Here is a 71,027-nt window from a genome sequence, read left to right as displayed (position 1 = left end):
GCTCTGAACAAGGATGCGCATTGATGGGATCATCCATGTTCGTCCTGAGCCAGTGGAGACAGTTGGTGAAGAGGAGGACAAAACGAACGTTAGAAATAATTCCTCTATTGTTGACTTGGGAACGTCGAGAAGCCACCATACATGAATTTACATTATCAACCATTCAGTTCTCTTGTTGCTAGACGGCGTAGACGCTTTTATGATTGCCTCTAGTGCAACTTTATGTTTATGTGAATGCATTAACCATCAAATGCAAATAGATGATTATTGATATTTCTAGGATAAACAGAGGATACATGCTAGATGGGTATGGTTGCAGAACGATTCGATTTTCCCATCCGTTTTCATAAGGTTTGAAAGTGAGAGGAGTGGGCCCACTCACCAGACATCGACGAGCACAAGTGCCTTAACATTGCAAAATAGGTATGGACGCAAACGTTGTTAACGGCGCACACCTACCACTGAAACAATAACACAATTAAAATAAAAAATATGAGTACTCATGCCAAGCTGTGGACTTGATGAACATAAATAGGTAGATTCCGCCACAAGAAATATAATGAAATAATGAACAATCAGTTAGCTGTTAATCGCATTGTATTTGTCTCCGACTTTCTTCTCCTTTTACTTTTTTTTTTTGCAGAAACAATGACTATGGCTAACTTCGCTTCAAAAAAAAATGACTGGCTAACTGTGAATGACGATCTATCTGCCTCCATGATTATGAACTCGGCTCTACTTGCTCATGGCAGTTTCCCATCATGGCATTATTCTGTCTGTTCAATGCTGTCTCATGCGCTATCCAGTCCTCGTACTACTACAGCCCACATCGTGATCTAATCAATGTTAAATGCACTTTATGCGAGCCAATTGTGGATGAGGCAATCAAGCCCATGTTTGCAACACAAAAATGAATCTTGATAAGTTGGCAGGACAGGAAGCAATTCGATTCCATGTGAACCGTGCCAAGTCTGAAACTCGTAAAACTGTTGCAAACAATGGTTGGAATATCGTGCAGTTAAATTCAAATTCGGAGGTGTGAAGCTAGGATCTTAAGTTGTGCAAAACATGGCGTAATTATTGGATCCTTTTGTAGCGAAGGAAACCAAACCGGCCACTGCAGTTTAGCCCTTGTTTAGTTGCCCAAGTTGGGACCTCCCAACTTGGGAGTTACTGTTTGGCCGGAATTTGGCCCTTTGTACAGAATTCTGGAGCTCCCAATTTCAGAAACTTTGGAGTTCACTGTTTGAGCATTTAAACCTAGGACATCTCTGCATGGCCCATGCATGCACACATGCAAAAAACGCATGAACAGCTCAGGGGACAACACAATCGCATTTTCAACAGCAACCCTTCAACTAAAATATCTCAAGTACATCAACAAATTATGACAGTAACAACACCGTTCCAAATTATTACAGTCACAACACCGTACAGTCACAACACCGAAAACTGTAACAGGGAATCACAAAGTACATCAACAATGACATGTCCTCAATCACAAATTATTCAAGAATGAGCAAACAAATGTTGAGCAAGCATGTCTCGGAATGCATTCATGCTTGCCATGTCCGCGCTCTCTGGCGCAGGAACTGTATCTGGCTGATCCTGAGTGCCTTCAACAGGCACATAATTTATGTTGTTGTCCACTATACCAAAGTGACTATCAAAGTCACCATTAATCCTAATGAAGTTGTGCAACGCCATGCATGCACATATTATCAGTGTCTGTGTTTTAGGTGGATAGGCCGGGATGTCCAACAATATGCGCCACTTCATTTTCAACACTCCAAACGCCCTTTCAATCACATTTCTAAGAGATGAATGTGCGAAGTTGAATATCTCCTTCATACCTTGTGGTTCGGGCGCGTTTTGGAAGTCTTGGATGTGATACTTGGCCTGCCGGTAAGGAGCCAGGAAGCCGGTTCGGTTTGCATACCCCGAGTCCACCAAGTAGTATTTCTCTATATGAACAGTATATACCTGTAAGTTTACGATAGTGCAATTAGAAAATAGTAATGAGTGGGAAACAGGGTTGTGTACCTCTAGGTGGCTTTGGGAAGTGGTCTCTGTAAGTTGTCATTGCATCGTCAAACACCCTCATGTCATGAACCGAACCCGGCCACCCAGCAAGGACAAAAGTAAAGACCATATCAAAGTCACAGGCAGCCATGACATTCTGGGTTGTCTTGCCCTTCCTACACATGTGCTGCATAAACTTTCCACTAGGCACAACAACAGGAATGTGAGTGCCATCTATTGTTCCTATGCAACCCTTGAATTCAGGGTAGAACCGATTGTTTTGCAGCCTAGGATGCAGTGATCTAAAGTCTGGGTCACGAGGTTTAATTATGTCGGCAGAAAGTCTACCAGACAATTGAGGACTTTGTAAAATAGTCTATGAACAGTGGCTAGTGATCTCTCGAATCTGTCCTCTGCTTGCCTAACTGATTGTGGTGCCCCACATATCCAAAGGAACAATCCTAGAGCCTCAATAGTGCTGGTTTTGTTAGATGTTCTAAGACCATACTGAGATGTCAACAAATCATGCAGCCTATGAAACATGTGTGGGGTCATCCTAAACATGTTGTAGCAGGCTGATTCATTGTCAAGCTTGTTCAGTACCCATTGCTCCCCAGTCAAGGCTGGATTCCTATACGGCCGCCTATTGCAATACTTGTCCACATGAATAGCATAGGCATACATACCGAAGATAAAAGGTGCTTCATCGTCTTCACACGCCAAGGACCACCAGTCCTCCCACCAGGTGTTGAAAAGGTCCAGCACTTCTTCGACTTCATCTTCTGTACATTCATCTTCTAAGGCTTCATCTAGTAAGGCTTCATCTTTTGCGGCTTCATCTTCTGCAGCAGCATCTTCTGCAGCATCATCTTCGAAGGCTTCATCTTCTGAGGCTTCATCTTCTGCAGCTTCACCTTCTGAGCCATCATCTTCTGTAGCATCAGAAGGTTCAACATCCTGGGCATTGGAAACAAGACAGGCACAGTCAGTTCAATTCAGTTTGTAGCAACATTACTAAAGCCTGCTACCTCCATTCAAACACTCATTCATCTCACACAGAGGCAATCAATTTCAGAAATAATAATCAACATTACTAAAGGGAGAACCATGCTTGTAATTAAACATGTCCTGACATAGTTCGTCATAGTTCATCATCACAGCTTAAATAATGACCACCACAACTGAAATGACCTACACGCCATGACCATCACACACAAAAGACAGGCCATCATCCCAACAGTACTAAAGGGACAATAACTAAACAATGCATGGATGTTAGGGTCTGGTATTAGACCGTAGCAGCATATTGCTTGATCATGGAGAGCCTTGCTTCAACAGGTGTGCACAGGAAGATGTTGCATAGATCCTCATGCATGCAGATCTTGACCACACCATTCCATAGATGTCCATCCATGAGGTGCACTCCAAGCTCTTTCGCTGCATCTGTAACTTGTTTCTGTTCTTCTTTCCTAGCACGCCTTTCTTCTTTCTGTTCTTCTTTCCTAGCATCCCTTTCATGAAGCTGCTGTGCCATCCTAGCCTCCCTTGCTTGTTCCTGTTGTGCCATCCTAGCCTCCCTTTCTTGTTGCAGCTGGGCCATCCTAGCCTCCCTTTCTTGTTGCAGCTGGGCCATCCTAGCCTCCCTTTCTTGTTTCCTCTTCTCCAGTTCCTCTTCAATGCCCTTATTCTTATCCAATATCGCCCTTTCCAATACAGATGTCCTTGTATCATAAGACAACTTGAAATTTGTCAATTGGTTGTTCATGTTGCGAGGTGTGCTGCCCTTGTTCTTCTTGGTGGGGCTTGTAGCTGTGCTGCGGAAGCTACTGGTGCTCCTCTTGCTCCCAGTGCTGACTAGGGTCGCACAGCTCAGAGGGGTGCCACAGTCAGCTTCAGCGTCATCTTCCTCGCCGCTAGAGATGAAGCTAATCTGCCGGCTGACCCCTGGAACAAAGGAGGTCTCTCCAGTCACTACAACCCCACTGAACATCCGGTCCATCTGGTCAATGTATTCTGGCCATCCGTCCTTCAACTCATACCAGTTGGCGTGCCCCTGCAATGCAAATACAACCCACACAGAAACTTCAGAAGGTAGTAGACATTTGTTGTAATTACACAATGAGGTCTTGACAGATTAGTTACCCTTGTCTTGTCCTCCCACCACTTGTCAGAAGCAACAACAGAGCCATCTTCTCTGTGCCCCAAGCCTGTGCACTTGGTGCGAAGATGGTCGATGAACTGCCACATCGACTTCAACTGCCTGTACTTGTAACCAAACTGCTCGTTGTTTCTTAACTTCCCAGTGGCCTCTAGGAACTTATCCCGAACATCTATCCAGCCCCACTTGCTCATGTTCCCGTTCTTGCAGTTACCCAAGTCAATCTGCTGGCAGTAAAGCTCACAAAACAACTGAGTGTCCTCTTTGGTCCACTTGGCCCTGGTTGGCTCAGTCTGTGCACAATGTAATTGAAACAGCAATGCATGAAACAGCAATGCAATCTATGCACAATGTAATTAAAACAGGAATGCATGAACTCCTATTGACAGTAACCATGACTATCCTACACACATGACTATCCTACACATTTCATGCACACCAGTTGACCAGATCATGGAAGGAAAGAGGGGGACAGGCAGCAAGTACCGAAGTGTTGTCGGCGTCAACTGCTTCAGCCGCGCCTCGACGCCGGGAACCGCGGACCGTGGCTGGAGGTCGCTGTTGCCGACGCCCGGGAGCCGCGGCCTGAGCACCGCTGCCGGAAGCCTCTCGGCGGGGACGGGTGGCCCGGCTGCTGCCGCCTGCTGCGCCTTGGTGGCCGGAGCGAAGGATGCCTTCGTAGTCGTCCATGTGCGCCCACCCGGAGGATGCGTTGAGGTTCAGGCCCGACATGCCCAGGTGGGTTGGGGTGGGCACGGTGGACGACGACATGTGATGCGGCCCGGAGGAGTAGGGGTTGTAGGATCCGGTCCCTGCGCCCGGCGGCGCCAGGGAGAAGAAGGTCCTTGTGCGGTGGCCGGCATCGTGGTCGGGGACGCTGCCGAAGTCCACCCCCGAAGAATCGTTGTATCCCCCGCCGTTGAAGGCGGCGGGGTTGCCAGATCCGCCGGCGGAGAAGGCCGCGGGGTTCCCGGATCTGCCGGCGATGAAGCCCGCGGGGACTCTGGATCCGCCCGCGGTGAAGCCCGCGGGCGGGCCGGATCCGCCGGAGAGGAAGGCCGCGGGGACTCTGGATCCGCCGGCGTTGAAGGCCCCGGGGTACCCGGACTCGCCCGGGACGAACTCCGAGCCGTTCCCGTCGCCGTTGAAGTCGTCCATCGTCGCGGATGGGGTCAAGAACGGTGGATCCGGGACAGGTCGCGGTGGATCCGACGGAGAACGTCCTGGATCTGGTGCTGCAGTGCTCGATTCGAGCGCAGGCGGCAAGGTGAGCGGCGGGGGAGAGGGAGAGCGGCGGGGGAGGGGGAGAGCGCCGCGGGGGAGGGGGAGAGCGGCGGGGTCAGGGCGAGCGGCGGGGGAGAGGGAGAGCGGCGGGGGACCGGAAAGCGGCGCAGGGGGAGAGGGAGAGGGACTGGGGGCGGTGCTAGGGTTCTGCGCGCGGCCGGTGGTAAGGTGTCGAAGTTTGGGCCAAAATCGGGACATCCCAGAGGCCGAATTTGGACCCAACTTTGGCAGCCCGTTTACTTGAAAACTCCCAAAAGGTAGTCCAATTACTGTACAAAGGCCAATTCGGGCCTCAAGTAAACCCAATTCGGGCCTCAAGTAAACAAGTAAACCCAATTCGGGCCTCAAGTAAACAAGGGCTAGGGTTCTGCGCGCGGCCAGTGGTAAGGTGTCGAAGTTTGGACCGAAATCGGGACATCCAGAGGCCGAATTTGAACCCAACTTTGGCAGCCCGTTTACTTGAAAACTCCCAAAAGGTAGCCCAATTACTGTACAAAGGCCTCAAGTAAACAAGGGCTTACTATGTGAATGAACATTTCTGCAGTTTACTATGTGGAAGCAAACGGGGCCTAATTGTCAACCTAGCATGGGTGGAGCCAATCAAGCGCACATGACAACCTCACATGAAACACAACAGAAACAAGGATAAACTGCCCGTTACCTACATAACACCATTAATCCATCAATGTTCCGAGTTCACACCAATATCCAGACCAGGACCAATTACTTAAACATGCTGAAATTTAACGACCATCAGAGCATTTCAGCGAATACTACTACACTGACTAACAAAAGCAACAACACTACTACGATGCCATCAGTCCCCATAGATTATTCTCGTCCCTGACAACGAGTTAAGCGACGACCATCACCACCATCCACCACCGCCGACTAAGGCCTTGAGGAGCGCATCCGTCGGGCGGCGACGACCACGGCGGTCGGGGGGCTTCTAGCCACACTTCTTGGCGGAGGTGGAGGAGGCGAAGGCCCAGGTGACGCCGAAGGGGTCGACGAGGGTGGCGCCCAGCCCGCAGCCGTCCTCGGTTACCTCCCCCTGCAGCGCCGCACCGGCGGTCGCCGCCTGCGCCGCGGCAGCGTTCACGTCGTCGGTCTCCAGGCGCAGAACCAGCCCACTAGCGGCGGCGCCTTCCTTGCCCCTGCAACAAACAACAAGCACCAAAAGTGTGAGACTTTGAGCAGGGAACAGAGTTTTAATGTCCATTTATTTGCTCGGTGTTAAGTAAATAGCAAAACCTCGTACTCCAGAATACTAGTACTATGTAACCGAGCAATAACTGTTTCACATTTTTCTCCAAATGAAATATAAAATAAAAGTATTAAACACAGATTTCTTTGGAGAGATGCCACTGCAATGAGTAGATCTATTTTTATTTTTTTTGAAAAGGTGAGTAGATCTATTCTTCTCTAAAAAATTATGGCAATATCTGAGTTCAAAAACAGTAGCAAACTCATTTCCTGTGTGCCTTCGCAGTTTCCAAAGTAGACAAAGTACAGATGAACTGCACGAGGCCAAAAGAGCACCAAAAAGAGTGCAGACAAACAAAGTAGGACAAGGGAGAAAACAAAAAACAAAACAGGGTTCTATTTCCATGATGTTCCACTTCCACACCTTCAGATCTACATTAATAAATGCTAACAGAATCACATGTGGATGTTGACGTACCGAAAAGATCTATGTAAGCGGCCCCAAAAAAACCCCAAGAAACCAGTGCAGAGCAGCAGTGAAGCTGAAGAATGGTAGTTCCAAGCTAAAACTAACTGGATCTAAAATTCCTGACAAGTGCCAAACTGATTCTCACAATACTAAAGCAGATGTTCACAGATCTACGAACTTCAACGCAAAATATGTGACAAGAAACGAAATAGCAGTGCATCTACCATGTATTACATGCCAAGAACAACAAAAAAGAATGGGAACTAGGAAGGAAAGGAGCAGAAAGGGTTTAGCGAGGGTTTCCGGGAGCTTACACGGCGGGGACGTCGTCGCCGGCCTGGTCACAGACGAGCAGGGTCGCCGCGCCGACCTTCAGCTCGGCGCAGAGCAGGGCCGCCGCCTCCCCGTCACCCTTGCGCTTCGGGTGGGTGGAGCGGGACACCTCCTCCGCGGCGAAAGCGGCCTTGTAGAAGGCCACCGCCTCCTCGGCGCGCCCTGCCGGAACCGTCACCTGCACCTTCAGCCCGGAGAACACCGCCGGCGCCGGCACGGCCGCCGGGGCGGCGAGCACCTCAGAGCCGTTGGTCGCCACCTCCGCCATTGCTCAGGGAAGATTTGGCTCTCCTTTACTGTTGTGCGTTCCTTTCTCCTTGGGAGCACAGCAGAGTGGGGCAGAGGACGGACCTGTGGGGGTTACTTATAGGGAAATGGTCCTAGTAGTCTCCTGGTCAAGTTCTTTTTTCTTCCTTTTCCTTAAAAAGATGTGGTCACTTCGTTTTTTCCTACATGGAGGAAAATCTACAAGTGTCACTGAGTACATGGGCCCATCAATGTCCACGATGAATTGGACCCACAAGACAGTGTGTCTAATTGCGTGATTTGTAGCTCTCATGACTTGTTAATTGGCGTGTTTTATTTGTTTATTTTCGAGAAGATAAGTTTCTCCTACGATTAGATAAGTCCGAAGCCTAATATATGTTAACAGTGTGCAAACCATCTACCCTATGTAATTTTGGAAACTATGAATCAAAACCGCAAAATGCTAATCGAATGGATAGGATTAGTGTTGTAATTATTCTACAGTTAAGCCCCCCAACCCACTCGCCACTTTTGCATATCATGGAAAAGGTATCAAAAGTGGCCGGTGGGTGGGGACTTAACTATAAAATAATCCTACCACTAACCGATTAGCATCATGTGGGCTTAATTCATAGTTTGTAAGGTTGTATGGGGTAGATGGTTTGCACAAGATACGTTCCCAGTGAATAAGGGAGTGTTTGGTTCCACTTTGCTAAACTTTAGCAACTAAAGTTTAGCAACTTTTAGCTGCTAAACTGCCAAACACCCTTGCTAAAACTTGCTAAAGTTGAGTTGCTAAAGTTTAGCACTTTATCAAGTTTTTGGTTGCTAAAACTTGCTAAAAGGTGGGCTGAACAACCTATACCTCTCATTTATTGCTTGTCTCCCCCCTCCTGCGCACCTTTAATAAGGGTAGATAGATCTTTTTACAGCTCATTAAATGCCTTTTAGCAAGAGTATCCAAATAGCTTTTACTAAAGTTTAGCAACTAAAGTTTAGCAGCTAAACTTTAGCAAGAATAACCAAACAGGGTCTAAGTATAAAATTATTGTTCCATTCGATATCTTTATATGTATCTATTAAAATAACCCTGGCAATAGATAGAGTTGAAATATTTGTATGCTTTCTATTACAATAACTTTGTGATAGATAAAGAATGCAAAATGTGTAGAAAAAATTGAAAGCCGAGCCTGATGTGCCAAAAAAATAGCATGTTTTATTTGTTTATTATCGACAAGATAAGTCTTGCCTACTACTAGATACGTATGAAATTAATTTTTGGTTTCGATAACCTTATTTGCCTTTGCGCGGATAAGTATAAAATTATTGTTACGTTTTAATATCTTTATATGGTTTCTATTAGAATAACCCTAGCAATAGATAGAGCCGATATCTTTGTATGCATTCTATTACAATAACCTAGTGATGGATAAAGAATGTTAAAAGTATAGAAAAATTCTTAAGCCGAGCCTTGTTTGCCAAAAAGAAAGAATTAGTGTGTTTTTATTTGTTTATTATCGACAAGATAAGTCTATCCTACGATTAGATACGTATGAAATTATTGTTATCTTTGTATGCCTACTCTACAATAACCTAGTGGTAGAAGTAAAAAAAACCAAAGTTGAGTGTTTAATTTTCATTTTCGGCAGCCTTTTTTGCCTTTTGCGTGGGTAGGTACAAAATTATTTCCATATTGCTATATCAATATGCTTTCTACGAGATAGCCTGGAACTGGTAATTGATAGAAAATGCAAAATGTATAGGGAAAATCACAAAAGGTGAGCTTGCAAAAGAGATAAGCATTAGATCTTGGCATTGTACTTTACTTCCAAAAAAAAAGATCTTGGCATTGTACTCGACCTATACATGCATACATACTAGTGAATAAATTTCAAAACGTTTTTATTGATCACAATCTTTTATGGATATGCACGACGAACGATTTTGATTTTTGAGAGGGGTGGAAATTGAACAACCGGACGTGGCAGGTGGCACTGGGTGATATGGAAATAAAGAATCAAATCGTTTATTTCAGCACTAAACCAAGAGGTAGTACAGACGAGTACATGACGAAGAGAGACCCGGCCCGGCCGGCCGTCACGGTGTGTTTTTTTTTTTTTTGATAAAGGGCCGTCACGGTTCTTTGTCGCCGTTAACTCGCAAACGTGCCGGACACTGACAGTACCACCAGCAGGCGTAGTCGGAGGAGTACTAGAAAAGCCGCAACCCACGGGAAACGAGGAGACGGGCGGGCGGTCGCGTCCCCGTCCCGTTGGCCGGCCGCCACAGGCATCGACGCGGCGACGCCCGGTTGCCGCCCCGGCACATGCGCTCTATCTCATTGAATGTTTAGATACTAATTAGGAGGTGATGCCATATCACCAAGACATCTTCATCTTTATTAGAGTCCTGTTTGATTTGTCCTTGTCCTTGCTAAACTTTAGGGACTAAGATTTAGTTCCTTTTAGTCCCTAATAAAATGCCCTAACGTTGATCCAAGCCGTTGGGATAGGCACGACTCCATACATAATTGGTGGATAGCTACGCTGGCTAGCCCGGTGGCCGAGGGGAACGGGGGGAAAGGGTTGCGGATCCTAATTATACTCGTTCTTTGGGAGATCTGGCTAGAGAGAAATAGGAGGGTCTTCCAACACAAACACAAGACGGTTACCCAGATAACCGACGCCATCAAGAACCAAACTGCGATGTGGGTTGCTGCGGGAGCTAAACACTTGGGGGACTTTCTCTCAGGTTGAGTGTCCTGTTTTGTACTAGTTGTCATAGCGGAGTCCCGCCTCCCCGTTTCGGGATGCGAGTGTACAGCTTGTATAGTACGTTTGTATACGGCCTGTCGGGCTTTTCCTCTCTTTTAATATAGCAGCAGATCTCCTGCTGGCTCGTTTAAAAAAAAAGTCCCTAGTAAAATACCAAATAAGGTAACTAAAAGTTACTAAAGGAGGTGTTTGATTTGAGTTGCTTATGCATAAGCAGCTAAAAATAAGCAACTTTTAGCCCAAAGAAACCAAACACCCTTGCTTATTGGAGCTAAAGTTGGGTTGGTTATCATAAGTCCATAAGCAACACTTGGGTTGCTTATTGGAGCTAAAAGGTGATCTTCACACTCCTACCCTCATTTATGTCTGGTTGTCTCCCCCTCTCTCTCCCCTTCATTCAATGCTCTTTAGGGGCAAACATGTCAATGTCAACCTCATTCAATGCTGTTTAGCCCATCAAACCAAACACCTAGGACTAAAAATAAGCAACTCCACATAAGCAACTCAAACCAAACAGGCCCTTAGTCCCCCTTTAGTCCCGAAATAGTTGCTTATAGGGACTAAAAGGTACCCTGGATACCCTGTACCCCTCATTAATACCCGTCCGTGACCAGCTCCCCCCCACACCCCACCGGTCCCGCCGCCGGCCCCCGGCGGCCCGCCCGCCGTTCCCGGTCCACCTCGGCACTTGCACCACCTCCATACCCCTGCGCCGCCGCTCGCACGTGTGTTGTGCGTGGCAATGTGGGGAGGCAGAGAAGGAAAAAGTTAGGGGCAGCAATGATTAGGGGCAAGTTGGTCATTGTTCAACTTATTTAATACCCTTTAGTCACTACAACCAAATAGGGGGACTACACTTTAGTCCCTAACTAAAGGGGAGTTTAGTCCCTAAAGATAAGCAAGGGCAAACCAAACAGGACCTAGAAACTACCCTTCCAACTCATGATTTCTTCATGTGGACCTATAATAAATTAGAACCATGCTTTTCAAATTCATTTGCTCTACTTCCATCCACGTGCTCTTCTCTCTCCATTCAATGTTTCAGCGAGGTAAGTGGTTAGAGGCTCCAAGCCGTGGCCGGCAAAGCAAGCGGTGGCCTTGATCTAGCACACTCATTGGCGTGGGCGGCCGGCGCAACATGCGTGCAGGCTGGCCGTGCGCCGTCTACGGCGAGGCCTAGTAGCTCGCGAGCGGTGGTGAGGTCGAGGTTGAGCAGCAGCTTGCAAAGCCAGGGCGGACAATGGTGTCGAGCCAGCACACTTGCCACCGTTGGCAAGGCTAGGGGCAATACGCCGACAGCGGGGGCTTGCAAAGCCAAGGCAGATGACAGTGTTGAGCCAGTGCGCTTGCCAGTGTTAGCAAGGCTAGGGCCTTCATGCTAACAGCGGGGGCTTGCAAAGCCAGGGCGGACGATGGTGTCGAGCCAGCGTGCTTGCCAGCGCTGGCGAGGCTAGGGGCTTCACGCCGATAGCGGGGCTGTGCGCAGGCCGCGACCAGGATGACCATCAGGCGGGGGTTCCACGTAGGTCGCATCGCCAAGATGGCGGTTGGTGCAGGTTGTGGAGCAGTTAACTGCGGCCGATCTCAGTAGTGGCAGTGGTGCGGGAGCCTTGTCATGGGCGGCTGCGGGCCGCAACGCCGAGCTGCACTAGGCGAGGCCGCCAGCAGCCAATGTGGGCCTGTGAGCAGCGTGGTGTTCCACACTAAATTCTGCCTCATCGTCTTTTACCTTCCTTTCCTCTCTTTCTCTCACGTCTTATCTCTCAATGCAGCGAGGGGTGTCAAGCAAAATAAAATCCCAATTAGGAACGTGAAATCAACGAAAATCCAAACTGAAACCCACCCAAATCTGCAGCGCAAACTAGTGGAAATCCAAATCTAAATCCCCGCTGAGGCTGCAAGCGCGAGGAGCTGAGGCCATGGTGGGGGCGGCGTGCGGCACGTGGGTTCAGACTGCTACTGAAGTCTTGTATTTTTTTCTTCTTTCTCCTCATTAATTTTGCTGCCACATCAGACTTTTGATGACTTGACTAGGGATAGCAACGGGGCGGGTTTGGATCGGGTGGAGTGTCTGGGCACCCAAAATCGAAACCCGAATCTAAAACCCAAATCCGCCCCAAACACCGATTCGAGTGAAAATCTATCCCCGAAATCGAAACCCGCGAATACCCGAAACCCGACGGATTAACCAAAACCCGAGAATATTGCAATAAATTAACAAGGACTGGAGAATAACAAGCAAATAACAGAACTGAAGAATAACAGAACAGTTCACAAGTTTAGAGATTATTCAAAAAAAAGCAACACCACAAAGGTAGAACTGGAGAATAACAGAACAGTTCACAAGTTCAGTACAAAGGTAGAAACAACCCAATTTTCGTACAGTTCACATAGTACAGTCTAGACTGTGAACAAATAACAGAACATGAACATTACTACGAATAAGAGTATTTTTTTATCAAATAGGTAGGCAACTTGGGGAATTCATCTTCGCTTGATGAGTTCATCATTCATCAATTATTGTGGAATCATCTTCATCCTGTGAAATAAAAATAGAGAGAATAACTCATTACTAAAATGTTGAACATAGTGTAAATTCATGAGTTGAAAACAGAAGCAAACAACAATACAATTTCTTCATCTTTTTTGTCAAGACAAGTCATCAAAGCACCAACAAAAGTGGACTGAGATCCTGCATTCATATAATATTCAAAAATTAGTTTTATACCTTATTCGGAATGAGGACCACATACTTATAGAAATTGTACTTACCCAACATGTCGGCATGAGACCATGCTTGCATGCACATAAGTGCTTCTATCATTGATGGTGCAAGGCTACTACGATATGGACTAATTATTCTCCCACCTATACTAAAGACTGACTCGGATGCCACCGTTGTCATAGGAATAGCAAGGACATCACGTGCAATTTTTCATAACGTTGGGTATTTCAGCCCTGCATGTTGCCACCACTGAATGATATCCAACTCTTGTGTCCTAGGCAGCAGTGGCTCTTCCAAGTACAAATCTAACTCTGTATGCACATAAGTGGAGATCACAGCTGGCTGCTTAGACATGTAATCATCAAAAGTGTCAATCCAATCCTCATCGTCCATCTGAGTAGGAGCACTAGGTCTAGTTTGAGCACCATCTGTTGTGGCAACATCCTTCATAGCACCTTGGTAATCCAAAATCAGATTGTACAACAAGTCTTTCACTTTGTTGACAGCTTCCATAGCTACACTTTCTAACCCATGAATTTTGAGAAAAAGAGCATTCAACAGTTGCAATTTATACTTAGGATCTAGAACAACAGCAACAGCCATCAAACCATGCACATCTGACCAATACTTGTTAATTTTTTCTTTCATTTTAATAGACATTTCTTCTACATTAGGACCATCACTGCTTTGCCACTTCCTAATTGCAAAAAATATGTTGCATATTTTAGGGAAGAAAATATTGGCTGTGACATATCTAGTGCCTGATAGTAACTCAGTTACATCATAGAATATTTTTAACCTATCACAAAGCTCTCTAGCAAACTTCCAATCATCTTCAGATGGAACGCATGGAGCACAATAAGCAAGACGCTCAAAAACATCTTGGTAAATTAGTGCAGTGCTAAGCATAATATAAGTTGAGTTCCATCTAGTTTTACGATTAAGAGCAATTCTTTTCTCATATTTTCCTTTCATTTGTGCCACCATTTTCTTAAACTTCTCATGTCTTTTAGGAGTGGCTAACCAGTACGCAACACTATCACGCACTTTATCAATTCCCTTCTCTATGACACTCATTCCATCTTTCATAATCAGATTTAAAATATGTGCAGCACAACGCATACGAATTAATTTGCCCTTGAACATACAAGAGAGGAGTGGTAACTTGCCTTCCATAGCAGCCTTGCTCTTTGCAAGGTCATCACCATCAGTGCCAATCATATTCTTCCTGAGGTTGTCATTGACACTACAATTGTCAAGAGTTATAGTGGATAGATTCCTCTCAATATGCCAATCTAGGAGAACTTCATGAAGAACATCAGTTATAACCTTCGTTGTATGTGGCGCTAGAATATAAATAAACCTACAACAACAAAATATCATAAGTGATTGTGGTGGACAGTTTGCTCTCAATAGAAAAAAATGCATAACACAAGAAAAAAATGCTGCGATTTATAGTTACCTAATAAGAAAACTTTTTAGCTTCCAATCTTCATCTAGAAAATGGGATGTAACTGCCATGTAACTTTTCCTCTAGTGGTTTGTTGTCTACAAGTCCGTAGTAACAGCAACACGTGAACTCAATTTCTTGATATAATTTACCATAGATTGCTTTTGCACTTGATACATATCCAAGATATCCTTCCTAATTGTGTTTCTAGACACTACCTTGAATGTTGGCTGCAATGCAGCACAAAACTTGCAAAATCCAATATGGTCCACCATGGAAAGAGGGTACTCATGGACAATAATCATTAAAGCAAGTTCTTTCCTAGTGACATCTTGATCGAACACATACTTCTCTAATGTGACTGTGCCATCTTGTGGGTTTGTAGATAATTTAAGAGTCGACTGTGTTAAACCTTTTCTAGTAGCTCTGTCCTGACATACAACAATATGATTTTTCAAGTGAGTTGTACCATTTTTTGTCTCCCCACCTAAATATTTTTTTACACCATTTACATTTTTCTTTCCAAACCCCACTTACATTAATCAAATCAAAGTCTTTCCATACTTCAGATCTTAGCTTCCTCTTACTACCAACAGAAACATCATCTTCTACCTCTACCACATCAGTATTACCTACAGTTGCAGAATTAGTTGTCGGTGCTGCTGAATTGGATGGCGGTGTTACTGAATTGGCTGCAAGACATCGACGAGTTTGAGGACGAGAACCCACAGATTGAGATGCAGCAGCAGCTTGAGATCCACTCGAAGCACCAGGAGATGACATTGCTCATTTCCTTACAAATGCAAAAAGGCAAACACACATGGGATTAGTCTCTATACTAGTTTGGCACTTAGATGATGCATGAAATTCGAGATCTAGGGTGGCGGCGGGCGGTGGGGCGGAGTGGGCGAGGTGGAGCGGGCAGGGCGGCGGAGGAGCCAGAGACGGGCGTGGCTGGGTGCGGCGTGCGGGAGTCGTGGCCTTGCGGGACGGCGGGGTGCGGGGTGCCCGGGTGCGGCCGTGCGGGACAACATGGCTTATATACCTAGGGTTGGTAGGTGGACATTTAGTGCGCTGAATGTTTCGGGGGCCCCGATGGAGCTCCACGGATGAATTTAAGAATCCACCCCAAACCCGCAACATTTCGGGTATCCGAACCTGAAAAACCGTGGGCGAAAATTAGAAATCAAAATCGAAACCCGCGAACCCGAAACCCGCGGATATCCACCCCGAGACCGATCCGCTGCCATCCCTAGACGGCTAGACCTAACACTCTAGTAATGAGGTGTTTGGATATAAGGTGCTAAACTTTAGCAGGGTCACGTCGGATGTTCGGATGCTAATTAGGAGGACTAAACATGAGCTAATTACAAAACTAATTGCACAGATGGAGTCTAATTCGCGAGATGAATCTATTAAGACTAATTATCCATCATTAGCAAATGGTTACTATAGTACCATATTGTCGAATCATGAACTAATTAGGTTTAATAGATTCGTCTGGCGAATTAGACTCCATCTGTACAATTAGTTTTGTAATTAGACTATATTTAATAATAGTAATTAATATCAAACATTTGACGTCACCCCATCCCCAACCGGCCAACCCAACCCGACCGTTGCGGCCGCGCCGTCCGCGTCGCCCTCCTCGTTCCGCGCGCCCCCGCGTGGTCCCCCCCCCCCCCCCCCCCCCCCCCCCCCCCCCCCCCCCGGCGTCACGTGAGCGAGCCAATCGGCCTGCCGCGACGCACTCGGCTTCGGTTCCGGAGCAAGCAGGCACCACCACCCCCTCCGCTTGTCGCGCGGAGATTCATGGCGCGCCTCCCGACTCGCCGGCCCACCCCTTCCCCCTGCCAGCCTCTGTCTGTGCTCCTGCTGCCGTTGGTCCAGCACTTAACGCTCGGGTCCTGCCGCTCGGCTCAGGCCTCAGGGCCCCCCGCGCCGCTCCGAGGACGCGACGCGCGCGACTCGCCCCGTCCGCACCGGTGCCGCTTCCCCGCGGGGCCCGGTCCCCTCCTTCTCGCGGGCGCGCGCGGCTTCGGTTCTTTCCGGTTGGGCACGGACCGCTGGGCGGGCAGGTCGGATGGGATGGGTACTTGCAGGAGTAGTAGAGAGGCTTCGGGTGCCGCGCCGTGCGTGGGACCCCGCGCGCGTGATGGATGGGGCGGGAGTGCGGGACGGCGGGTACGCTTCGGAGCTGGGGGCGTGGCGTGGGAGGACGAGCCTGCCTGGCGCAGGCGGCAGGCCACGCACGCGGGACAGGGGTTGGGACGGTTGACAAGTGTCCCTCGCCCGGTCCTGTTGACTGTTGACCCGGGCCATGCTTCCTTTTGAACTTTCCGACGAATTCTTTTGATTTTCTTGCTGGTACTAGGAACAACTTCAGGGCTACGGACGGAACGGATTGGGTTATGATTACCAGAATCTGTAGTTTTTTGCTAGCAGGGTCGTTTGGGCAGGAGCTGTGCTTGGAACGACTCCGGTTGTGATTCCTCCGATGAAATAGTTTTTTTAACTTCAACTTGTCTCATTGCAAAAATAAAATATTTAACAAAACGACTTCTTGTAGCCGTTTAAAGTGGATAGAAAATATAAAATATCCAGTTACCCTTATCTAGTTATTTTTTTCTTTTTTTTTCTATCCCTTCTTCCTATTTATTTTTCTTCCTATTTATTTTCTTTCTTTCCTCTCATTTTGTCCGTGCGAAATCTGGCCGACAAGTGCCGTGCGTTAGATCGGATATAGCCTAGCACACAATGACACAGGATGTATACTGGTTCGGGCAACGCGCCCTACGTCTAGTCGGGGTCTGTCGGTCGATTTTATTCCTGAGTCCAGGTGCTCAAAGTTTGCAGTGGGGTACAAACGAGAGGAGTATGAGAGGAGGATGCCTGAGTCCTGGCCTTGTTCTCGTCTCGGTGGAAGAGAGTGGTAGGAGCTCAAACGAACGCTAAGTGTGTGTGAAAACGTAAGGGTGTAAGAGAGTGTGTGTGAACGTCTGAGGGCACGTCTCTCTGTGTAGAAGCGGGGGGTCCATCCCCTTTTATAGCACAAAGGGACGGTCCTTATAGGTCAGGGAGGATAAGATAGTGAGTGTACGAGCGCTGCCTAGTCTTGTCGAATCCCACGTCGGTGGATACGATATAGCCTCCGTCCTCGGTCCCTGCTCTCCGCGTTAGGCCAGTACGCCATAGTGGGTAGGTTTACGGCGCCACTGTGCAGACGTGCGCAGGGCATGGCGCGGTACGGCTCTATGTACGGCCGGCTGACCCGGGCACTGCCTTGTTATCCGTCCCACCTGCTCTCTAGGCCCACTCTAGGTGAGTGTCCTCGGTCGAGTGTCCTAATCTACCTTGATCGAGTCAGTCAGGGAGGTTAGTGTGAGTGGTATGGCAAGTCCCCGGTCGGGGGATTAGGTCAGGAGCACTCGATCGGGAGTACTCAGTCAGGGTGGGACTGTGGTCCCACCCCCGGCTGGCTTCCTCTAGTTGGGGCACCGATCAGGCCCCTGGTCGGGGGAGCCGGTCAGCGGTCGGGTCGTGGTCTCAGCCCGATTGTATGTAGCTGGGTCAACTCAGGTACACGTTGTTGTTGTACCCTTTATTGGCTAAGCATCCCGGGAAAACAGTACGCCTCCCTGGCTTGCCTGCCGCCCACGGTCACCGACGAGTGGGGCCCACCCGTCGTCTCCCTCCTCCGGCCGAATCCGGCCGGGGCTCCCGCAACCGCCGCGTGCCTTCTCCACCCCGGACTCCATCCGCTCCGACTCCTCCGGGGGATTTAAACCCGCGCCGGCTCTATCTCCAAGCCCTATATAAGCCGCCGCCTCCTCCCGGTCTCCTCCGCCAAACACCAGCGCCGCAGCTCACCTGAAACCCTAGCCGCCCGAGCTCCTAGCGCCGCCGCCGCTTCCCCGCCGTCGTTCGCCGCCTCCGGTGAGCCCCCGTCGTCAAGGACATCCAAAACGGGATCGCCGTGTTCTCCTCTTTCTTTTGGTGCAAGCCGCGCGCCAAACCGTGCACCGGAGCGCCGTTTCGGCTAACTCCGGCGACCCGCCGCCGCTCGCCGTCGCGCGCCGCCGCTCGCCGCTGCCGGCCGTTTTGTTTTCCGCCGCCGCCGGTGTCGTGGACGACCGCGACCGTCAGATCAAGATCCGACGGCTCGCAGCGAGTCAATCAAGACCGCGTAACGGTCAACCGAACCGCGCCGCGCCGCTTTTGCTCTTTAGCCCTCGCCGTTTCCGCAAATCAACCCGCGGTCCAGATCGCGTTGAAAATAATTACAGATCTGCCCTCGCATTTTTCGGTTTAACCCTTGAGCTTTCCAGAAATCAACCCGCCGTCCGGATTTGATGTTTTTACGCGTCAGACCCTCGGTTTATACGCATAATTACGTATAAGCCCTCGGTTTTCGCGGATAGGCCCTAAAAGTTTTGTTTTTCTCACAGAAAAGTCCCTGGATCTTGTTTTAATCATATCTTTTGCATCTTAACTCCGTTTTTCGCGTTCTTTATATCCACGTGTTCGTTTTAAAGCGTAGATCATCTTTTCAAGCTTGTTTCCTCTGTTTGACTATATTTGGTGTACTGTTTTCTTACTTTTTCCCATGTTTGCTTGTATGTGCTCGTGTGACGCGTGTAGACGCCCCGCAGTTCGAGGGAGTTGCAGATCAAGCCTTCGAGGAGGACGAACAGCAGGAGCAAGGCCAAGAAGGCAAGTCGTGTCCTTGATCACTACCTTTTTGTCCTATACACCTTTACTTTCTCGTACTCAACATTTATGCTATGCACATATTAAGATTAAATTGATGGGTCCCAATTAAGGTTCGCCTAGATTGATTTACCTTTGCCTTGACCAACCGGTTTACTTTATGTTGGGTAGCTCATGCTTAGTGCTCACTTGGTATATGGTGGTTTAACTAAACACAATGCTTAATCTTGCTTCACTTCTGTTATACCTTTCATTAAGACAAGATCATTATTTGTTAATCGGAACATGGAGAACCACCCAGGAAAACAGTGCTACCACAAGACTAAATGGCTCTGGTCTTGGCTGATTAATTAGAAACCTTAGTCTGGGGTGACCTTACTCGTGATGAGGCAAGAGGGGGGACTGAGTCGTTGCATTTTACCTGGGATGGGTGGTGCACGCCAGACACCAAAACCTTAGCGGGTTACCACTGACTGATGAATCTTTGTAAAGGCCTCGTAGCGTCCCTATGCAATCACACCTCGGAAGTGTGGTATGGTGCCTTGCAAACACCGCATGGTTGGGTCCAAAGTTCTTATGAACTTTTACGCGACTTGTGGGTAAAGATGTGCCACCTCTGCAGAGTGTTAACCTGATCGATCAGCCGTGCTCACGGTTAAGAGCGGCCTGGACCCTCACATGATAATATTATCGGAAGATGGATTAAACTTGTTATCATGCATATGTTGTTTACTTTATTTATGATCATGTTTAATTTCGGGTGGTATGAACTTATACGTAGTTAATTGCTAATAAAACTTGACCAACTTAATTAAAAGCGAATGCTAATTATGCCTTAGCCATACCTTGAATTAGCCTTACACTACACTATTTCCCCACGACTTGTTGAGTACCAACCATAAGTGTACTCACCCTTGCAAAACCGCTGTTCAGACCAAGTTAATTGGGAAGAGGAGTATCTACATGACTTCGAGGAGTTCTAGGCGTACGTTTCTTCAGTCAGCTGTCTGTGGAGTCGTCGTCATCTTTGGAGTTCCGCTGCGTGATAATTAGACTTTGTGTTTATGTGAGACTTTCGGTCATGTAATAATGGTTAATACTCTCTCTATTCGATTTAGCACTGTCTTTGTTATTCACTATTGTCGTACATGTGTGTAACTTGATCCTGGCGCACATGTATCTAATGCACTCGATTTTGTCCTTAAAATCGGGTGTGACATAAAGGGAATAAAATAGAGAAAAATGCAAGATCACTTCTGTTGAGTTCCTGATACAAATGTTTCCCTAGGAAAAATACTAGTTACTGTTGGATACATGTTTTGTCTAGCTTAAATAAGTGCATGAAGTTTAATACACTTAAAATAGGATAAATAGTTAACATGCTCAATAAATCTTGGAAAATTTACAGTAGCCTCTGTTAGGACTTGGTAACCTCCTGTAAAAAGTTCAGATCCAGATCCAGAGGGTCTCTAGAACTTGAGATAAAAATAGATCTATGAAATCTGACATAGGGTACTGTTTTAATGTTAATAATTTTTGTAGAAGTCAAATAAGTCCCAAATTTTTACAGTAGATCACTTATGTGATTATGAAGCTTCTGTAAAAATTTCAGCACCATATCTTATTAGATTCTACCAGGAAGTTTTATTCAAGTTTAATAGCTTGTTAAATGCATAGTAACAATTGCTAAGTTAGAAAGGGTAAAATAGTAAATGCTTAATTATGTTAAGAAACTGGATAACTTTCCAAATGAATGATGAACAATGCCAAAATGACCACCACCTTTCTTTGATGAATTCTAAGTTATTAAAACTTTATATGTGTACACAACCACCATCCAAATAAAAGCCATGTTTTCTTTCAAACCAAACTTGTTGTGTGAAGAAAAGAAATATTTGTACGCTTGTGTAGGTGAATGTGTTCGAAGTGCACCATGGGCTTTTAAACATCATGAATGTTTATAAATGAAATCTTATGCATATGCATCTCGTGTAGAAGCTAACCTCGCTGACAGAACGTACGAGCTCGGCCCAAAACGTGAAGAAGGGCACTCTCTCGCTAAGCTGAACGTGATCAAGACGAACCAAGGCCTGGACCAAAGTTCAGAAGAGCCCAAGGCTAACTTAGAGCAAGAAGGCAAGCCTCGAAGCATAACCTAGTTTATGCACTACTTATGCTAGTTATGTTTGTGCATTAAGTTCTAGGAGTTGCTTGAAACCCTAGTTGCATGATCCTAGGTACCTATGTACTGAATGCTAGTATGTTAAGACGAATAGTTGCAATGCTAAATAGGGACTCGGTAAAAGTTGAGTGATTTCCTGTCACTCGCGAGTTATAGGAGTTGTCTGTTTACTTATGCATAAATCATAAGGATGATGGACGGGGCCGGTGGTTGGATCTGATTTGGTAGATTGCCCCGCCCATCTAGAAGAAAGCTGTTAAGGTCAAAATGTGTTTAGAGTTGTGGTCAAATGTTTGAAAGTACTAAGCTCTGGCCCCCGCGCTAGGTCCCTTGACTGACCCATCGAAGTACATCATCCACTACTCATGGGTGACATCTGGGGTCGAGGTCTGGACCTCCGTCCACTCAGTGACGAAGTCGACCAGGGCCTGAGACTTAATTGTGGTGCGGGAGGCGTACTTGATGTTGTACCCCATGAGCTCGAGTGCCTACTTGGAGATCCGGCCCATGGCATCACGATTGCGGATGATCTCTCCCAGCGGATACAAGGTTTCGACCGTTACCTCATGCTCGGTGAAGTAGTGCAACAACTTCCGGTTTGTCATCAGCATGGCGTACAGAAGCTTCTGGACCTACGGGTAGTGCACCTTGGCATCGGTGAGTACCTCACTAACGAAGTACACCAGTGTTGGACCTTCAACACGTGTCCGGGCTCCTCCCTTTCGATGACAAGAATGGCACTGATGACGTGGTTGTTGGAGGTATGCCCTAGAGGCAATCATAGAGATGATGATATTCCATCTGTATCCATGATTTATATTGTGTTCCTTGAATATCCATTAAAGGCTACTTGAATTGAATTGCAATTATGTGAATTGTATGTGAACCTCTTTACTTGTATGGTTATTCTAAAGTTGTCCCTAGTCGGAGTTCATGTGAGGACACACATGAATATTAGACTAGCACATGTATTAGTTGATGACTATGTTTCACAAGTCATGGATATGGAGATGTCAAACTAATGTTGTAGGCATATGTAGAGACATGTGCTAGGACTGACCCAACACGAGACAAAGTTCTCTCTTTACACAACATGTACGCTTTGTCCTTAGACCTGAGATTGTCGCATGTACTCAAGATGTGGATCGACTTACTTAGGGGCTATCAAACGCTACACCGTGACAGGGTAGTTAAAAAGGTAGCTTTCGGGTTTGTCAAGAAGCATGCTGTGAGACATGGTCAATCAAGATGGGATTTGCCCCTCTCTGATTGAGAGTGATATCTCTAGGCCCCCTCGAGTGATCGGATTCGAAAATGCATGGCCATGCTACGTACGGTTAAGAGTTAACCTACGAAGGGATTCCGAATCACAGGATCGAGAAAGAGCGGTCGGCTTGAAGCTAGACCAAATATCGTAAGGCAAAGGGAATAGCATGTACATAATGTTGTGACGGTTTGTCTGATATGATCTTCATGTGCGTATAGGAGTTGGCACGTCTTGCTAGAGGCCGCTACCGACTATTGGACCGAGTAGGAGTACTCGGGCCATGTCTATACGTATCCGAACCCATAGGGTCACACACTTAAGGGGCTGGAGGCCCAATTCGGATATGATCCGAGTTGGATTAGGTTTAGAAGTACTAATGGGCCTCGGACTCAGAGGCCCATCAGGAACCTCTATAAATAGAGGGGTGGGGGTGCCCTAGGGTTTGCACCTTTTTGGCGAAACAAATCTGCCATGCCTCCCACGCCCTTGCCTGTTGCAACTCGAGGATCTAGCAGTCCGGCTTGTGACGCTTCCTCCCAACATGTGTTGATACCTTGGAGGTGTTGTGCCTGCAGCACTTGGACGAGCCGCTGACGAGCTACGACAAGCCGCCGACGAGCCACGACGAGCCGACGATGAGCCACGGCACGAAGACGATCTTGCTGCACGTGGATGAGCTACTAAGGAGCTGCTCGACATCGACGTGATCGACTACGTTCGACTACGCTGATCGACTTCGCTGCCCCGACACGATTCTACATCTTCCGCACCAGTGCGTCGAGTGGTAATCCCGTGATCCTTATACGGCAGTTTTCCTGGTTTACGCGGTAGAAAAGTTTTGATTTGCGCTAGCGTAGCCTACCTCGTAACCCTATAGTGGTCAGATGCCGTGATGTAGAGGAGGAGGGTTTCCTCTCGTTCGGGAGTGACGAGGACTGGGGCTGAGGTCAACAGTGATTTGAGGCTCTCCAAAGCCTTTTGTGCCTCTTCCGTCCAGACAAATACGTCCAACTTCTTGAGGAACTTGTAGAGCGGCATCCCCTTCTCGCAGAGTTTGGAGATGAATCGGCTCAGAGCAGCCAAGCAACCTGTGAGCCTTTGTACGCCCTTGACGTTGCGTAGGAGACCCATATTTGTGATGGCCGTGATTTTTTCGGGGTTGGCTTCGATGTCACGCTTGGACATGATGTACCCGAGTAGTTTCCCACTCAGAACCCCGAAAATGTATTTCTCGGGATTTAGTTTAACGCTAAACCTTCGGAGTTTCGTGAACGTTGTGGCTAGGTTCGCAATTAGGTCACCTACCTGAGCTATTTTTACCACTATATCGTCCACGTAGATGGCAATAGTGGCCTTTGGCCGCTCGACCTGGTCGGGTGGTTCAATTTGGTCGTCAAAACACCGTTGCATGCACCACTGGTAGGTGGCACCGGCGTTCTTCAGACCGAAAGGCATGGTCGCGTAGCAGTACGAACCATACGGGGTGATGAAGGAGGTCGTGATCTGGTCGGACTCTTTCATCACGATGTGGTGATAGCCCAAGTAGGCATCCAGAAAGGAGAGGATTTCGCATCCTGAGGTGGAGTCGACTATCTGATCTATATGCGGTAAAGGAAAATGATCTTTAGGACACGCCTTGTTAAGGTGAGTATAGTCAACACACATTCTCCATTTCTCATTTTTCTTTTTAACAAGAACTGGGTTAGCGAGCCAGTCGGAGTGGTACACCTCCTTGATAAAACCGGCCACCAGGAGTTTGGTGATTTCCTCACCTATAGCTCTACGCCTCTCATGATCGAAGCAGCGCAGGTGTTGCTTGACAAGCTTCGAGCCTGACGCAATGCGTAGCGCGTGCTCGGCGACCTCCCTCGTGGGCGCCCGTTTCGAAAAGATTGCAATCATCAGGTTGAAGACCGCGAAACGAAAGGATATTTTCATTGCGGTTGTTTCGGAGGGGAAGTTGAAAAGAATTTCGAAGTAAAGACTATGTTTTACTCTGAAACTGGGGGGCATGTGTTGACGCCAGATTTCGACACAAGTAAAATCGGCGTCAGGAGAAGAAGAAATGGGAATATACAGTAGGATACAGGGATGACAGTTGGAAATCGGCCGAGTGGTGCTACAGTTAAAGATCGGTTGGTTGGTGCTACAGTCCAAGATTGGTCGATGCTACAATCCAGGATCGGCCGATAGCTCTTTAGAATTCCGCCTCACTTGACCCTTGGGGTTTGGATCGGACGCGCCCGGTTCCCGATCGGTTACCCCTTGCCGATAAGGAAATCGGCCGATTGGGAGGTTGGAGTAATTGGGCCGGTATGGGCTTGGAAAGGATTATAAAGATGAAGAGGGAATCAGCCCATGAAGCGCGTGATAATCGACCTAGTACGAATCGTACTTGTAAATATTCGTTTTTTGTTTAAATTTAGGGATAGAGTTCTAGTCAGATAAGAAGTCGTTTGTACGGGGCTATAAATAGCCACCCTTGTAGATCTGTAATCATCAACAACTCAATACAACAAACTACTATTTCCTCGTACTTACTTTCAAGCAGGCGACTTCGCCAAATACTTTCTTCTTTTTCACGAGTTCCTACGGGTTGGCGGGGCTGCATCAACTTGACCTCCGGCCGATCTTGTAAGTTCCGTTTATCGAGTAAATTCTAAGCTTTAACTTCGGGCGCATCGCTGTCGTTTCGTTTAGATTTATTCATTAGTTATCGATATTTACTAGAATTCTAGGTTTTACCTGTTTTTCTAGTTTTATCACCAGTTATCCAGCTAGGAATCGGCAATCTCGGCTTCTCTCGTATTTAGTTATTTATCTTACACATAGCCGACTAGATCTGTTCCTAGTGTTGTTACTGTGGCGTTGTACTGATTACTCCAGTAGTTTTCGTTCACGTTGCTCAGTAATCGGCTGCTTCATAGCCGATTTCTTTATTACGGCAAATCGGCCGATTCGCTGATAAACTTTCTCGAGATCGGAAATTTAGCCGATCGCAGCCTTTGGGATCTGACACGTATTCTTCCTTGCCAATCGACAGGTCAGATTGGCTGGCACGCCGCGCGAACCGTACCAGGGCGATCACCCGAACAGGAGTTAAGCAGATTCTCCCGGGTCGTGTGTGAGACGCTGGGGATTCGGTTGACCGATTTCTAGCGCCAACACACTTTTGGCACGCTCGGTGGGACCAATACACCTGCCACCATGTCGAAAGCTGCTGAAGTCTCCGAAGATAACGTCATTGAAATGACAGAAGCAGATCTCAAGGACGACCAGAAGGAAGAACTAGAGAGGCAGACAGCATACTACCGGAAGGCATGCCTGCAGTCCTTCAGTCGCACCAGAAGCGGGGAGAATATCAAAAAGTCTCCGTTTCCAACTCCCCGCCAAATCACAATTACCGAGGACTCGGACAAGATGGCCGAGATGGTCCAACAGTCCGTTTATCAAGCCTTCATTGATCAATCCCCGGTGCTTGCAAATACGGTGTATAATGCCGTCATCAGCTCTTTGGCGAGCGGGGCCTCTCAAGGGTATAAGGGACCGGCGTATGCTTCGCCGATTCCACCAAACAAGAGTTATCTAAATTCGGCTTCTCAGCCGATCCAATTTCCAGTTGGGGGATCAGGCGCCTCCTCATCATCAATCTCTATGGGGTACACTGGTACACAACACCTCCAACCACACCCCATTCAGCTGTCCTCTGCGCAGTTCCCTCCGGTTAATCCAGCGCCTTGGGGGGCACCGTCAACTACGGCCGTTCAGGATCAATCAGCCAATCAGGGAATTCCCCAGTTCCAGGCGTCTTTCCAGGCAGCCACTCGACCAACTATGCCGCCGTACCAGCCTGTCGCACCAGAGATGAACAAAGCAGCAGAGCTCGTACTATATGATGAAACGAGTGGATCATTCAAACAGCCGACCCTGAATACACAGCCGGCTATAACACATCAGATGCCACATACTTTCACTCAGCATCAAGCCATCCCGCCTCCGATATACCAGCACGTGCCAGTCCCTCAGCCAACAGTTTACCAGCAACAGCCGGATTGGTCGGCACGTATAGCAGAGGTGATTCAGGAACAATTCAGCTTGAAGCCAAAGATGCAGACTTACACCTACAAGACACCGTACCCGTCTACGTACGATTTACTGCCGTTTCCCCATGTCACCAAGTTTTCGGGGATGGACGATACTTCAACCGTGGAACATGTGAACAGATTCATCATCCAATGCGGGGAGGCAGCAGCGCAAGATGCTCTACGGGTGCGGCTTTTCTCGTCATCCTTGTCTAGTTCGGCCTTCCAGTGGTTCACAACCTTACCGCCCAACTCAATTATTACATGGGCCGATCTGGAAAGGCAATTCCACAAATACTTCTACGCCGGGGTGCACGAGATGAAGCTGTCCGATTTGACCAGCCTCAGGCAGAGAAGCGACGAGCTGATATCCTCATATGTACAGAGGTTTCGGGAAATCAGGAACAAATGCTATTCTCCGGCTCTAACTGATGCACAGCTGGCCGATATAGCCTTTCAAGGTCTCCTGCCTCACATCAAGGAAAAATACGCCTCACAGGAGTTTGAGAGTTTGAGCCAGATCGTCCACCGATTGTCCGGTCAAGAGGTACGTTCTTTTGACCCACGAAGGAACTTCCAGAAGAAGGTGGCATATTTGGAAGAGGTCGAGGCCGAAGAAGATGCAGAAGTCGGTCTTGCAGAATGGGTTAAAGGGAAGAAACCGATATCGTGTCCGTTCGGCAAGAAAGAGCCAGAAACGTTCGGCTTTGACACATCAAAGGCCGATAAAATTTTCGACCTCCTCTTACAGGAAGGACAGATCAAGCTCTCGCCATACCATACTATTCCTTCTGCCGAGCAGCTGAAGAAGATGAAATATTGCAAGTGGCACAACGCTACCTCCCATGACACTAATGAGTGCAAAATATTCCGGCAGCAGATACAGTCGGCCAGTGAACAAGGCAGACTTAAATTTGAAGTGCCAACAAAACCAGCCAAGCTGATGAAGATCGACCAGCACCCTTTCCCCACCAACATGGTTGACACGGGGAAGAACTCGCTCCAAACCAAGGGACTGACATCCGAATCGGCTAAAAAGAGCAGCGCCGTAGACCCTAGAAATCAAGTGGCGCCCGAAGACATCAAAGGGAAGCGGCGGATGGAAGACGACGACGACGGATCAGGAGAACCTCGCATTACTTCCCAATTTCTGCTCAACAAATATCAGCGGCAGCATGAACGCTCAAGGTCCCGGGAAGAAGCGATGCGGCGACATGAAGATCACTGGAGGTGCCCGTTCTTCGTCCACTATTGGGAAAGCAACCTCAGGTTACCTTCAGCTGATAACTGCCCAGAGTGCCACGGCCCGTACCGTAACAATTGGTCGTTCAACAGGTCTCGCTCCAGAGACGGGAGATCAGAGCCGATCAACAGGAACTGGCGTGACCAAGACGACCGGCGCCCTCCCATGCGTGATCGGCTGGGGGGCAGAAGTGACCGACATGACCGGTCGGAAGGCAGGCGCCATGATGGGCCGGGGGGCAGGTTTGATCGACATGACCGGCCAGAAAATAGGGCCAGCGTCCACAGTCGGCTTGAAGAGATGGCCGATGCTCGAGTGTCAGATGAAAACCCTTTAGAACGCGAACCGGAATGGGAACGCGCCAGGCCACGAACCAAACCAGTGAACCCCAGGTGGTGTCCCGACGGATTGACCAAATCTCAAAAATGAAGAATCCAACGTCTCCGCCAGTGGGAACAACAGGAGGAAGAACAATCGTACACGACGTACAAAAGGGAAAGCAGGTCTCAGGTATGGCGCCCCAAAAGAAACGACAGAGGAGGCGATGAATCGGCAGCCGAAATCGGCATGGTTTTCATACTGCCGATGGAATTTATGACTCCTGCCGACTGACAGGATATATCGGCGATAGAAGAACAGATGGCACAATTGGCTTTGGAGCCAATGACAGCCACATTCGAGAAGCCCGAAGACGACAAACGGCAACACCTGAAAGCGTTGTTTCTTAAGGGGCATGTCAACGGCCAACCCCTCACCAGATTGATGGTAGACGGAGGAGCTGCAGTCAACATCATGCCATATGCTGTGCTCCGGAAACTTGGGAAAGGCGATGATGACTTGACCAAGACAGATATGATGCTCAAGGACTTTGAGGGCAACGTGTCCCCCGCTCGCGGCGCCCTCTGCGTCGACCTCACCATCGGCAGTAAGACCCTTCCTACTACTTTCTTTATTATTAATGGCAAGGGATCCTACAACATGCTACTCGGCCGAGACTGGATACATGCAAATTGCTGCATTCCATCGACAATGCATCAATGTCTTGTACAATGGGTCGGCGACAACATCGAGGTGGTCAAAGCCGACTCCACATACAGCATCGCGGCAGCCGACACGCAGCAGTGGAGCTGCGAAACCGTCAGGTGCATATCCGGAAGAGTATGGGATACTGACTTCTTGAAGGTGTCCGATTTTGGCCTACAGCCGATCCGAGCAGTCGGCTCCGAAGACTCAGATTAAATGGATCAGTTTGCCCGAGAAGATGGAAAGTTGGGACACGGGTTCACGTCGGTCGACTCATTAGAGAAGATAGACTTAGGCGATGGCACCAAACCAAGGCCGACTTATATTAGTGCGAATTTAGATCCAAAATACAAATGTAAACTGACAAGTTTGTTAAGAGAATTTAAGGATTGTTTTGCTTGGGATTATCATGAGATGCCCGGATTAGACCGATCTATTGTTGAACATCGGTTGCCCATAAAACCAGGATATCGGCCGTATCAACAGCCTGCACGGCGGTGCAATCCTAAAATCCTACCAGACATAAAAGCCGAAATAACTCAGCTAATCGAAGCAAAATTTATTCGGCAATGCCGTTATGCCGAGTGGATCTCCAACATTGTACCAGTATACAAGAAGAACGGAAAGCTACGCGTGTGCGTCGATTTCAGGAATCTTAATCAGGCCACACCGATGGACGGATACCCCATGCCGACGGCCGATGTGCTGATAGATGCTGCCGCGGGACACAAGATTATTAGCTTCATGGACGGAAACGCTGGGTACAATCAAATACTTATGGCCGAGGAGGACATACCCAAAACGGCCTTCAGATGCTCAGGCCACCTTGGTTTATTCGAGTGGGTGGTGATGACTTTTGGCTTGAAAAACGCCGGCGCCACATATCAGAGAGCCATGAACTACATATTTCACAAACTCATCGGCATACTGGTGGAAATCTACATCGACGACGTCATAGTCAAGTCCAAAGGACACGAAGAGCATCTGGCCGATTTGCGAAAAGTCCTGGAATGCACTAAGAAACATGGGCTGAAGATGAACCCGAATAAATGTGCCTTCGGCGTGTCCGCCGGACAGTTCTTAGGATTCATGGTGCATGTGTGGGGAATAGAAATCAATCGGAAGACCATAGCGGCTATCAACAAAGTCGTGGCCTCGCAGAATAAAACTGAATTGCAGTCTTTAATCAGCAAGGTGAATTTCATTAGAAGATTCATATCTAATCTGTCTGGGCGAATCCAAGCCTTCACACCATTATTAAAGTTGAAGCCCGACAAGGAATTTATATGGGGGGAAGAACAACGCAAGGCACTGGAAGATATCAAGCAGTACTTGGTCTCACCACCAGTATTGGTCCCTCCTCAAACTGGCAAGCCATTTAAATTGTACTTATCCGCCGATGAAAAGGCCATTGGGTCGGCTCTAGTCCAGGAGTTCGAAGGAAAGGAACGAGTAATTTATTACGTCAGTAGAAGACTTCTGGACGCCGAAACAAGGTATCCTCCAGTGGAGCGGTTGTGCCTATGCCTTTACTTCTCATGCACCAAACTCAGGCACTATTTGCTGTCGGCGGAATGTGTGGTCGTATGCAAGGACGATGTGGTGAAATACATGCTATCACTGCCGATCTTGAAAGGACGAATCGGCAAATGGATCTTAGCTTTGTCAGAGTTTGACCTTCGGTATGAATCGGCGAAAGCCGTCAAGGGACAGGTCATGGCCGATTTCGTCGCCCGGCACTGCGGACCAGAGGCTACCTTCGTGGAACCGGTACCTTGGACTTTATACTTCGATGGATCATCATGTGGGGTCGGATCAGGAATCGGCATCGTCCTCATATCGCCTCGGGGGGCAAATTATGACTTTTCTCTGCCAATAGAAGCCACCGCCACTAACAATCAAGCGGAATACTGAGCTGTATTAAAGGGGTTACAATTACTAAGAGAAGTCAAGGCCGATTCTGTCGAAGTCTTTGGGGATTCCATGCTTATTGTGGATCAATTAATAGGGAAGTCCGAGTGCAAAGACGACGTATTGAGAGTTTATTACGAAGATTGCCTCCAACTCTTAAAAGAATTCAAATCGGCAGTAATTGAACACATCCCAAGGAATCACAACGAGGATGCCAACAAACTCGCCCAGCACGCATCTGGATATCGGCCAATTCTAGGCGCTATGGCTCTGGAACTCGCGGCCGATGACTGGCGAAAAGAAATTGCCGACTACCTGAAAGATCCGTCTAAGAAAGTGGATCGGCGGGTGCGTTTCCATGCTACCAAATACGTACTGCTGGAAGACGACTTGTTCTACCGAACAATTGACGGCGTCCTACTCAAGTGTCTGGGAGCTGAAGAGGCTAAGACTCTGATGGGAGAAATCCATGAGGGGGTGTGTGGAGCTCACCAGTCGGCCCATAAGATGAAATGGATGATCAGAAATAATGGGTATTACTGGCCAACGATCCTCGAAGATTGCTTCAAATATTATAAGGGATGCCAGGATTGTCAGAAATTCGGGAATGTCCAACGTGCGCCCGCGTCGGCCATGAATCCCATTATCAAACCATGGCCGTTCAGGGGATGGGGAATAGACCTTATCGGCCAAATTTATCCTCCATCAAGCAAAGGGCACAAATTTATTCTGGTGGCCACTGATTACTTTACCAAATGGGTGGAAGCAATTCCGTTAAGAGCCGTGACATCGGCTACCATGGTCGACTTCGTAAGGGACCATATCGTCTACCGATTCGGCATTCCCCAGACTATCACAACCGATCAGGGGACAATGTTCACATCAGGAGAATTCGAGGAGTTCACAGCCGATATGGGGATCAATTTGTTAAACTTCTCTCCATATTATGCCCAGGCTAACGACCAGGCCGAATCCTCCAACAAAGGGATAATAAAATTAATCAAGAGAAAGATAGAGGAGCAGCCGAAAAAATGGCATCTATGTCTAACTGAAGCCCTATGGGCATACAGGATGGCTTGCCATGGGGCCACCAAGTTATCCCCTTATCAGTTGGTGTACGGTCATGATGCAGTACTGCCGTGGGAATCAAGGGCGGGGTTGAGGCGCATTTCGCTCCAGGACCAGTTAACGGCCGATGACTACTCATCACTCATGAAAAGGGAACCTGATGACTTGGCTGGCCAACGATTGAGAGCTTTGATAAGCATTGAGGAAAACAAGAAGAAAGTGGCCAGGTGGTATGATAAGAAGGTCAAAGTCAAACAATTCTCTCCACGGGACCTGGTTTGGAAGTTAGTGTTGCCGATTGGGTCGAAAGATCCCAAATTCGGAAAGTGGTCCCCTACATGGGAAGGGTCGTATAAAATCGGCAGATGTGCTCCAGGAAACGCTTATATTTTGGAAACAATCGAAGGACAAGAGTATACTAGGGCTCTGAACGGGAGGTACTTGAAAAGATACTACCCTAGTATATGGGTCGGAGCATAAAGAATCTACCATGATAAACAGCACACAGCTGATACAAAAAGTTCGTCTAGAGAAAACATGTAATCGTCCAGATCGGCCGATGTATTCATTCGGTACGGACGGTGGGTTACACGGCCGACAAAGTACAAGTCGCCCTTAGAATAAAAAATAATTAACCACGCCTTTTCTTACGCTCTCTCTCAGCCCGACCTAATTCTATCATAAGACGGATGTACTCTTCTTCTATCTCTTTCATCGAAGCCTCCGCTTCGACTTGACGGGGGAGAGGGTGGCTCCGGTCCATTGCCGGGCGCGATGTCCCTATTGCTGCATCTTCAAGGACGACTCGTGGAGGAAGCAGATGACTTCTGTCGGCTTGAGGTCACCGGCGGGCGTTGCCGTCCAGAAAATCCCAGATCCGTCGGATGTCAGTAGGGACATGCTCTTGAAGTTCGTCACGATGAGCCCTGATTAAGTCCTTGTCCTCTGACAACAACGGTTCATCAGAGTGCATGAGCTCGATGGCACGTTCGAGTTCGGGGCTAAGGCGCCGTGGCTGAAGAAAAGGACGATTAAAAAGGTGCTTCCCTTCAGAAGAGCTAAACTGAGAAGAGGGATTAAGGTGAAACTTTCACCTGGTTAACAGAGGAAGAGGAAGAGGATGATGAAGACATGATTGAAGATCGCGCCGACGAAGAGCAGGTTGGGAAAAGAAAGCCGAGCTAAGCTGGTACTCTCGGAACGGGGGTCTAGGCCGGCATTTATAAGAAAAGGAGGCATAAATATTTGGTAAGGCGCGTCCCATCGGAAGTGGGAAAGGCAATAAATAAAAGGCACCGCGAAGGGTGGTCAAAGGGGTCATTAAATGTTCCTACAGAAATAGCCAGTACTTTTACAGGCTACCCAGAAGGGCATCGATAGCCGATATCGCTCGGCGCCGGATCTGATCGGCAGAGTCTAGGACCCGCTAATCATCATTTGCCGATCCAGGGACTTCTGGCATATTGCAGTGGAGTTTAAGGGCTTCGTGGGCCAAATGCTGCCTCTCCTGTTTCAGATCGGCGATGACGGATGGGAGTTCTTGAAGCCTCTTCTCTTCAGCATTTACGGCTTTGGTCACCTGTTCCATCTCTTTGGCAAGCTCTGCTCTTCGGCGTTTGAGGCGATCTATCGTGCCGACGATTCCTGGGCGAGAGTCTTCCAGAAAGTGAATGCGTTGATGCACCTCTTGGGCCTGACGCTTGTACGTATCTTCTTCTTCACGAGTCTTGGCCAACTTGGCGCGATCGGCCATGTGACGCAGGGCCCTGAAAACTGGGATCCTCATCGACTCGATATACGCGGCCGGTGCCAAGGCTTCCTCCGCTTCTTCTGGCACCCGTCCGCTGACGTCACCGAAGAGCTGCCGAATCGGCGAGGCATCTTCTACCAATCGGCCGATGTCCTCTTGAAGAAGGGATCGGATGCTGGTAAGTTTGGCTCGGACATCGTCAGGGATGGAGCTCAAAGTGACTTGGCAGGAGGCGACTTCTTCGTCATCAGAAAGGGCGACCGCAAATGAGAAGAGACTGTTGTCAGGAGTGTCCTGTTCGTGGAAATAATAAGTCAAGAAGAAAAAACAAATCAGCTGATGGTGATAGCAAATCGGCTAAGTAAAGGTGAAAGGTCTCTTACCTCCTTGAATCGGATTTCCTCAAGCTGCATTTGGGGAGCCGTTATCCTCGGTTCAGGGACTGGTGCCATTGGTTCATCAGAAGAAGAAGACTCTACGATGATTGGTGCTGTGCTTGGACTAGCTTCTCGGAAGGGGACCATTGGTTGATCAAGAGGGGCGCTCGGCGTACCGATGACCTGTGTCAAAGGGATGAATGAGAACGTCATTCAAATACTAGGGGAATCGGTGGAAGAGTGTTATACCTCGACGGATGGAAGCGGGGGCGCGTCGGTGACCGATTGGGTTGCTGCCGATTGTTGTGGGTCTGTAGGAGTGATATGTGCAGTCTAAGATAAGAGGGGTTAGTATTGAGACAACAATCGAAAGGATTAAACATAAGTTTACCTGCACGGCCTCTACCGGTAGTGATGCAGCGGCTGCCCCAGCTTGCGCGACAACTTGAGTATCTATCTCTCTGGCGGTTTGAAGAGGCGGTGCGGCCGAAGTCTCTGCCGATACGATTGTGGGAGGATCCGCCGATTCTATACAGGCTCGAACTCGGCGGCTGGTGTTCTTAGTAATTTTCTTCTGCGCCTGCTTCGATCGGCCAATAATTACGTCCACGGAAGGGGCATCGTAGCCGATAAGAGGGAAGGTGGTGTATGGATGATGATCTTCTATTGGCCGGCCACTCCGGCTGCGTGTTGGGGGGACACGATTCTCGGACTGAAGCAATAGGAAGATGTTAGTATATGTATTCAACCGCGTTGATAAAAGAGTAAAAATCGGCTAAGGAAAAATACCTCGGCGTTCGGGTCGATGTTGGTCGGATCCAGGAGATTGCAGTATGCCGACGCGGAGTTGCAGAAAAGGTATTGTTTCCATTCAGCCCACCAAAGCTTGAATGGTTGGACAACGAAGGGAGCTACTATCCAGTTGTTCAAGTCAATAGTATTGGAGTCTGGGACCCGGTCTCGCAGCCGACTATAGTCCAGACCTGTTGTAAGCTCATCTCTGAACTTAGCTCGGCTAGCGAAGTACACTTGAATCGGCAGCTGACCCATGCCGAATTGACGTGCTGCAGCAGAAGGATTGTAGAACTCATACGTAGGAGCGTCTTTCCCTGAGAAGAAGTTGGCTGGCAGGATTCCCGGTTTAATTAACTCGTCTGTGAGGTCTTCGTCGAATCGGCCAGTAGTCGAGTCATAGCAAGATGGGAGCTCGAAGATTGGGTCATCTCGCCGATAAGGAAACCAGACGGTTGCTTCTTCATTAAAACCATTATAAAAGCATCGGAAGTACTCGACCACTTTGGTAGCAGAGTACAGACAACCGGGGAAGGCCGACGCCGCTTCGCTGAAAGATGTCCATCGGCGTCGAGCAGTGGGATCCTCTGCCGATTCGACGCTGGGGAATGTCATGTGTTCCACCCTCTGCTGAGAAATCTTGCTCATATACAGGTACAGCCACAAGTTAATGAACCACCAGGGTCCACCTGGATTTCCAATCGGCTCCCCTTTGGAAAGTTTGATGCCGATTTGGTGAAGCATGTGGTATGCCGCTCCTAGCAAGTGTTTTCCAAGAGGAACAGGAGTCCCTACTGATAATGCTTCGGCTAAAGCTTGGGTGTTGGTTGATGGGCCAGCTGCTCTCCCACAAAAGAAGTGTTTCTCCAACCACATCATTGGGAAGGCCGTGTGCTCCCTGTTCTCAACAGATCCGGCCCTTTTGTTGCATCTGATAAAGCCCTTCCACCCGCCGATTCCCCTTGTGTCCAGCCGATGTGATGTTGCGGCTAAAAGGCGGAAAGGGGTGTCCGGGGAGGAAATGTCCAGACCGGTCAGCAAAACCACATCGGCCAGTGTGGGGGTCATGGGTCCGTGTCCGAACAAAAATGCGTTAAGAGTATCAGACCAAAAGTAAGAAGCTGCCATCACTAAAGGTTCATTCCGCTCCATTTGGGATAGGGATAGATTGATGCATTGGCCGATTTTGAGCTCGTCCCATTGGACCCTCTTGGATACGGCTATCCATTGGTACCATTCCCTCCAACCGGGGGTTTCATTCGGCCAAGACCTAAAGGTGCCCAACCAGTGATCTAGGTCCATGGTTGATTGTTTGAAGGAGATCCTATGGGTTTCCAAATTGATTAGCTCTGTTGGATCTGGGTTTCCCATGGGTCCAAGGCAAACCAGGCCAGGATTTCCCGTAAGATGAATGGTCATGCGATGCCTAACCGCCTAAAAAAGGAAAAAGGGGGAGCGAAAGTAAGAAATAGATCTAAAGTAAATGTATTGCCGATAGAGGAAAGATTCGGTAATGACCTCTGGGATGAAGTTCCTTGTAGTCGGCGTGACCGCCGGTGCAACTGCGGAGGATGAGGCCGTTATTGGGATCGCCATTGGGATCTCGGAAAAAGCTTCGGCTTTTGCTGATAGAGCTCTTTCTTCCGACGACGGAGCCACCACTGTCGCTACTTCCACCGGAGGCGCTATTTCTGGAGCATCGCGCGCGGGTGAGTTGCCTGAAGGTGCTGCCATTGGAGGGGAGGGAGAAAAGCGACAGGAAGATGGTGCCGGAAAGCTGTGAAACTAAGGAAAAGTGCTGGAAGAAGAAGAAGGCTCGCGCGCTGAGGAAGAAGGACGTGAGCTTGAGAGGGAAATGCGGGATGTGCTGATATTTAAAGGGGGCCTGAGGAAGGGTAAAAATGGAATTTTTACCGCGCCGGCGTTTCGAGTTTTTCGGGAGTAGTGGTTGTCGTGGGCGCCCGTTTCGAAAAGATTGCAATCATCAGGTTGAAGACCGCGAAACGAAAGGATATTTTCATTGCGGTTGTTTCGGAGGGGAAGTTGAAAAGAATTTTGAAGTAAAGACTATGTTTTACTCCGAAACTGGGGGGCATGTGTTGACGCCAAATTTCGACACAAGTAAAATCGGTGTCAGGAGAAGAAGAAATGGGAAGATACAGTAGGATACAGGGATGACAGTTGGAAATCGGCCGAGTGGTGCTATAGTTAAAGATCGGTTGGTTGGTGCTACAGTCCAGGATCGGCCGATGCTACAATCCAGGATCGGCCGATAGCTCTTTAGAATTCTGCCTCACTTGACCCTTAGGGTTTGGATCGGACGCGCTCGGTTCCCGATCGGTTACCCCTTGCCGATAAGGAAATCGGCCGATTGGGAGGTTGGAGTAATTGGGCCGGTATGGGCTTGGAAAGGATTATAAAGATGAAGAGGGAATCAGCCCATGAAGCGCGTGATAATCGACCTAGTACGAATCGTACTTGTAAATATTCGTTTTCTGTTTAAATTTAGGGATAGAGTTCTAGTCAAATAAGAAGTCGTTTGTACGGGGCTATAAATAGCCACCCTTGTAGATCTGTAATCATCAACAACTCAATACAACAAACTACTATTTCCTCGTACCTACTTTCAAGCAGGCGACTTCACCAAATACTTTCTTCTTTTTCACGAGTTCCTACGGGTTGGCGGGGCTGCATCAACTTGACCTTCGGCCGATCTTGTAAGTTCCGTTTATCGAGTAAATTCTAAGCTTTAACTTCGGGCGCATCGCTGTCGTTTCGTTTAGATTTATTCATTAGTTATCGATATTTACTAGAATTCTAGGTTTTACCTGTTGTTCTAGTTTTATCACCAGTTATCCAGCTAGGAATCGGCAATCTCGACTTCTCTCGTATTTAGTTATTTATCTTACACATAGCCGACTAGATCTGTTCCTAGTGTTGTTACTGTGGCGTTGTACTGATTACTCCAGTAGTTTTCATTCACGTTGCTCAGTAATCGGCTGCTTCATAGCCGATTTCTTTATTACGGCAAATCGGCCGATTCGCTGATAAACTTTCTCGAGATCGGAAATTTAGCCGATCGCAGCCTTTGGGATCTGACACGTATTCTTCCTTGCCAATCGACAGGTCAGATTGGCTGGCACGCCGCGCGAACCGTACCAGGGCGATCACCCGAACAGGAGTTAAGTAGATTCTCCCGGGTCGTGTGTGAGGCGCTGGGGATTCGGTTGACCGATTTCTAGCGCCAACACAATGCAACTACTCGGACTCATCAGACTAGTGTTCAGATCAAGGGAACTAAGTCATGCATCTATGGTTTCAAATAACTCCTGTACTTAAATACACATACAAACGAAGGAAGGCATGTGTAGGTTTAGAAAGTTGGGTTCATGCTCCGGGGCTTTCCTTCAAGCGGAGGGGAGGGAAACTGGTCCTCTGAGGGCTCTGCTTCAGCTCCTACGGTCGGCGGCTTAGCTACCGCTCCGTCTTCTAGCACCGGATGCAGCTCGTATGTGCCGTCGGCGAGATTTAGTTCTACACGAATGCAAATGCAGGAGTTAGCACTTAGACGGTTATTTCAATAGCAACACTTGCAAGTTTTAGCCCAGAAACTTGTAGCAAAGCTACGGAAAAAGGTGGGAAAGTTTAGACTAGTTGGTGGAGAGCAAGATAAAAGGGTCGGATGGGAAGAAACTAATGGTCTGACCCTCCAACCTAAGGAATACTGTACCGAGGTCCTCAGACTTATCACAGAGAAGTCCCCAAAATTTTACACAGATACCCTCGGGTCAAGGAAAAGGATACAGCCGAGTCCTCGGGCGAGGCGGATAAGGGTCGGCGAAACAGACAAGGTCGGGCGAACCAGACAGGGTCGGGCGAGACGGAAAAAGGGGTCGGGCGAACCAGACAGGGTCGGGCGAGACGGAAAAAGGGGTCGGGCGAACCGGGAAGGGGGTCGGCATTTTACCTTTAGGCCTACTGGTGAAGTCTTGGGGTCGGGAGGAACGGGCTCAGGCGGAGTGTTGAAAGGTGCTAAGGCTTGGGCGGCGGCGATGTCTGGCGGTGCTCCGGCGACGGCGGAGCTTCTTGTGGGCAACAAGAAAGCTCTAGCACAGCGCGGAGGAGCAGGCGGCTGGGTGGATTGGGAAAGGCGGTGTTGAGCGGAGAGGAGAGTTCCTCAAGAACTTAGGTGGCAGCTGGAGCACGAAACAGAGGAAAAGGCGGCACGGCAACGATGGCGAAGGAAACTCCAGTAGGACTCTGGCATTCCCTTTTATAGCTACACGGGAGAGAGAGTGTTGGAGCAGCACGAAGACCGGGAAGGAAAAGGATGGAGTGCGCTGTCATGGCGGTGATTGAGCGGCGATGGGCGGTGGAACAGGACTTCGGAGATAGCGTCTTCGGCCATTGGGCACTGGAGACAAGACGGCGCACGGTTTTGCCAGCGTTGAGATTTGGCGGAGGCGGGCGTCGTCGAGCAGCGGATTTGATTGGTGTGACAGGGAGAATGGCGCTACAAGTGAGGTTGCAACAGGTGAAAAGACAGGGCGAGCTACGGCTACGCGGGCAAGCGCGAAACAGCGGTTTGCCAGGGCAAAGTTCTGGCAAGGCGGAAAAGGAGCTGTCGCGGCCGGAGTCGGGGTTGGCGATGGAGGAATCGTCGCGTAGCGAGTTCGCAGGCGGCGCGACTGTGGAGAGGTGGCGGAAAAACCGGAAGGCATCGGGGCTTGCAGCCGGGGATCCGACGAGATGATGATGGGTGCGCGCTGCGAGGTGGTCTGACGCAGCAGCGGCAAAGCTTCTGCCACGGCGGCGACGGGGCACCTTGACGCGGCCGGCGAGGGCGCGAGCGAGACGAGGCGATGCAGAAAGGGTCGCAGAGGGGCTTCCGCTGCGATTGGGGAGGAGGGCGTGGGAATCCATCCTGTCGCGACCGGCGACTAGGCGAGGCGGTGGGCGTCGGAGAGATTAAGCCACGCGGCTAAGAAGCTCTGAAGCGAGCACATGCCGCTCGGGCGCGTCTGCCTCGGGAGATCCGGGGAAGAGATGTGTGGGTCCACCCGTCAGTCTCGGTTTCTCCTCTGCCCCAAGACGGGAAAGAACACTGCTGTTGAGACTTAGAAGGAACTGGCGGGGTTTAGGGTCAGGTTTCCAGGGGTCGGGGCTAAGAACCGGTTTTGAAACGCTTAAGCTCAAGGGGCCTGAGACAGAGGGATTAGGGACTCGGATTAGGATTACTCGGCTGATTTAACCAGGGTCGTTACAAGGATGTTAAGGCTGCTATCCCCATCCATGAGCACCTAAGTGAGGCACTTCCTGTCGACAATGGGGTCGACGACGAGCGGGTACCGACCCAGTCGGGGGACGCAGCGGGGATGGTCCTTCTGATTGAACGTGATTGGATGGTTAGACCAGTGCAAGAAAGTAGGGACAGCTGAATCGACAGCACATACCTCTCGGTAACGCACTTTGCGCTGCCGCTTGGAGTGGTCGGCGTTGGATCCCCCGAAGATCATGAGGCAGGTTTCGGGTTCAGGGAAGCTGTCCCCATCCTTGCCCGTGGCGGTTTCCTTGTTGGCCGCGTCCTCCTTAATCCTGCACTCCTTTGGCTTGCCAGCTTGCCGCAGGAAGCGTTTGAAGAGTTCACAGTCCTTGTAGAGGTGCTTGATGGGGTAGGCGTGGTTGGTGCAGGAGCTCTCCATGAGCTTCTCGAAGTGATCGTGCTGGCCCGGCTGGGGTTGTTTTCCCAGTCGGTCGGCCGTGGCGACCAAGGTTGGGTCGATCGGGCATCGCCAATTCTTCTTGTTCTTCTTGCCCCGTTGCATGGAGGGGCCTTCATCCCGGTCTTCGCGCTTAGCCTTGCCCATGTTCCGCCTGCCCCTGAAGACCGCCCCGACCACGTCCTCGCCGGAGGTGTGATTCGTAGCAATGTCGAGCAGCTCACGAGTGGTTCGGGGCTTGACACAGCCGAGCTTGTGTACCATTGACTTGCACGTTGTCCCTGAGAGGAACGTGCTGACGACGTCAGCATTGACGATGTTAGGGAGGAAGTTGCATTCCTTCAAGGACCTGCTGATGTAATCCCGCAGGGTCTCGTTAGGTTCCTACTTGCAACTCTTAAGGTCCCAAGAGTTCCTGGGGCAGAGGTACGTCCCCTGGAAGTTTTCTATGAAGACCTTCTTCAGTTCCGACCAATCACGGATGCTGTCGGGCGAAAGGAACTCGAGCCATGCTCGAACGAACTCTCCCACGCAAATGGGGAGGTACTAGATGATGAAATAGTCATCACCAGCTCCTCCGTCTCGACAGGCGAGCCGGAAGTCTTCAAGCCACACTTCGGGATTCGTCTCCCCAGTGTACTTGGTGATGTTGGTGGGCGGTCAGAACCGCTGTGGGAAAGGCACATTTTGGACGCGGCGACCGAAGGCTCGTGGTCCCGGTCCATCCGGGCTAGGACTCCGATCACCGTTCCAGTCGCTCAGTCGGCTGCCTCGCCTAGGGCGCACTTCTTCGCGCTCCTCATCGTACCGGTCGCGGGCCGCGTCGACCGCTCTTGTCGTCTGTTCAACATCGGTGTCGTGTTGCGCCAAATGTCGTGCGTGGATGACGCTGCACACGTCATGGTTTGGCCTGATCCGCTCGCGCATGGGCTGACACCACGGCACCGGCGCTGGGTTGGGCTGTAGAGCTGTTGTAGCACTCCGCCCCGGCCATCGTGCCTGCGGGGGTGAGTGGACAGAGCAGTTCAACTTATGCAGCCCCAGTGCGTCGGTTGGGCAAGAAGCTACGTGTCGCTGTTGCGATACAGAGCTCTCCGCCTGCTGTATGGTGATGGTCTCCACTAGCACCCGGAGGTTCCGATATTGCCTGCTCCTGGGGGTCAACTGGCTCGGGAGGCTATGCAGAAGCATCGCTGCGGCGGCGATGTTCTCTCCGGCCTGAGCAAACTGTGGGAGGTCATCCCCCCTGCCAGGATGTTGTGCTGGACCTGGCGGGCACGACCCCGAGCGCCGCCTGCCAGGTTGCGCATGTGCAGTGCGGAGTGATGCGCCGGGTGCACCGGTGGTGGCGGTTGCTGGTCCTGCTGCCGCTATTGCAGTTCATCACCGTGCGCCTGCACTTGCGCCAGGGACTCCGCGCGGTGGTTTGGTAGGGTGTGAGTCTCAACAGACTCCACCACCTCTGGGAGCTATTCCGAAGCGTCCACCATGGTGCACTCCCGGAACAGAGGATGGTCAAGCGCCATCACGTTGCCAATGCTAGAGCCGTCACTTTTGAGCTCGTCGTCGCAGAGGTCGTGGAAGGAGGCGAAAGCGTAGTCCGCCATTCCCACAAACTCGCACGGGTGGAGAGACGACGTCATAACCCTCCAAAGCCCCCGTGCGTACGCATCCGTGGGGGACGCAAGACCAAATGGGAGCCAAGCACGCGGCGAGCGCGGCGGAGACAGCGAAGCGCCCCCGGAGAGCTGGCTGAAAATGTTAGCCAGTGAATACATGATAGTATCCACGTCGTTAACCATGGGGCTCATGCCCAACACGGACTTGATGCGGAGCGCAAGTGCCTCCACATCAAGATCGTCAAGTGGCTCACGGACGATGATGTGAGCCACCTTTCATGGGGATGCCGGGGGAGTTGTCTCCTTGCAGAGGTGAAGTACGCCGAGCTGATTGGCGACAAAGTCCAGACTTCTGAAGCGGAAGGCCTGGAACGGCACGAAGATAGTTGGGACCCATGTCCCACTGAGGGTGAGAGCAGGAAACTCTAGCGAGCCGAAACGAATCATGTCTCTCGAGCCCGCCATGCCGAAGGTGGCGGTGAGGTGGGCCATCCGATGATTTGCAAAACGCGAACGCAACGGCGTCCTCCCCACTGACAGCGCCAACTATCAGTGCAAAATCTAGCTGATAAGTAAATATTTGTAGTTTTACCATGCATTAGATCGAATATGGCCTAGCACATAATGACACAGGATGTATACTAGTTTGGGCAACGCGCCCTACGTCTAGTCGGGGTCGGTCGGTCGACTTTATTCCTGAACCCAGGTGCTCAAAGTTTGTAGTGGGGGTACAAACGAGAGGAGTATGAGAGAGGGATGCCTGAGTCCTGTCCTTGTTCTCGTCTCGGTGGAAGAGAGTGGCAGGAGCTCAGATGAACGCTAAGTGTGTGTGTGTGTGTGTGTGTGTGTGTGAAAACGTAAGGGTGTAAGAGAGTGTGTGTGAACGTCTAAGGGCATGTCTCTCTGTGTAGAAGCGGCAAGGTCCGTCCCCTTTTATAGCACAAGGGGACGGTCCTTACAGGTTAGGGGAGGATAAGAGAGTGAGTGTATGGGTGATGTCTAATCTTGTCGAATCCCACATCGGTGGATATAGTATGGCCTCTGTCCTCGGTCCCTGTTCTCCTCGTCAAGCTAGTACGCCATAGTCGGTAGGTTTACGGCGCCACTGTGCAGGCGTGTGCAGGGCGTGGCGTGGTACAGCTCTACATACGGCCGGCTAACCCAGGCGCTGCCTCGTTATCCGTCCCACCTACTCCCTAGGCCCACTCCGGGCGGGCGTCCTCGGTCGGGTGTCCCAGTCCACTTTGACCGAGTCGGTCAGGGAGGTCAGTTTGAGTGGTACAGCAAGTCCCCAGTCGGGGGATTAGGTCGGTTGCACTCAATCAGGAGCGCTCGGTCAGGAGTACTCAATCGGGGTAGGACTGTGGTCCCACCCCCGGCTGGCTCCCTCTAGTTGGGGCGTCGATCAGGCCTCCTGGTCGGGGGAGCCGGTCGGCGACCGGGTCGTGGTCTCGGCCCGGCTGTGCGTAGCTGGTCCAGCCCACGTACACGTTGTTGTTGTGCCCTTTATTGGGCTAAGCGTCGTGGGAAAGTAGTCCAGTTAGGGACCCTGAGTCTATGGACCCGTCAGATTTTTTTCTCATGCGCTCTCTTCCCCACGGACCGCACCAGCCGCCCACCGCCGGCCGCCTCCTCCCCACGACCCGCGCCTTGCGCTCGCTGCCAGCCACCTCCTCCCCGCGGCCACACACCCCTGCCCGCGGCCGCCGTCGGACACCTCCTCCACGGCCCTGCAGGCCACCGCCGCAGGCCACCTCCTCCCCGTGAGCCGCGCCCCTGCAGCCGCCCCGTTAGATCCCACCCCAGGACAGGGCTGGCAAAGGGCATGGAGGAGCCGCGGGGAGCTGGTTTTTCGGCTCCCGTTGCACCTCAGGGATCCTCTGTGCGGGAAATTTGGGACTTCAGCTGTGAAGCCGCTTCGCTCCCTACCGCTTGGGAGGGCTTCGCCTGAAGCCGCTTAGGAAGCCCTCCTAAAGGAGGCCTAAATTGCAAAATTGGAGTGGAATGGATAAGGTGCGTTGAGGCTTAGGGCAAAAGCGTTATTTGCCCATATATTATCTCATTTCAACTACGTCGACCCGGGTTCTAGGATTTCTTGTAATTTGGGTTCGTAGATTATACAATCATTCTCCCATAATATGGTATTTTTTGTATTAGAATTCTTTTAACTAAAACCCATAATCTGAATCCAATCTAAATGGACCCTAGTTTGGTTGTTCCGGGACTAACCCAGGGAAGGGAAGCCGTGGAAGCTGATTTTATGTCAATTTATTTCCCCAGTATAAATTCCTCGCACTATCAGCTTCAAATCTCGAGTAACAAAAAAACACCTCAAAAAATTATGGAAAATCCAGAAAAATCATAAATATTTACAGAACATAAAAAAGTTTTTGTCCGACCAAATCAGTACCAATGTTACAAGTTCACTCAATTCTAAATTTAAGAGTACACAGTTCTAAATATTCATACATAATCTTGTGGTTTTTTTTCATACATAGCATCCAGTAAGTCTCTCTTTCTCCGGTCAACAAATTGCATCATAGAAATTGTGCTTGCTGACAAAAATAGGAGATACATGTAGGGCGCTAACAAAACAAAGCACAAAAAGGAGGGCTGATCTATTTGTTCTTGCATACACTACTAGAGAACTCACATTCCATCCAACTCTTTTTATCCCGGTTGACTTTGGACCCGGGACTAAAGTGCCTTTATTCCCGGGTAAAAAATGAGCCACCGAAGGTGTGACGACCGACACCAAATCTTTCAAGTTAATCTTAATCCGAGTCCCTGATCCCCTATCTCAGCTTCCCCCGAGTTTAAGTGCTCAACCTCCAGTTCCGGTCCCGACCCCTGAGAACCCGACCCCTCTCCACTGGTTCCCCGCTCCGACCCCTGAAGACCCCCAACTCACCCCGCCGGATCCTTCAAAGTCGCACCCACAGTGTCTCCTTTCAATCCGGAGCAAAGGATAAACCGAGACTGACCGGTGGACCCGCAAATCTTTTCCCCGATCTCCCGGTGCAGACGCACTCGAGTGGCATGCCCGCTCCAGAGTTTCTCCGCCGCGTGGCTCAACTCCTCCGACCCCCGCCGCTCCGCCATGTCGCCGGCCACGACCGGATGGATTCTCGCGCCCTCTTCCCCAATCGCAGCGGAAGCCCCTCTGCAACCCTTTTTGCAGCGCCTCGCAGCTCGCGCCCATCATCACCTCGCCGGACCCCCGGCTGCAAGGCCCGATGCCTCCCGGCTTTTCCGCCGCCTCTCCACAGTCGCGCCGCCCCAAATGCGCTACGCGACGATTCCTCCTTCGCCAACCCCGACCTCGGCCGCGACAACTCCTTTTCCGCCTTGCTAGAGCTACGCCCCGACAAACTTCTGCTTCGCGCTCGCCCGCGCAGCCGCAGCCCGCCTGTCTTCTCACCTGTGCAACCTCACTTCTAGCACCGTTCCCCCTGTCACACCCATCAGATCCGCCGCACGACGACGCCCGCCTCCGCCAAATCGCAACCACCGGCAAAACCGCGCCTGCGCCGCCCTGTCTCCAGTGCCCAATGGCCGAAGGTGTCATCCCCGAAGTCCTGTTCCGCCGCCCCGCTGCTCAATCGCCGCCATGGCAGCGCACTCCATCGCTTCTTCCCGGTCTTCGTGCTGCTCCAGCTCTCTCTCTCTTCCCGCGCAGCTATAAAAGGGAACGCCCGAGCCCTACCGGAGTTCCCTTCACCATCGCTGCCTTACCGCCTGGTTCCTCTGTTTCGTGCTCGAGCGCTGCCACCTAAGTTCCTGAGGAACTCTCCTCTCCGCTCAACGCCCGCCTTTCCCAATCCACCAAGCCGCTTGCTCCTCCGCGCTGTGCTAAAGCTTGCTTGTTGTCCACAAGAAGCACCGCCGCCGCCGAAGCACCGCCGCCGCCGGAGCACCGCCGGACCTCGCCGCTGCCCAAGTCTAAGTGCTTCAGTCCTTCCGCCCAGGTCTGCTCCTTCCCGACCCCGAGCTTCACCTTTAAACCAAAGGTAGGTTACCGACCCCTTTTCCGCCCCGCCCAACCTCTTTTGTTCGTCCGACCCCTTTTCCGCCTCGCCCGACCCTGTCTGTCCGCCCGACCCCTTTTTCGCCTCACCCGACCCTGTCTGTCCGCCCGACCCCTTTTCCGCCTCACCCGACCCTGTCTGTCCGCCCGACCCCTTTCTCCGTCTCGCCCGACCCTGTCTATTTCGCCGACCCCTTTCCGCCTCGCCCGAGGACTTGGCTGTATCTTTTTCCTTGACCCGAGGGTATATGTGTAAAAATCGGGGACTTCTCTGCGTTAAGTCTGAGGACCCCCAGCACAGCTATTCCTCTAGTCTAAGGGTCAGATCATAAGTTTCTTCCCATCCGACCCTTTTATCTTGCTCTCCACCAACCCAAGTACACTTCCCCACCTTTTCTGTAGCTTTGCTACCATTGTCCGAGCTTTAACTTGCAAGTGTTGCTGTTGAAATAACCGTCTAAAGTGCTAACTCCTGCTTTTGCATTCGTGTAGAGTTGCATCTCACTGACGGCGTCTACGAGCTGTACCCGACGCCAGAAGATGGAGTTGTAGCCGAGCTGCCGCTTCCAAAAGCCGAAGCCGCACCAGCAGAAGACCCGTTCCCTTCCTCCTCGCTTGAAGGCAAGCCCCGGAGCATGTACCCCAGTTTCCCCAAACTTGCGCATGCCTTCTTCATCATGTTTGTGCATTTACGTATAGGAGTTGTTTGCAACCGTAGATGCATGGCATATTTCCTTGATCTGAACACTAGTTGTTGGACCGAGTAGTTGCTATGCTTAAATAGGACTCGGTAAAAGTCGAGTGATGTCCTGTCACTCGCGAGTTGTAGGAGTTGATTGTTTTTCCTTCTGTTACAACTATAAGGATGATGGACGGGGCAGGGTTCTGGTTAACTTTTGGTGGTCGGCTGATCGCCCCGTCTATCTATGGAATCTGTTAAGGCCCGACAGTGGTGGTGTTCGTGATCAAGTGTTTGAAAGTACTAACCTCATACTCAGTATGGGATGGGGAAGCCTAGTACCTGATTGAACCTAGACGTGAGCGGTCGCCCCATTGTCCTTGGAACATAGTTCCCCTGCGGCCGCACGTGGTGGCAAGTGTGGTCACAGAACGGCAGAGGCCGGGTCTGTGGAACCTTGCACCAAAGGAAATGGGCCTGACACGGGTTGGGGAATTGATGGGGAAGGCCGACACAAGAAGCGACCCTCGGTGGTGCGCGGATGTCGTGAGGTTAGGTTCACCATGCATGGTTAAAGAACTTGAATCGATTCGTCTGCCTCTCACAGTTTGAGACTGCTTGATCGCTATGCTACACTGAGTAATAAAGGAATCTAATGATGACATGGTCTTGATGATGCTTATATACCCTTTTGGTTGGATCTATGTTGCTTAGAGTAAGTTGCCAACTTACACCGGTTAATGAACCTAGAATCTGAGCTAAAACTTTGAAAATAAGGATCTAATTAGTGCTTTTGGCAAACAAACCCCTCAGCCAAAAGAGCCTCGCATGTCTAGAAGTGGTAGAGTAGCTTTACTCCCGGTCGGTTAAGTCTTGTTGAGCTCAGTAGCTCAGCCTTGTTGTGGCTTTCTTTTTTTTCAGGTGAAGCCGCAGCTCCTGAGTCTTCTCCTGTTGGCACTTGGCCGCCCCAACTCCCTCCGGGTTGGACGGTCGAGTGGGATCCCTCCTCGGACGGCAAGGAAAGGGATCACTGATGTCTTGGCTGGCCTCACCAAGGACGTCCGACCCCGGCGCTAGCTACCGCTGTTTATCCTTCTGCTGCTTTTGAACCTTGTAAAACTCTGATTTTCGTTTTGTTGTTGAACTAAATGGTCAAATTTGTTAACTCAGTGGACTTATTGTATTCTCTGGAACCGCTCACCTTCGTGTGAGTTTGCTAATTCGGTCCTATTAAAGTGGTTAAATCGGATGAAATCCGACGGCACTTCGTGTTAACTTGGCTAAGGCATGAGTGTCGCGTGTTAGGCGACTTAACCATGTTTTAATCAAGCTAATCCGAGGTGATTCCGCCACAGAAGGCCACCTCCGACGGGCTCTTTAGTCCCGATTGTAATGGAGGGAATCTCATGGGGCGTTTAGTCCCGGTTGAAAACATCAACCGGCACTAAAGACCACCTAGGCCCAACCGGGACCTTTTCACGCGACCCCCCTCCACCTTATCTTCTCTCTCTCCCCTTTCTTATCTCCCGCAGGCAGGCAGCATGCTCCTCTCCCTCCTCCTCCTCCTCCTCCTCCTCTTCCAGGCGGGTGGGCGGGTAGGCGGCGGGCGGGCGTGCTCCTCTCCCTCCTCCTCCTCCTCCTCTTCCGGGCAGGCAGGCGGCGGCGGGCGGCGGGCAGGCGCAGGTGGCGGGCGCCCGGGCGGGCGGGCGGGCAGGCGCGGCTGGCGGCCGGCGTGCGCGGGCGGCGGGTGGTCCATTTTTTTTTTGAACCTTTTTAGTCTCGGTTGGTAACACCAACCGGAACTAAAAGGGGTCTTTAGTCCTGGGTGAATGACCCGGGATTAAAGGACCCCCTTTTGTCTCAAAAACTTAGTCCCGGTTGGATTTTCGGAAACTATGGCCCTATCCAAACGGGACTAAATGTGGGTTTTCTAGTAGTGATACTTTGGTCAGTGGTAAAAAATTCGGTGTCCCCATCATTTTTTGTCAACTTAAGCTCATTTATTTTGTGCAATTTATACTCAAGAATTTTACATCCTATTATTGCAAAAACTTGACCTAAATATTATTTTTTACTTGAGATATTGAATTTTGAGTGTATAATTGTATTTTTAATTGATCCTTTTAGTTTGAAACTGTTATTATTTACTATAAATTTTAAAACTGACTATTGACCTGCTCTAATCAGCCTTCACTACCCTCCTTCACCAGGGCATTATGACATTGGGTGAGCCCCTCTCTAAGGCCACAGGTAGAAAAAGTAACCGAAGGCTTGCAATCCAGTGGCGGAGCGTGAACAAAAATACAGAGGGGCCCAATTTGCCACATCCGGACCAATATGTATAAGAATTGCATAGAAGCAAAATACAATAGGTTCACGTTCATCTGCTTGTGCCTCATCCTGCCATCTTGCTTGTGGGCTTAATTATTAACTTTTTTTTAGACCTCTCCACCTTTTATTTAAATTATGGGAGTACGAATTACAAAACACCATCCGGTCACATGTCTACCGACCTGACTATGGCCCCGTTTGTTTCTGCTTATAAGCGGCTTATCGGTGGAAATAAGCGAGAATCCTACCAAACACTTTGCTTATTTTCACTGATTCTCGCTTATGTGGTAAGCCACTTACGAGAAGTGAAAAGCGAGAAGCGAGAAAATCTTCGCTTAGATTATAATCCAAGCATGGCTAGGAGAAGCATATCAACATTGATTCCCTGCTGCCACTGCTGCCGTGTTCGAGTTTTTGGACATGGCCGCATCAACATTGATTTTAGCAAAACCATGCGGAGGGGGTATCCACTTCGGAATATGAATCTATCCCAGTTGTTGTTGTGACTTTGGGCTTGATTTCAACATCTCCAATTCTGTTATAAACCGTTCCACAAAACAGTGTGTCGACAGCGGACTTTGGAATATATTCTCATGAATTGCCTTGCGTCGTGCATGCCATACTGCCCACAATCTCATGAGCACCCGTGTAAGTTTATCGTGTGGCAGTACGTCCATCACTTCCTTCAGCCAACCTCGGGCGTCTTGATTCTGAGCCTGACCCAAAACTTATGTAATGTCATCATGTTCCAGTGCCCAGACACACCTGGACATATTGCACTCTAGCAATGAATGTCTCCATGAGTCCAAGGCTCCACAAAAACTACAGAAGTTGTTCGGAGCCATGTTCCTGTGGTGGCGCACATCACCTGTTGGGATAGAATGGCGAGCAAGCCTCCACAAGAACATGCAAATATTTGATGGCACCTTGACCATCCATAGGTCAGTCCATTCCTTCTCCACTGCATGTGTATCCAACGTCCCAGCTATGCAGTTGTAGCTCATTTGTTGCATACCAACATTCTATAGGCAGATCTGATAGAGAAAATGCCAGTCCGCTCGTAATGCCATGCCCAGAAATCGTCCCTTCCATCTGAGCTAAGAGGGATATTTGTGATAACTTCTATGTCCATCGGAGTGAAGAAAACATTTAGCTTGTGGCAGTTCCAAGTCCCCAATGTTTGATCAATGAGACCACTAACTAGCTGCAGAGGATTATTTCTGATGCAACACACAGGACGTAACATGCAGTCCCTTGGCAGCCAATTCATACTCCAGATATGTGTTTCCTCGCCATTGCCAATCCTATGAATGATCCCTTGCTTGAGTACCTCTTTGCCATCAATAATTACTCGCCACACCATTGATGGTGACTCACATACTTCAGCATCCAAGAAATCTTCATCAGGAAAGTAGACTGCTTCAAGGATCCATGCACTAAGTGAACCTGGCTCTTGCATAATTCTCCAAGCTTGCCTCGCTAGCAACGCTAGATTAAACATTTCAATGTCCCTAAACCCCAGGCCACCTGCTCATTTAGGTTTAATTATACCATTCCATGCTACCCAGCATGTTCTACGTTTCCCTTCCTTACTCCCCCACCAAAAGCTTCGAAGCAGCCTATCAAAATGTTTGCACAGTCCTCTCGGGAGCTTGAAGCAAGACATGGAGTAGGTCGGTATAGCTTGGGCTACTGCTTTGATCAACACTTCTTTCCCTCCTGACGATAACGCCCACTCCATCCAGCCCTGCACTCGCTTCCACACTCGATCCTTCAGGTACTTAAATGCACCGTTTGTTGAACTGCCTACCTTGGTAGGCATCCCTGGATATTTCTCACATAGAGCTTCATTATTAACCTCCAGAATATTCTTTATTTCTTCTCTTAAGCTTCCTGAGCACCCCTTAGCAAAGTGTATAGAGGACTTGTCCATATTCACTTGCTACCCTGACGCCTTGCAGTACACTTGTAACACGTTCTTAACTTCCTCTGCACTCTCCCTATTCGCTTTGAAGAATAGCATGCTGTCATCCACGAAGAGTAAGTGACTCACCACTGGAGCCAATAGAGCCACCTTGATGCCATTAAGTTGCGTTGACTGAACTCATGATTTTAACAGGCACGAAAGGCCCTCTGCTGCAACAAAAAGAGGTAGGGCGAGATCGGATCCCCTTGACGAATACCCCTCGAGGGTTTAAAACCTTCCATTCACCCACCATTGAAAAGCACCGAGAATGAAACCGTGGTCACCATCGTCATAATCGACTCCACCCAGATTCGGTGAAAACCAAGCCGTATCATGACTAACCGTAGATAATCCTAGTCTACTCGGTCATAAGCTTTCCTCATGTCCAACTTTAGGGCACAACACCTACTATCTTGAGGTCGCTTCTTCAGAAAATGCATGCACTCATAAGCTGTAATGATGTTATCTGTGATCAGTCGCCCAGGGACAAAAGCAGATTACTCTTCAACTATAATTTCCAGCAATATTCTCCTCAACCTGTTTGCCAACACCTTGGAACCAATCTTGTATATCACATTGCAAAGGCTGATCGGTTGAAACTGACCAAGCTCTTCTAGCTGACCCACCTTAGGAATTAATACAGTGCAAGTATTATTTATGCTTGATGGATCATCTTCTCCCTGCAACACCCTTAAAATAACTGATGTTACTCCCTCACCATAGATACCAATGACGCTGAAAAAAATATGTTGGAAAACCGTCTAGCCCTGGTGCTTTGGTTGGAAATATTTGGAACAGAGTAACCTTAACTTCTTCCTCGCTACTTTGGTTGGAAATATTTGGAACAGAGCAACCTTAACTTCTTCCTCACTGAAAGGTAGGAGTAACTGACTATTCATATCTGTTGTGACCTTAATCGGAACCGTGTCTAAAACACGTTCCATATCCTCCATCCTTCCGATGTATACAGATCCTTATAAAAGGCTGACGCCATAATTCCCATCTCCTTCTCATTTTCCGTAAATTGACCATCTGGCTTCTGCAGCTTCACTATCTTATTCTTATTTTTTTGTTGACTTGCTGAAAAAACTTTGTATTCTTATCATCAGCCGAAAGCCACAATATTCTCGAATGTTGTTGCCACATAATTTCCTCTCGGTTGTGCAATTCAACAATTCTGTCCGATATCTTGATCTCTGCATGTCATGGGCTGGTCCTAGCTGGGTCATATCGCAACCTCTAAAGGACCTCATTTAGCTTCTTCAGCTCTTGTCTAACATGGCCAAAAGACTGTGTTTCCCATGCACCGAGGCGTCCAGATACAGCAATCAGTTTTGCCTCCAGCTCCCTGAGCGTGCTCGCCTTGCCCTCGCCCAGCCATGACTGCGCCATCATAGGGGAAAAAATCTTGATGTGATTCCCACATTAGTTCATACCTGGATGCTTTCTTCTTCCATCGTCAGTGGCGGCAATTAGTATTATGTCCCCACCTCAGCAAGATGGGATCATGATCTGAAGCCACTGCCGTAAGGTGACTTACTCGCATCCACGGGAACCTCGTACACCAATCTGTAGTGGCAAGAGCACGATACAATCGCACACGACAGAACGTCCTGCCTGCCACCTTATTCTCGAAAGTCCAGCTGCGCCCTTCATATAGCCAAGGTCATTAAGGCCGCATATATCCACCATCTCCCTGAACGCTTCGATCTGAGCACGGCTGTGCTCTTGGACTCCATTATGCTCGGACCTGTGTAGGACTTCATTAAAATCACCTATGCAGACCCAGGGTAAGGAAGATGTCGCTTTAACAAATTTGAGCATGTCCCATGTCTTGTCATGTTCTAAGACCCGCGCCTCTCCATACACACATGTCAATCTCCATGGATCACTCCCATCCTGCGTTACAATTGCATCAATATGGTATTAGGAGAACAGTAAAATTTCAACTCTTATTTTATTATTCCAAAATGCCTAATCTACCACTGCGGCTAAAACTGCTTGCAGCAAATGCATTATCAAAACCAAGAGTAGTTTTCGAACTCTCCACCCGTGCTTTGTGAACTTGAGTTTCTAAGACACACAGCACCGAAGGGGCAACCCTCTTTGCTAACTCACGAAGTTCCTGACTGTCGTGGCATTGCCCAAACCACAACAGTTCCAGCTAAGGCAACTCATTGCTCCCGGTGGTCCTCCTTCTCAGAGTCCACCATAGATGTGTTTGGAACCTCCTTCTCACTCTCTATGAGTTTCTTTTATTTTTTCTTCTCTCTCGGTGAGATATACTTAGGAGGAGGAGGGGGCACCCCAGTCTCCACTTTGTTGCTCGGCTCTGCCATCATAGAGAGTTGCTTCTTAGCTAACACCTTCCTGGACCTGCCATGCTTCTCCTCCATGGGTTTAACAGGGCTGGTAGCAGTGTCACCAAGTTCCGCATCGGTGCCTTTGTCCAAGCCCACTTCTTCGACCCTGAACCATCATCCAACCCTACCTTATTTTCCATCCAGACTCCTCCCCATGGATACGGGCCCCAACCACCTCGGCCTCTGCCTCTGCCCCTCGCCGGGCGAGCTCCACGCTCTTCTTTGGATCAGTCGCGCTCCACACCTATGTTCCCACGAACCCTGGGAGTTCATGGATGCCACATCTCTTTAGCCACTATCATCCAGTTGCTAAACTAGAGATCCTCCTCTATGTATTCCCCTGCACCACACTCTAGATGAACATGCCCCATAAGACCACAGTGCGAGCAAAATCGAGGAATCTTCTCATATTTGACTTGTATCAAGATGTTGTCCCGCCCCTCCGACGTCAACGTGACAAATCTCAAGAGCGGTCTCGACGCTTCCAGATTAACCCTCGCTCTATGGAAGTCACCTCCACCCGTTGCTATGGCTCTCATCTCTACCGTTAGCAAGCCGCCGATCTTGCTCGCCAGCTGCTTCAAGATTGATTCCGTGCGGTACAGATGTGGAATTATGTGTATCTGAACCCATGCAGGAACCACATGAGGCAAAACTGATGGAATCGCGGTAGATCCGTCGAATTCTTCAAGCATTAGTGCACACCCGCGAAAAATCCATGGTCCTTCTTCCATTATCCTCTTCCAATCACCTAGGCAAAAGGCTTGAACGACAAATATGTTCTTCCCAATTGGGTGAAAAGTCACCTCACGTGTTGTATTCCAAGTCGATCTCATGGTCGACATCAACGAAGCTTCACTGAATTCTTTAACTGTCAGGAGCGTGGCCGCCGCCATGCATTTGAGGCAGGCTCTCCCTGTCTTCCATAGCTAGGAACACCCCCTCCTTCTCTGACTCCCTGAGCTTCAACTTCTGCAGCAGTTCATCAACATCCGCATCGACCCTCCTTACCTTCCCTTTAGATGCATCCGCCGCCATCATTCCGCCTAGAACCCTAGATCATGTTTCCCTTGACTGGAACCTGCCAAGGTCGGGCAGCTAACAATGTCAGCCCCTTTATCAACCCGAGCAGTGCAGTTTGGGGCAGATCGCAGTAGGATTCCGGCATTAAAATCCCCTGCCGCCAGTAACGCCGACGGAGTCGTCCGAAACTGATCGGCTGAATTATTAGCTATCAACAGCCACAACGACTGCAGTTTGCAGTTTGCTCTTGAGAAACTTTTAGGCCGGGGCCCTCTATGGCCCCAACATAGCTCCACCCATGCTGCAATCTAAAGCTGACACTATCACACTTTGTTCACACTATGATTTCAAATCTTTTTATTCACTAGGATCATGCCCGTGCGTTGCTACGAGCAATAAAATATTTATATTGCAATACACGGAGCATTTAATAAGATAATAATAATAATATGAAAATAAGCCCAAATAATTCTGTATTCCTCTCACTACTAAATCTGGACAGCATCAATCATGTGAAATCAAAAGTAGTCAATTGATTAACGGGAAGCAAAGCTACAAGCATTCCTTGCCTACAAGCACAATTTGCCCCATGTCAAGAAAGATTAGATGAAGAAAAATTAGATGAATTGCAATAAAAACATGTGTTTATATGGAATTCGTTTTGAAACAGTACTGAATTCCTTGTTACTTTATGTCGTAACTAATCTTTCTCCTTAGTGCTCATATTAAATCCAAGAACATGGTTACTAAATTAAACAAAGTTAGGTACACTACATAAAGATGTACTCATATTAGATGCACTGCTCCAAAAACTGAATGGTAAACAAAAGAGACAGGAAAGTCCAAAACCAACATTGATCATATTTTGGGACAGTATTGCAACAGTGATTTACAGGCACACTCCTATATAACAATTTTGAATATACTATCCTTAATCAAAATTGAACAATTTCACATGCATGAACTCACTACTGAAGTCTTTTGTGGTACCCTAAAGAACTAATGGGGTAGAACACTATGGTCATGGCGACACGCACACGATCTCACCACAGCGATCCCATGTGAGTCGATGGACTGGACGAAGCCATTGAAGAGGCTAAAGGGATACAGTCACGACCATGGCCGGCGGTGTAGACAACTGCAGGTCGCTAAATCAATTTGACCACCAACATATTACTAATTTCAGGCCTTTTGCAAAAATCGCTGAATACACAGTGGCACAATTCATCAAACCGGCAGCGAGCACAGTATTACCATAGAACAAATGAGGCTAACTATATATTCTTTGTCGAAACTATATTAATGCAATGAGCGAGAAATCTACTAAGATGCTATTTATATTTAGATTATGCAAAATGAGTGAGAACGACACATCAAACTTCTCTTGACTTACAATGGCTGCACTAACTGGGTCCATTCAGGCATCCAACCCTAACTATAGTTTAGCAGCGGTATAACAATCAGGCCAATTATATTTGTGATGACAATGAAAAGGTGAGATACTTATATGACAAAGCTCATATAAGTTGATACTCAACCGATATTTAGAAAAAAAAAATGAGGAAATGATATTTAGAAAATTAAACATGCAACGTTCAACAATGAAATGCATAAAAAATAAATACAGATAAAAAGAAACAAGTATAAGCAGGTACTCACGGTGAATAAGTAACTGTTACCTGAAACTTCATAAACACTTATGATAGCTCCACTGAAAGGTATATCAGATGTATGCAGATGAACTTTCAAATTTATTTCAGTTGCTGCTACAAGAAAATAAAGCTTCAATATGTGAAGTAGTTCTCGTGCCACAAAGCTTTTCATTTCTTTCTGAAATAGTTCCCATGCAAATCAAACAACACTCAAATTTCTTTCTGAAAGAACATTAGCTGGTCATTCTTTCTGAAATAGTGGAAATATTGGCATGGAGAAAATCACATGCCTCCTCTTTGGTTCTGAATTAACCAAGTAAAAGACATCCTATCCTACCCTTATATGAAGAGACCTGTATATTCATGTGTAATGTCTAGCTTCATACCTAAACTATATTCAGAGACCTATATCTACCCTTATATGTCCACCAACAAAACAATATGAAATATGAGGCAAACACTGGACCAAAAACAAAAAGGACACCACAAAGTGGTTTCTAGTAGATCCAACTAATAACAAGAACTAATTCACCCAACTAATGATGTTTATCCAGAAAGAAAACGTTAGGGTAGGGGAAGAGATACTACTACCTGATTCTTGCGAGCTTGTTTGGTGAGGCCGATTGACTTTAAACTGAGACAAGGATAATCAAATGAAAATAATTTTTATTAGATGTATACCACCACTGGTAAGCAAAGTAAATAAAGTTACAAACCACATAGCATCTGCAAAGTATAATCTTGCACAATGTACATCTAGTTGTAAGGACATATACAAATTACAGAGCACCTGCAAAAAAAAATTGAAAATAGCATCACATGGGCATGTACCTTGGTCAGAACACCAATCAAAAAAAGGTATTAATATAGGAAAAAGACCGACCTGGGCAATGCTTAAAACAGAAACAACATGCACATGGTTGCCTTCTCCCAGCAAGTTAGGTCCTTTCTGAACTGTATATAGGAAAATGAAAATTAGCTTCACAAAAATAATTTTAATTTTATGGTAAGTACTTGTAGCTTCACAACATGCACATGGACGCAGGAATTTACCTGTATGATGATTACACTAATTTTATTAGGGAACTCACTTGGCAAATCCCTCTGCTCCTTTCTTTCCTTTTCTGCAAGCACATCCAAAACAAAAAGACCACGCTGCTGCTTCCCAGAATGCATCTGGCCTTGCTCAGGAACTTTTCTACTGTTGGGAGAAACTCGGTGTCGTACATGAATACACAACATCAGATCATCACGTATAGTGAATTGGTTGCACTAGCTACAAATTATGTGCTACAAATAAAGTCTAAATTTCGAATCCCCAGATATGGCATCAGCTGCACAACAATTTGTTAGCTAATTGAGTAATCATGAATTGCAAGATGATGGTGATGGTAGTCTTCACTAAGGTCATAAGTCAAGATGGAATTGGGGATCAATCAAAAAAGTAAAAAAATAAATTCACCTCCTAAATTGATGATCCAGTGAAGCCTAATTGACGATGGAGATAAATAGAGGACAAGTTACCTGAATGCAGGAGCGCTGCAGTTCTCTGTCCGCCAGCCCTGAGGAAATAATAATCTGCATAAAGAAACTCTGATCAAGCATCTATGTATGAATGACCATGGGGTTCGATTAAGGCATGGTAAATTGGATTGACTCGGACAAGCTTACAAAATCAAATCGATCCCTTACCTGGTGTAGATGTAGATCAAGCCACCATCGACTCCACACGAGGATAACGATACTCCAGGACCGCAGTCTCCTTATGCAAGCTAGTCCCTCGCGCTTGGATGGCACCAACAACAACCTCTCTGCTAGTTCCTCGTGCCACCCGAGCCGGGGGGCGGCGAGGTAGGGCGAGAGGAAGTCGCGATGGGGTAGCGGCGTGGCACGGTGGTGCAAAGGAGATGAGGGAGGACGGTTGGAGTCAATGCGATGCGGAGGCAGAGACTGGGGATCGCCAGCAGCTCAACGCTCATCCCCACCACGGCGGCCGCGCTCCCAGCCCTCATCCTCCTCTCCGCTATCGCGCACCTACCGCACCCCGACCCCGTTGCCCACACCAAAGCGTAGCCACGGCGGGGGTCGTGGACCCGTGTGGAGCACGGGGGTGAGGTGGACAGTCGGGGAGCCACCGAGCCGGAGGGTCGTGGGGTGCGGCGGCGGGAGGCGGCGGCGGGCTCGTGGGATCAAGGCGTGGGGAGATGATGGAGGAGGACAGCTTGGACTGGTAGTCTCGGTTCAAGGAGTCTATGGACCAGGGTGCTAGAGTAGTCTACGGTGCACCACGTCCACACGAAGGGGTATGGTTTATATTTGAGACATCGGTCTTGGATCTAAAGGTTGCATCTTCATCTTCTAGCTCCGATCCTGCCCGATGATGACCACACGGCAGCACCATGCACGTGCATGGCCGGAACTTTGCCGAAGAAAATGTAGGACATAGTATGAATGACGTATTCCAATGATAAACACAAAAACAAAAAGAGGAGGCAAAGGGGATCTCAATTTGAGCCTCACAAGGGGCTGCGGTGGTTCGTCTCCGATCGGGTCATGAGTGCCGCCGCCGCCGCCTCTGCTCCTCAGGGAAGTACATCGCCTATACCGCAGAAATTGCCGGACAAAGAGAGAGGAACCAAGGAAGTGCAGGTGTTGATCGCGCGTGAGAATTGGCCGTCCCGTTTTGAATCTCGGTAGGATGATCGGACGCAATGGTGTGGCGATTGAGGACACGACATGTGGCGATGGACCACGGGCACAATTGGTGGGACGTAAGGGGAAGGAAGTGAGGGGCAGCGGCGGAGGGGAAGGATTTGAGGGGCAGCGGCAGCGGGGAAGGGGAGAGGCGAGAGGCACGAATCTATCGTAGAGCGGAAAAATGTTTCTGTACGCGAAGGGACGTTCCAGGGCGTGCGGAGGGGGTTCGTTCGATCGTAGGGCACAGAGACCCCGTCGCCGCTTCTGTCAGGCATGAAGGGCTCCAAATCGATGGAGCAGGGGACGATGGAGCGGAGGAACCGCGACGTACGACGTTTCGTCGCCTCTTTGCATTTTTTAGGAGTAGAGAAAAATAATCAAAATCTTAGGAATTTTGTACTCCCTCCGTTCCAAAATGTAGATTGTTTTAACTTTTTCTATATACATATATTTTGTTATGCACTTAAATATATGGTTACATCTAGATATATAGCAAAATCTATGTATATAGAAAACCTAAAATGACATACGTTTTAAAATGGAGGGAGTAGTAAAGTATAATAAGTATTTGTGTTTTATATAGGCCCTTTTGTCAACTGTTAACTAACCGGTATTAAAGGATCTGTATAAGGTCAATAGGGTATAGCCGTAGGTTAAGAGCGCTGTAGCGTTTCTCCAAACAAGTATTTACAGTTTATTTGGCACAGTATAATTAGTAGTGTTATAAATAAGTCATCTTGCCAACTGCCAGAAAAAAAATATGGTGCGCGTATACTCAAATGAAATGATAGCTGCTTCGGCTCGCTCACTGTGTATAGGATAGGCAAACTAAAGAAAGCCGTTGGGCCGAAGCTAGGAGGCAAACAAAACTACGTACCACCATGTATATGGGCTTGGCCGAAGAACTAGGAATCAATGGCTTGCATGTAAAAATTGTGAACGCTCACGGAGAAACCTTGGCCTCACGCGCTCAGATTTGCATCGTTGTTGGGCCAGATGGGGCACCAATGGCCAGATTTCACCAATTACTAATGTGGGGCTAAATCTGCTGAGTGAAGGCCTGTGCCGTCCCTCCCTCCCTCACAGACAAAACCCTCACTAAATCTGGCCGTAATTAATGTGTCCGCCCCTACGTGCTCTTAATGGGCCCATCCGTTGGCGGCGGCGGCAGCTTCCGGTGCAAATCTTCTCCTTGCAAGCGGTGGAACAAGGAACCGCTGCGTACGAATACGATCAGCAGCAGAGCAAAGCAGAGGATTTCAAACAAGGCTGCGCGCCTGCGCCGGTTGCCTTGTTATCGTTTCCTACGCGTGGTTGTCAACGAACGTACCATAGAAGCGGATGGAGGGCGTTGGAGTTGGACGGAGACGACGCGTGGGTGTGTCCGCCGACGTACGTAGCGCAGCTGGCCGTCGTGGCGGCGGGGCAGGATCCATCTTGCCACTGCATGCAGCTGGCAGCTGCAGAGGAGCCACTGGTCAGAGCCGGGCGGCTTCACACTTCACAGTGGTGGAGGCTGAGAGCTTCGTCTAGCGAGCCCGATTGCAAGACACACACAATGAGGACGAAGCCGACGACGTGTCCGGCATGGCTCGGGGGGAGGCAGTCATCCTTCGGAGCGTTTTTCTTTTGGGGTCCGCACTTGGAGTGAATCCGCCAGAAACTGCTCGCCGCGCTAGAAGAATAAATAATGTGCAGGATATATACCACACCGGCCACGCCGCCCGCCGCCGGGCCCCGGCACTGCCAACCATACGTGACGTATCCCCTGGCGCGGCACTGCAACGCATTGGAAACTTCCGGCGCCAGCAGCCTACGTACGAGCCGAGCGAGATGGTGGTGGACGCAGCGGCCGGCGGCCGCCACGACGCGCCACTAGCCGGCGCGGCGGAGATTCTCACCGTGGCCGTGCGGCGGGCCGTTTCTGGTGAGGTGCAGCCGTGCCGTGGAGGTGGACCTGACCTGCAGGGATAGTTTTTTTTTTCTCTGTTTTCACTCTAGTTTTTTCTTTTGCCGGGTAGATAAAAATTTGAGCAATTGACCACGGGCGTCACATGCATTGGGTATTTGGGCTGCACGTAACGTCACACGTACTGTCACCATGGGGAAATGAAAGTATCGGATCAAAGGGTGCCTCCTCTAATCAAACATGTCCTGACTTTCACGGTTTCACCACGTTCGGGTCCAGCGTGGGATTGGAATGGATAAGACATGTCAATGCCGGGTCTTTTAATCTACAAGTTCCAGAAAACCATGGTGTTTTTGAAAATCACGTTTCAGATGATAAAAAAAGTCGTGTCAAGGGAACTTCTTTTGCAACGCAGAGAATCTAGGGGTACCACACACACACACCCCACCGGTGTCTCGTCTCGCGGTGCAGAGAACCAGACCATCACTGTCGTTTTTTGCAACCCATAGATTTTAACAAACACAGGGATCTGAATTCCAACATGCGTACATGAGTCGGTGGGAAATTACTCCAGTATTTCTGATGTGTGTAAACAACAGAAAGAACAAGAAGCAGGTTGCGCATCGAACTTGTAACAGCTTATCATGCTAGTTGGTTCAAGCACGTAAATTGAAAAGAAAAACAAGCCTAGACTGCACGTTTGGACTTTGGATCACGGAACATGCGTAAGTGGAAGTGAAACTACTCTCCCTGGACTTTTGATCGCTCGGTTTCAGACCTGCAGAGAGCGGCCAGAACAGAAACCAGGGCCTTGTTTAATTGCTTAACTTTGGAGTGCCAAAATTACTATAGCAACACTATAGTGTTTCGTTTGTATTTGTGAATTATTATCCAAATATTAACTAATTAGGCTCAAAAGATTCGTCTCGCAAAGTACAACAAAACTGTGCAATTAGTTTTTAATTTTGTCTACATTCAGTACTCCATGCATGTACCGCAAGTTTGATGTGATGGGAATCTTCTTTTTGAATAGTGCCAAAGTTAGGATTTTGGAGTGAACTAATCGAGGTCCAGCTCGAGTTTACCAGCGGGATTCCGTATACTGCCTGCATTCCCTGACAGGAGAGACTGTAGTCTGGGACAGTGAATTACCGAGGATGGCGCTTGGTCAAAAGAAAATTACAGTGGAGCAGTGGCGGTGCCACATTGTACAGTACTCTAGTACAAGTATAAAAAAGAACCCTATAATTGCACGATCTGAACTAGCTTAAATTGGATACAGTGAACCCTGAACAAGTAAATACGGGTGGTAAAGTAACTATTCAGCCGGCACGCAATTGAAGCCGAAGCAACTCATACACAGGCTCCTCGACGCTTTCTTCCTCTTCTTCTTGTCCTCCTGATGCTGCATGCATGAGGCATTAATGAACGAAACAGAGAATTAGATCTTCAGTTCATGATAATCATTTAAGTTTTAACCATGCGTGTGTCAGTGGTACTAAGAACACCACTACTGACAAGAACAGACTAATAGTAAGACGAGTGCAGTGCTTTAGCGTTTGCGCACGTACCCATCTTCTCGGCTCGTCGTCGTTGGAGACGAACTCCGGCGGGGGAACCTGGTACAGGTCCTTGTCGACGGGCCGCACCACCCGTCGCGCCCCGGCGGCGGCCTTACCACCCTTACTGGCCGGCGTGCGCGGCACCGACGACGGCGGCACGGCGTCGGACGCCCTCGCGGGCGTCGCCGCACGACGATTAAGCCCCCGCTTGCCGCCGCCGCCTTCCGTCTTCTCCGGCCTCCGGGCCTTCCTGCTGGCGCTGGACGGCGGCGGCATCCGCGGCGGCGGTGAGTACTTGAACCAAACGTCGCTGCTGGCCTCCAGCTCCGGCGCCGCCGCGGCGTACCACTGCTCGGAGGAGGAGGCCGCGGCCACGGCGGGCGTGGCCAGCTCGCCGCTGTAGTAGTAGTAGTTCCACTCCCCGAACGCCGGCACGCGCCGCCGTCTCGCCTTCTGCATGCACGTACCAAATTAGCTCGTCGATTAGGATCAGTAGACCATGGGGCGCCAAATTTACTTTTACTAGTTGATCAGATTCTTCGCTAAAAATTCACTTACCTCCATTTGCACACGGCACGGCGCACGGGGCAGGCGACAGAACGAGAGAAGAAGGGACTGGACTGGACTGGATCACAAGGCAAGCGAGCTACGGTCAGAGAGTGTGAAAGCCTAACTAGGTAGTCGTGTGGCGGCGGCGGAGGAAGGCGGCCATTCGCTGGGCGTGTGAGCCTCTACTTATAGCCGGAACCGGAAGAGAGGCGAGTGCAGGACTGCAGGTGGAGGAAGCTAGCTAGAGAAGGAACGGGCCGAGAGGTGTGAGACCTTGACTTGGAGAGAGATCGGGGGGGGGGGGGGGGGGGGGGGGGGGGGGGGGGGGGGGCGGTTGGGGGTTCCATGGCACGAAGAAGATAGGAAACGAGGGGGATCCAAGGCGGCTGCACTGCATCAGCAGCAGCGGCGGCAGGGAATGGGCTAATGGCCCCTTGCCACAATGCCACCGATCGAGAGCTAGCCAAAGCCGGCCTCTGCATGCGGCGCAGCAGTAGAAGCTACCACTACCACTACTAGTGGTAAGCGACCACAGTAGCGAGCAGCTCGGTAGCCAGGTGGAGGAAAGCTCGGTGTGGGCCCTGTGGGGGACGGGACGGCTGTGCAGAGCAGAGCTGCATGCGGCGGTGTAAATGCGAGCTTGACGTCGCCTCCGTGGACGGATCCCGTGGCCGCCGGGGGCCGTGCAGTGCAGTGGCCGTGGTCGTCGTCGACCGACCTCTGCTGACGACTGACGCAGAGGATTGCAGGGCCCCCGGTGTGGTAAGGCCTGCTTGAGGGTTTAGCTGGCTTATAGAGTATTTTCTCATATGTTAATAATAATATATAGAGAAGAGCTATTTGTTAATGAAAAGATAATCTCGTACACGTATTTTTAAATTTCATTCGAAGGATGCTTAGAACTATTACTATTGGTGGAGGCCTAAGTATTTACCGGCTGCCTTTGGGATGCGCAAGGGCAAGGCCAACTTTACGTTCGTGTGTGTACAGGGCGGGTGTGTGAGGACGCGACGCGAGAGGTGAGCTTTGACCTTTGTCACCGCGGACTTTGGGCAGGGCAGCCGCTTATTTGGAAGTGCATGTGAACCACTGATAAATTCCGGCAAAAATGCAAACAGTTGGCCGGCTGGCTAGCTCGAGAGAGTCCACGCATGCACAGTGCGCGTGTCAGTAGCTGCACGCTGGGAAGGGAGCCACTCGTCTTCACACATGGTACAACCCGACCGCTGCTTTGCTGATCACTGCTGGAGCTAATCTGTGGCAGATCGATCTTAAGCTTAAACGGTATGGTTTTGTTGGTTGCTTTCGTGATTTAGCAGTCATTGTACACGTGGAGTCGTGGATTCTCTGATGAAAGCAACGGACTCCGTTAGGCGACAATAATGTCACTGTTGCTAATCGAGGAAAGCCACGTCCGTACATACATCCGCTAATTGACTTAAAAAAAGATTAGTTGACTTTGGACGGTCAGCTCCCTTCTCAGTCCCTGTCATTTCCCTCGGCAGCTTTGTCCCACCCTGCCACGACCGTCTCTCTCGTTCCTCAAGTCCAATCGCATCAAAGCGTACGTGAAAGCAGAGGAGGCGCCTTGCTTCCGAGGAGATATTGTTTTTAGAGGTCCTCTTTAGTTTAATTAATTCAATTAGTATTTGTCTAAAATGTTCTGGACGTTGAATGTGGATTTGTAGTGCTTTAGCTTCGCTTGAGCTCGCTAGCAGTCGTTCATTGACCGAGCAGCGAGTACGTAGCTGAAAAATCAAATGATCCCAAATAAACTAACTCTAACAATGACAGCTAGTTCAAAAGAAATTCGGGAGGTGAGCAACATAAAAGATATACATTATTTCTACTAATTTACTATCTTGCCTCCCCTTGTTATTTGACATTACTATAAAATTATCTGAGAGTTCCTCTTAAAAGGAAAAGTACGAAGGGAAAAGACTGTAGCAAACCATTTCATGGCCACCTCAACAAATTTTTGTCTAAGGCCTAAGGCCATGTTTAGTTCCCTCAAAACTCTCAACTTTGACACTATGCAAAAAGAAAGATTTCCCATCACATCAAACTTGAGGTACATGCATGGAGTACTAAATGTAGATGAAATTAAAAACTAATTGCACAGTTTTGTTGTACTTTGCGAGACGAATCTTTTGAGCCTAATTAGTCAATATTTGGACAATAATTCACAAATACAAACGAAACGTTACAGTGTGCTACAGTGCTATAACAATAATTTTGCACCTCCAAACTTTGGGCAACTAAACAAGGTCTAATTTCTACCCTAGACACCAGAATAAACCCTCTGATTTTTTTACAACTCTGCACCTAAAGATCAAAACCGGCTCGACTTTCATCCTTAGCTGGTCAGAGGTGACGCAGCAGTGGTTTTTGCTCCAAGCTAGCATTTTTTTTTCACCCCATGACATCGTACCAAGAATAATAGGAGGATGGCGTGGGAGCGGTGGAGGTTTTGGTCATATTCAAACCATAAGACATGCTTTTTCAATGGGCTCCACGTGACCCCACAATATAAGGCCCATCAAGCTAAAATAAGATGGCGCAATAGCATTTGCAGAGATATGCGCAGGATAGATTGATGATAGAAGTCAACTCAGAATGAATTTGAAAATGAAGCTTAACTCGTTGGGAAGTATACTTGATAATCTTTTCGTGAAAAGAGCTAGTTTGTTGTTGTAAACATCATAGTATAGAATGAATTAAGGGTCAAATGGAACATTTAACCGTGTTCCGTTCCAGCAATCACGAACTGAACTACACGGTTTTGAAGCTCACGGAACTAGCTGGACAAATGCAAGAGTTGATCCACAGCCACCCAAAATTTACTCTCTCTCCCTCTCTCTCGCGAAGAGTTGAGAGCCCTTATTTGTTATTACTCAGAAACGTTATTACATTCCTGAGCAACAATGTGCTCAACACAAACCGGAAAACACCCAAAATTTACTTAGTTCGTTATATGTCATCTAAGGCATCGTTTGGTGAACTATTCCCTCCGTCCCAAATTACTATTCGTTTTGATTTTTCTAAAAACAACTTTTGATATGTATCTAGACACAGGGGGCGTTTGGTTCCCTTTGCTTATTTTTAGCAAGTGTCACATCAAATATATAGATACTATTTGGGAGTATTAAACGTAGGCTATTTACAAAACCTATTACATAAGTGGAGGCTAAACGGCGAGACGAACCTATTAAACCTAATTAATCCATCATTAGCAAATATTTATTGTAGCAACACATTGTCAAATCATGGACTAATTAGGCTTAATAGATTCGTCTCGCCATTTAGCCTCCGCTTATGTAATGGATTTTGTAAATAGTCTACGTTTAATACTCCTAATTAGTATCTAAACATTCGATGTGACGGGTGCTTAAAAATAAGCAACCGAACCAAACTAGGCCACAGTATACATATAGGTGCAGTCAAAACAAGTAATATTTTGGGACGGAGGGAGTAACAATGATCCTATGAACACACAAAAATCTTATGCTCAAAACTACAAGAAAAGAAAAGGATTCCTTAAAGAAACTACTAAAAGAAAAGGACAGTAGTAACTCCCAAGACAGAACCCACGCATTCACGTCGACACGCGCTATTTGGAACAATTAAGCATTACTAATTACTCTTACACACAAAAATTGCCTTTACTTTACAGCCTTTTCCCCACTGATTTGTACCGGCTTGCCCCTCCGACAAACCAAGCAGGGGAGCTCTGCCAAAATGGACTGGCGCTGGCGCGTCTAGATTAATGGAGCCGGCCAGCTCGCCAGAGGGAAACGCAGGCAGCTTTGGGGCCATGTGTTGGAAGCATTTTGATCTGTTTACCCTTGTATACGGGTACAGAATCGAAACGCTTGCTCTGCTCCGTGCACATCCATTTTTTCCTTTTGCTCTCTGTCTTTATTTAGGGTACGGGCAACTTTCTATGAACATCGATGGTTCATAAAAAGCTCTAACCAAAGCACGTACGTCATGGACGGTAAACATAGTCGTTCGTAAAGTGCTGTTCAAAGCGTGTCAGTGTCACGTTGCATTCAAGCTGAGGCAGGGCAGGGGCTCGGAACTGCATTCAAGTTTTGACACAGATAATACAGGGGGCATCCGGGCAGCGCGGATGCATGGCAACAATGGAAGAACAGCCCCAAGAAATGGAAGAAACAAATTGAACCAGCAAAACTTGTGTGGGAGGTTTCTGGCCCATGAGTGATTAAGGAGCAAGATGGCTCCATCTTTCATCCAAGTTACAGTACCACTACTAACTAGGACTCCTAAGAGACTTGCTACTTCCTAATCCTAGAACTAATAGAAGGCTAGAACTCCATGCCATGACAAGATGCTGCAATCCACACACACATCCAACGTGGAGAGGAAGCAAACAAGAACAGAGCACAACTATTACTAGATTCCATGCGCCATAGCTCTTGGTTTGTTGCATCGGCCGGCGCGACGCCATTGGTGTTTTCTTCAGCTCATCAGGCGACGCAGTTGAAGCCACCCAAGCAACCCATCCAAAGGCTCCTCGACGCCCTCTTCTGCAAGCAAAAAAACAAGCATGAGAATTTCAAGTTTGCAAGAAGAAAGAAGATTATCCGGAAGAGGAGCTTTGCAGTCGTTCTGCTCTGCAAGAACGTAACGTACACGTCTCGGCCGGCGGGAGACAGTGGTGTCCTCCGGCTGCGGCACCCGGTAGAGGTCCGCGTCGACGGGCCTGACCACCCTGCGGCCGCCCTTTGCAGGCGCCGCGCGCGCCACCGCGGCGGCACCAGCGACGGACGCCCTCGCCCGAACCTCCGTCATCGGCACGCCCCCGTTCCCGCCGTCGCAGTACGGCAAATTCTGGTCCACCGGGACCGCGACCGCTGGCCTCCGCGGCTTCTTGGGCGCCGGCGGCCTGCTGCGCGGTGGCGGCGAGTACCTGAACCAGGCGTCGCTGCAGGCCTCCGGCTCCGCCGCCGCGTACCACCAGGAGCCGGAGTCGCCCGCCGCGGCGCCGGAGTACTGCAGCTGCGGCTCCTCTGAGGAGGACGAGGAGTAGTAGTAGTTCCACTCCCCGAACGCCGGCACGTGCCGCCGCCTCGCCTTGTACTCCATGGCCTCCTGTCTGCTGGTCTCTCACTCTCTGTCTCTCTCACACGCCGCCGCAAGCAAGGGAGAACTAGCTAGAACGAAGCTGATGCTGAGTTGGGTCTGAGCTAGTAGTAGCGGAGAAGCTATGGCGGCGGCGGCGGTGGTGGGAGAAGGCCAGTGGCTGGACGCACGTACTTATAGCAGGAATGGAAGCAAGGAAGCCCCAGAGCACGCAACGCTGCTCTCTGGCCTGGAGACGAGTTGAGCTTGGCGACGGTGGGAAAAAGGAATGGGGTGGAGACGAGTTGAGCTTGACGAGTCTGAGCTAGCAGTCGTGGCTTGCGCTGTACTGCTCGGCCGGCTCACCAGCGACCGACCGGCGAGGAAGCAACAGTGGCGGCGGCAGGGGCGGGCGCGCGTTTATGAGGGGTCCTTGGCTTCCTCCATGCTCCTGCGGGCAATTCATGGAAGCCTGTGTGTGTGGGCCGTGTGGCATGCCTCTGATGAGCAGCAGCAGCAGCAGCGCCCTGCAGCGTCCGCAGGCTTTTCGGCGGGGCCCCTGCCGGTGCCCTACCCGGCTACCCTCTTGTGTTGGCGGTGGCCTGTATGATTTGGGCATGAGTGGGGATTGATTAGCCAAAGCGATTAAACAATTGCGTTGCGTCGTCTCGTCTCCTACGCATGCAGGTGCGTGCAGAGACTTTCTTGGCACTGATTGAATCACTTTGCTCACGAATGCCTACGACGCAGGTACCCACAGGCTACGGCTGCGATCAATGGCTTGCTTTGCTTGCTTGGAGTGCACTTCAAGGAAAAACACTCCCGAAATCCTCTGGGACAGGAAGAGGAAAGACTTCTTGTGGTGTAATGCCGAGTCCCATGCCCAACTCCAAGAGGAATGGCCCAAGATAAAAGGATTCGAAATCAAGGTCAAGATTTTGCCCATGCAAAATAATGCAAAACCCTACTTGTGGCCATTTGTCAATGTCCATGGCATGGCTCTCGAAATTCGGTGCTGGTATGGTCAAAACATGCAGCAGCAGGTCGTGTTGACTTTTCGTCACGAGGAGTCGTCAGTCGTCACAATAAACTACCGCGTGGGCCCTTTCGTCAGATTGCATCGGGACGCTGCCCTCTCGATCGGGCGCGTGAGAGGCCCGAGGAGCAAAACGGTTGGCCGAAGCCCGTGTGTCAGAAGAGGAATGGCTAGCAGCAAGCAGGCATGGCTCATGGCTGGCTGTTGGTCCTGCCAGGCCCACTGATTGATCCAGTGGATTTACTCCTAGTAATTGCTGTTAGAGGAATGGGCGCGTAGGAGAGTAATCGGCAGGGACAAACACGAAAAGGCGTTGCAACAAGGCAGGAGTGTGCTACAGTGGACGGGACGGTGGACCAGTAGTTTAATCTCGCGACTAGATGGAGCAGGGCAGGTACCGGGGCAATAAACGCAACACATTCATTCTCTTCTCGCCGTCTCGTGAGTCGGAGAGAGAGGAGGAGAGGAAGAACGGAGGAGGAAATGCATCGTGGGCCATCAATGGCCGGCCGGCCGGCCCGGCGCTGCAACCGCGCAACAGCAGCAGAAGCCCTGACGCGATGGATGGCCCAGCACCAGCACCAGCACCAGCACAGCGCGCAACGAATGCGAGTTGCAGGCGTCGCCATGCCGCGGGTACAGCGCAGCGCAGTGTGCACGGCTCGCGTCGCGTCGCATGGTGCCGCACGCACCACCGGTCATCAACGACGACCAGCAACACTCTCTCTCTCTATCTGACCATTCATCGATGGGCGCCTGGCAATGGGATCTGCTGCCAATCTGCCTCGCGTGCAGTTCTCTTCCCCGGCCGGAGCCGAGCCCGAGCGGGCATTCAACGCGGCCTGTCAGTGTCAGGGCCCTCTCATTATGCGTCGCATCGGACTTGGAGAGGCTAGAAGCAGTAGCATCTCCCAGTGCTAGAAGCCCGTAGCAGAAGACGCATTTTACCAGCACGACGGCATGGGGTGCCTTTTACCTCTTGTCTTGTAGCTGCCTGTAATGGCTGTTTCCGCAACAACTTTGCTGGGGTTGCATTGACGGGCAAAAAGGAGATGCAGCTCTCACAGTCCATAAAGCTGGCCGCCGGTGAGCACGGCTGCGGCGTTCGTGCCTGACCTGCGTTCGAACCGCAACGGGGAACGTCCGGCCGGGGACCGGGGAGCGGATGATATGATGATGCCTTTGCGTACGTGAAGTAGGGGACGACCCATGCCATGCATGACCACCTCCATTGGTGCACGTACGCTAAAGTATACTATTACTACCGGTCTACTAGGGACATCTCTGTTTTTACCGATCATATAATTTGTATCCTCTCTGTGATTGTGTCACCCAATGGCGAACGACCTTAATTTCGCTAATTTTCTTGGTCGTGCTGATCTCCCTTGCGATGTTGCGGCCAGGTTAATGCAAGCACCAATACAAAAACAGTTTATGGGATCGGTTGAAATAATATTTTCAGGGACGGCTCTACATTATCTAACAAGTATCTTCTTTACCATTACGCCGTTCAATTTTGTCGAGTATATACAATACATTTCACCAGGCTTGTTTTGGAATTGCAAGGTTTATTTTGTCGAAGAAAGAACCTACTATTGGAGATGTTTATATAATAAAGGGCTGGTACATGTCTGGCGATCTATAATGCGTATAATACTACTACCACAAGCCCATTCCCTGTTGCACGACTCCTCTTATTGGCGCAAGACGGAATGCAGAGCACTAATAAATTCAAAC

The 71,027-nt window shown here is 49.3% G+C and overlaps 3 protein-coding genes and 1 long non-coding RNA gene across 6 annotated transcripts; all 4 read right to left on the bottom strand.

The window, feature by feature from the left end:
- Nucleotides 1-6,102: 6,102 nt before the first annotated feature.
- On the bottom strand, nucleotides 6,103-7,822 carry LOC117846974 (uncharacterized protein At5g48480). Its single transcript, XM_034728107.2, has 2 exons — nucleotides 7,454-7,822; nucleotides 6,103-6,621 (listed from the first exon to the last, which is right to left on the bottom strand). Exons 1-2 carry the CDS (start codon nucleotides 7,738-7,740, stop codon nucleotides 6,414-6,416), a joined length of 495 nt encoding a protein of 164 aa, XP_034583998.1. The 5' UTR covers nucleotides 7,741-7,822; the 3' UTR covers nucleotides 6,103-6,413.
- Nucleotides 7,823-55,688: 47,866 nt separating this feature from the next.
- Nucleotides 55,689-58,661, bottom strand: LOC117847307 (uncharacterized). Of its 3 annotated transcripts, XR_004638585.2 has the most exons (6): nucleotides 58,145-58,661; nucleotides 57,977-58,030; nucleotides 57,506-57,653; nucleotides 57,336-57,406; nucleotides 57,044-57,242; nucleotides 55,689-56,563 (listed from the first exon to the last, which is right to left on the bottom strand). It is a non-coding gene; the product is annotated as an uncharacterized lncRNA (long non-coding RNA). The 3 variants fall into 3 exon arrangements; XR_011897845.1 differs by having other exon boundaries at nucleotides 57,041-57,242; nucleotides 57,506-58,030; XR_011897844.1 differs by having other exon boundaries at nucleotides 57,506-58,030.
- Nucleotides 58,662-62,196: 3,535 nt separating this feature from the next.
- LOC117850173 (uncharacterized) lies at nucleotides 62,197-63,452 on the bottom strand. The gene is made up of 3 exons (XM_034731980.2): nucleotides 63,179-63,452; nucleotides 62,630-63,073; nucleotides 62,197-62,463 (listed from the first exon to the last, which is right to left on the bottom strand). The coding sequence occupies exons 1-3, from the start codon at nucleotides 63,182-63,184 to the stop codon at nucleotides 62,377-62,379; spliced, it is 537 nt and encodes a 178-aa protein (XP_034587871.1). The 5' UTR covers nucleotides 63,185-63,452; the 3' UTR covers nucleotides 62,197-62,376.
- A 3,775-nt stretch (nucleotides 63,453-67,227) lies between these two features.
- Nucleotides 67,228-68,895, bottom strand: LOC117847664 (uncharacterized). The gene is made up of 2 exons (XM_034728908.2): nucleotides 67,826-68,895; nucleotides 67,228-67,719 (listed from the first exon to the last, which is right to left on the bottom strand). The coding sequence occupies exons 1-2, from the start codon at nucleotides 68,276-68,278 to the stop codon at nucleotides 67,660-67,662; spliced, it is 513 nt and encodes a 170-aa protein (XP_034584799.1). The 5' UTR covers nucleotides 68,279-68,895; the 3' UTR covers nucleotides 67,228-67,659.
- Between the last annotated feature and the right edge of the window lie 2,132 nt (nucleotides 68,896-71,027).

The sequence above is a fragment of the Setaria viridis genome, chromosome 3, assembly GCF_005286985.2.
Source record: "Setaria viridis chromosome 3, Setaria_viridis_v4.0, whole genome shotgun sequence".
NCBI lineage: Eukaryota > Viridiplantae > Streptophyta > Magnoliopsida > Poales > Poaceae > Setaria > Setaria viridis.
The sequence above is the reverse complement of the archived record's forward strand: the minus strand, read 5'-3'. Positions and strand labels throughout refer to the sequence as shown.

What these genes read in the sequence shown, in the direction of transcription:
- LOC117846974 (XM_034728107.2), bottom strand. Translation starts at nt 7,740, where the DNA reads ATGGCGGAGGTGGCGACCAACGGCTCTGAGGTGCTCGCCGCCCCGGCG. An exon ending in GGCGACGACGTCCCCGCCGT is followed by an intron (nt 6,622 to 7,453) that starts GTAAGCTCCCGG and finishes TGTTTGTTGCAG; the next exon opens with GGGCAAGGAAGGCGCCGCCG.
- LOC117850173 (XM_034731980.2), bottom strand. An exon ending in ACGACGAGCCGAGAAGATGG is followed by an intron (nt 62,464 to 62,629) that starts GTACGTGCGCAA and finishes TCATGCATGCAG; the next exon opens with CATCAGGAGGACAAGAAGAA.
- LOC117847664 (XM_034728908.2), bottom strand. Translation starts at nt 68,278, where the DNA reads ATGGAGTACAAGGCGAGGCGGCGGCACGTGCCGGCGTTCGGGGAGTGG. An exon ending in TCTCCCGCCGGCCGAGACGT is followed by an intron (nt 67,720 to 67,825) that starts GTACGTTACGTT and finishes TTTTGCTTGCAG; the next exon opens with AAGAGGGCGTCGAGGAGCCT.